Source organism: Styela clava, chromosome 7, assembly GCF_964204865.1.
Source record: "Styela clava chromosome 7, kaStyClav1.hap1.2, whole genome shotgun sequence".
Taxonomy (NCBI): Eukaryota; Metazoa; Chordata; class Ascidiacea; order Stolidobranchia; family Styelidae; genus Styela; species Styela clava.
Window position 1 is genome coordinate 22,668,338 of NC_135256.1, and position 72,089 is coordinate 22,740,426.

At 33.7% G+C, this 72,089-nt stretch overlaps 3 protein-coding genes and 1 long non-coding RNA gene across 8 annotated transcripts in view; 1 reads left to right on the forward strand and 3 right to left on the reverse strand.

Moving 5' to 3' along the window:
• Positions 1 to 3,323: 3,323 nt before the first annotated feature.
• LOC120328918 (ankyrin and armadillo repeat-containing protein-like) lies at positions 3,324 to 27,989 on the reverse strand. Of its 3 annotated transcripts, XM_078114525.1 has the most exons (33): positions 27,825 to 27,989; positions 27,109 to 27,399; positions 26,834 to 26,906; positions 26,586 to 26,704; positions 26,160 to 26,283; positions 25,798 to 25,921; positions 25,040 to 25,210; positions 23,945 to 24,061; positions 22,573 to 22,742; positions 21,894 to 22,050; positions 21,317 to 21,459; positions 19,572 to 19,689; positions 18,864 to 19,057; positions 18,081 to 18,188; positions 17,506 to 17,620; positions 17,089 to 17,142; positions 15,539 to 15,740; positions 13,991 to 14,214; positions 13,353 to 13,508; positions 12,740 to 12,871; positions 11,983 to 12,152; positions 11,338 to 11,538; positions 10,816 to 10,992; positions 10,383 to 10,536; positions 9,684 to 9,848; positions 8,749 to 8,858; positions 8,253 to 8,375; positions 7,810 to 7,968; positions 7,005 to 7,122; positions 6,284 to 6,421; positions 5,696 to 5,887; positions 5,327 to 5,414; positions 3,324 to 4,577 (listed from the first exon to the last, which is right to left on the reverse strand). In XM_078114525.1, exons 2-33 carry the CDS (start codon positions 27,207 to 27,209, stop codon positions 4,502 to 4,504), a joined length of 4,473 nt encoding a protein of 1,490 aa, XP_077970651.1. In that variant the 5' UTR covers positions 27,210 to 27,399; positions 27,825 to 27,989; the 3' UTR covers positions 3,324 to 4,501. The 3 variants fall into 3 exon arrangements, with proteins under 3 accessions (XP_077970651.1, XP_077970650.1, XP_077970652.1); XM_078114524.1 differs by lacking the exon at positions 27,825 to 27,989 and having other exon boundaries at positions 27,109 to 27,494; XM_078114526.1 differs by lacking the exons at positions 17,089 to 17,142; positions 27,825 to 27,989 and having other exon boundaries at positions 3,325 to 4,577; positions 27,109 to 27,493.
• Positions 5,451 to 8,722, forward strand: LOC120328937 (uncharacterized). Its single transcript, XR_005567700.2, has 4 exons — positions 5,451 to 5,539; positions 5,939 to 6,025; positions 7,833 to 7,876; positions 8,333 to 8,722. It is a non-coding gene; the product is annotated as an uncharacterized LOC120328937 (long non-coding RNA).
• Positions 27,990 to 30,156: 2,167 nt separating the features above from the next.
• On the reverse strand, positions 30,157 to 53,488 carry LOC120330839 (bridge-like lipid transfer protein family member 3B). Of its 3 annotated transcripts, XM_078114226.1 has the most exons (30): positions 53,365 to 53,488; positions 53,046 to 53,212; positions 52,601 to 52,763; positions 51,298 to 51,336; positions 49,970 to 50,058; positions 49,394 to 49,502; positions 48,727 to 48,816; positions 47,440 to 47,577; positions 46,728 to 46,910; positions 45,782 to 45,941; positions 45,235 to 45,321; positions 44,295 to 44,435; positions 44,002 to 44,075; positions 43,045 to 43,186; positions 41,889 to 42,127; positions 40,936 to 41,011; positions 40,538 to 40,622; positions 40,104 to 40,234; positions 39,071 to 39,488; positions 38,022 to 38,256; positions 37,259 to 37,428; positions 36,650 to 37,182; positions 36,208 to 36,397; positions 35,942 to 36,095; positions 35,458 to 35,540; positions 34,619 to 34,823; positions 34,182 to 34,356; positions 33,804 to 33,995; positions 33,445 to 33,633; positions 30,157 to 33,256 (listed from the first exon to the last, which is right to left on the reverse strand). In XM_078114226.1, the coding sequence occupies exons 2-30, from the start codon at positions 53,087 to 53,089 to the stop codon at positions 32,838 to 32,840; spliced, it is 4,953 nt and encodes a 1,650-aa protein (XP_077970352.1). In that variant the 5' UTR covers positions 53,090 to 53,212; positions 53,365 to 53,488; the 3' UTR covers positions 30,157 to 32,837. The 3 variants fall into 3 exon arrangements, with proteins under 3 accessions (XP_077970352.1, XP_039253730.2, XP_077970353.1); XM_039397796.2 differs by having other exon boundaries at positions 53,046 to 53,462; XM_078114227.1 differs by lacking the exon at positions 51,298 to 51,336 and having other exon boundaries at positions 53,046 to 53,462.
• Positions 53,489 to 69,132: 15,644 nt separating this feature from the next.
• LOC120331992 (ceruloplasmin-like) overlaps positions 69,133 to 72,089 on the reverse strand; it is a 3,343-nt gene continuing 386 nt past the window's right edge. Inside the window, exons 2-9 of the mRNA XM_039399195.2 lie at positions 71,615 to 71,753; positions 71,131 to 71,269; positions 70,664 to 70,847; positions 70,324 to 70,451; positions 70,090 to 70,215; positions 69,656 to 69,782; positions 69,381 to 69,557; positions 69,133 to 69,269 (exon numbers count right to left, since the gene is read on the reverse strand). Of these exons, the coding sequence (XP_039255129.2) occupies positions 69,133 to 69,269; positions 69,381 to 69,557; positions 69,656 to 69,782; positions 70,090 to 70,215; positions 70,324 to 70,451; positions 70,664 to 70,847; positions 71,131 to 71,269; positions 71,615 to 71,753 (1,157 nt within the window). The remainder of the gene's footprint in view (positions 69,270 to 69,380; positions 69,558 to 69,655; positions 69,783 to 70,089; positions 70,216 to 70,323; positions 70,452 to 70,663; positions 70,848 to 71,130; positions 71,270 to 71,614; positions 71,754 to 72,089) is intronic.

Genomic DNA, 72,089 nt, shown 5'->3' on the forward strand with positions numbered 1-72,089 from the left:
TATTTACGTCAGGGGATTTTCTTTTTTTATAGTGCCAGAACCAAATTCCAAACCCAAGGTTGTAAAGAGCCGCATAAAAAAACAACGCAAATTAAAATACCAATAAAACTAAAGTATGTATTTCAAAATAACAAAACTCAGGATAAAAACCATTTTGATGCTTAACTTGGACATTGGCTTCGACTTTTAATTTTGAAGAAGCAAGGCGCAAATGTGATGGATAGGTTATTCAGCAATATACTATAACAGTAACTAGCTAGCTTCATATTTTCCTAATGATATCTATCGCAATTAGGTAATACTTGTCTTTCTAATCACACTGTAACGCTCGATTATATTTATAAACAGTGCGAGCTTTTTTACTTTAGTTTACTTGGCATTTTGTCTCGACAAACTAACAAATAAATATTTTGTTCAAAAATACCCAAACTTTGCACAGGGTACTTGCTTGTGTATAGCATGCTTGTGATTACTGAAAAACATTGAAATCTGTATATTGAAACGCGGGATAAACATTGGGCGAACAAACACTATGACATCATAGTAAAAGGTTGAACTACGGTAAAAACGAGTGGTTGAGATCCGCGGTTGAGAATCACTGATTCAGGCATTGTAAAGGTGTAGATCAGTGGTTCTCAACATGTGGTACGCGTACCACTAGTGGTACGAGGAGCTTTTGTACGTGGGCAGCTTTGAATTATTGCAATAATTAACTTTTAAGTCGGCTAAAATATGGCGACAACGCTTTATCTTCCATACTGTTCGTATTCGCTGAACGGGTTTATAGCGCTATCTGTTCTTTCATTAGAGATCGCCCTCGTCCGTTTTGCCCACATAAAACGAAACGAGACGGGCAGGTTTTTGCCTATATCTCATTCCTTTTGCCATTGTATTCCCACCCCAAAAAGGGGGTTTTATCGATGGTACGCCGCCAGAGTAAAATACACTAAAGTGGTACGCAGTCAGTAAAAGGCTGAGAGCCACTGGTGTAGATGATATCATATAATCACCGTCGGATGCCAGATCAAACTGAATGAAATTATCGAAGTGGACAAAATTGCACTAAAGCAAGATTAAACGACTTAAAGCATTACACTTTAAGCAGAATTGTCAATGGTCGTTCTCGAGTACTTAGCTCCTGTTAGTGGCCAAATAATATTAATAATAAATGGTCACGATATCCAAAACGAATTCTTTTAGCTACAATTCGCCCCAAAATCATATCCTGAATGAGGCTGGTACTGTGGAACAGCAGAGGTGTATGTTTCAAAATTTTGAATCCAAGCTATTTGAATCTACATCAATTAGAATCGGTTTGGAGCAATTTCAGAAGAAACGGTTTGATTCTTGCAGCGCGAGGCAATTGCACAACGAAGCGGCGTTGTTTCAACATCGATCAAAAACTTTAGTTCGTTTTCTTTTTATTTGCGTTTACAATTTTTCCAGAGTCGTCATCCTCTTGCGGTTGTTTTGTTTGATTTTTTTTGTTTGTTATATGGGTCACATTTTTGAGAGAAACCAATGGTTTTGAGAATTGATGCGAAGTTTCAATGTTAAGCTTTACAAATATGTCATTCTATAAAAGTACCGTAGTAATATCATTAAATATAATAGCAGCATCATTGCATTCTTTTTTAAGACTTAGATCTGCGATGTTTCTCCCGTTATCAATGTTTCTTTTGAAGTTATGGCGCAAACAGTAGTAAAAAACATTCAACCAACATTTATCATTTGGATAAATTTTGAAGTTCAATTTTAGAAGAAAACGAACACTTACTCCGTTATAGTATGTAAGCGAAAATTTAAGTGAAAACATAATATATATATATATATATATATTGGGTAATTTATGCATCCATTCAATGTATTTTTACTAGCTTCATGCATCCTTAAGTCTTTAATCACAATTTATCTTCCAGTTATTTCAAAGTTAACGATAATATGATGTTGGTTCATGTCGCACATCCGTGTTTTAGGCCAGTAAGGTCTTGAACATGTATCCCGTTTTTGTTATACCGTTTAAATATTATGCAGATACTGCTACATTTTCGAGGGAAATAAACATACATCAAATTCAAAATATTCTGATTCGGAATTCGATTCGCAAATAAAATATTCGAAAATTACATGCCTACAGTTACTGGTACTTATACCAGGGTACACATACCGGTACCCGGATTGTTCTAGCTTTCCAGGTCCTGTGGCGATAATGATTCATTTCTCCAGTCTTAACGTGAATTGAAATATATACCAAATGCTCCAGTCGAAATGATAAGATTTACAAAATTACGGTGTAGTATATATATTTATTGGACACGAAATAGACCCTTGGATCTTTTTGATAAATTGTCAGCGGTGTGGCGTTAAGAATATGCTCACCACCTTATCTCTGATTAACCTACGTGGATTCGCGGGATCGAATTCCGCGGAGAAGAGGATTGTCGGATTTCTCGCCTCCGTAGCGTGGTTCACGTAACCGCTGACCGGTTACTGTTTCCTCCACCATCAAGTCCGTGTAAGTTATCCGAAAACAAATAGCTGCCTAATTGGTTGAAAAAATAAACTTGATTATGACAACCCGGCATGTCCTGGTAACGGTGTTTCTCCACTTGATTAAGCCAGTTTTTTCCAACGGGATAAATAGGTAAAATCTTATTCTATAATCTGCTTGCAGTTGTTGGAGTGATTGTTTTATTTGCTGTTGGGAGAAATCTTTTTTTCTCCCGAACTAATAGATCAATCAATCTTAGACTCGTTGCTATCATTTCATGTTGTCAGAGTCCTATGAGGTTCCCGCACATTTGAACCCACGACAATTGCAACTGCATATTATTGCATCTATGGAATTTTATTTGTTTTGCGGATATTTGAACCCATACTAACCCCAACCCATGGGTTTTAGCACCCGCATATAGATTGAACCCGCGGATATACACATGGGTTCAAATTTACGGTCACCTCCTATGAACCCCGATATTTCATTCAAAATTTTGGAGTATTACGTTAATTAAGAAGGAAAACATTTTTTATTCGGTTTAGGATGTGTTCGAAAGTGGGCACGGCACTAACATTACCTCTATTTACCCACGTTTTGAACCCTATTTTAGCTTTGTTACCCTTTCAGTACTTACAGGAATGCTGTTTTGTGCAAATAGCAAGTCACAAATTTGGTTTGAACAAAGATTGTTAAAATGGGGTACAAGCATAAAGAAACAAGTTGATTGCTAGATTTGACTCTATGTTTATTACAAATGACAACAACATTATTTTACCATTTAGTAATTTTCTTTGGCATTTTTAGCTCTCATTCTTGTACCTCGCTGAAAATAAAAGTCCTCTTCTGTCGATAATAAACGGTAATTATTCGACGTCTCTTAATTATAATTAGTTGCGCGCGTTTATATCTATGCGTTGCGTTGTCTATATTATTACTCTAGCACTCTTCAGTTTAGTGTGTTGTTGCTAGCATGTGTCATAGTAAATGTCCCATGCTGCCAATACAGATTTATTTACAGGGGCCAGTGCAAAAACTAGGAACAGGAAATTCATATGGTATATGAAAACCTCGGAGCAATTCACATGAAAGTGCAAACTGCTCCTTTGCATGTATTATTCCCTAACAAGGAAATCAAGACCAAAAGACATGGTCGCATACGATATTATAAATAATGTATGTCAGTTGATTACAAAAGCATAAAATAGTATTATTCTGTAAACCAGTGTATATGTGGAGAACTCTTTGTTTGTCCTGTATAAAATGTATAAACCAATTATGATATATACAGTATGTATATTTATATTATTGTAACTTTAAATTCCAGCATGTAGCCGTACATGTCAATTCTATACAGTGATTCAGTCAAAACAAGTGAAAACAGCAACAATTAAAAACAACGTAGGTAAAATGCAATCACAGCAACATAATCATAATGTAACGGGAAAATGCATAGCAGTAAAAAAATGATGCAGTCAAAATTTCGAGCAAATTACTATAAAATACTATCTATTTCATAGAGACCGTAGGTACAGTACAAAAATCAGTGATGTATTCAATATATATACAGAAGGCTTAGAAACACGATATAAAAAGTAATAAAATAACAGTGGAAAAGTACATGATCGCACAAAAGTAACATGAAGGATGGAATGATATTGTATAATTCTTGAAGAGCAATTTCTATTTTTTGCTTCAGGTATAATGGACGTGAACATAACTGTGCAGGGAAATGAATAGGACGGAATATATCAGACTTGAAATATTTTGAATGAGAAGATGTGAGTGTACCGTTACGTTGGATATAACTGCTTTTTAACAAAATAATAAAAAATATACGCACAGCACAATAATCTAGGACCCATTTAATATGGTGTAGGCAAATTAAGTCCAGTAAAAAACTATATGCAGCAATTTTCTATGAAATATCCACCCACCAAACCAACTGTGTAAGTAAAATATGGTCTTTCGACTCCGGACGAATAAAATGGACTGCAAATAGTTTTATCATCTTGGAGATTCTGTAACAAGTACAGCAGGAGAAAGTGATCTTGATCTTAGAGATATTCCAATGCGCTGGCTTCTACAAATAAACAAAATATATATATTAGGCCAAGCCTTCATTTATTTCAGTTGCCACCTGTTCCCAGTTCTCTATCGAAAATTGACCGTTACGGAACGACTTCCATAACAGAGTACATTGGACTGCTTGATGTCTTTTTAGGTCTTTGTTTGCTTGAGCCTTCATAGCTTGTGAATATCAGATTTCTAAGTATTCATCAATTAAAACGTTCGCAGTAGAAATCAGAACAATTTTGAATATTCGTCTAGTCAAATATTCACTTTTGAATACTTTGATAAATTTGATGCAGTTGAAACAATTCAGCTAATGTGACTCATCCCACTGTGGATGATTCTTGATTTTTAATTTAAATAAACAGCGATACCATCAAGTATATACATATATAATATACAAAATCAGCAACATGAAAACTGAAACTCAATACCCCAAATTTTAAATACTATTTGACAAACATGACTAAAATCCACTGTACTAAAATACAAGAAGTAGCGCACGATAATTTGCATACCATTCAAATAGAACAACCTTTCATGACTTTAACGTGTAAAATTTTGTATCAATTTTTAACAAAATTTACTACACAGAAATATGAATTCCTAAAGGATTTGAAGCAGATAACTATTATTTCATATGTTAAAACAATCTGCAAATATTTAAAACCTGTTCAAATGTGAATACGTGTAGCTGTAAAACTCATGAATGTCAAAATATGTTTGAAAAAATAATTTAAAAGAAAACAAATACTAAACCTTTTCATTCTACTTTTATCTTGTCTGGAACGCCCTTTGTTTTTTCTATCATCGCCACAAAACATTGAAGACATCGGCCTCCGAGGTGCTACAAATATATATTCATGCAGTTTTTAAATGCAACAGTTTTTAGGTAGAAGAAAATATGATATGTTATTTACTTTAGTAGCAATGGCACTTTATGATTTTATCAAGAACGAAAGGGAGGTACAGGTACAACATTCGATTTGTTTTTAATATACATGAAGTTGGCAAATCATATATACTTAGTCCCATTGAAGCAGGCTTGTTGGGTCATTTGTTACAGCATGTAAACTAGGTTAATATTCACAATTTTTTGTGAAATGAAATGAAACAATAAAAATCTACCTGATGCAGAAGGAGGTCTTTTCTTTGTAATAGGGAGACCAACAGCACATTGTCTTTTATATTCTGCCTCAAATTCTTCACTTATTTTACCATCTTCGCCAAGATTATTGACAATAGCTTCATACAAGCCTTCTCTGCTACGACACGCTGAGATCAACTCACGACTTGCAACGCGATTGAATGACAGGTATCCTTGTGTGATAAATATAGAATATTAATGTCTGGCTTCTTTTTCATTATCAGGTACAAGCTTATGCAAAATGAATTTAGAGGATACTAATTCATCACAGTGAAGTAAACTTGAAGCCTTTTGTACAGTGAAATATTGCAGTAAGTGTGTTTTCGCTCTTAATCTGGAGCTTAAATAACTGTGACATACTGGATACTTTTATGGAAAGGTTGACCGAAAACAAGTTTCCTACCTACTTCTTTAAATTAAATTGAAATGAAACAAATTTGGATCAGTCAAATTTTCATCTCAACGAACGCAACATAATCATGACTTAGATGAAATAGAATATGCCATGCATTGTAAATTGCATGTGGAGATCAAAATATACATAAAGTACAGTAATCAAAAATACTTACCAAGTGCTTGTGCAGATGCCAATCGAACTACATCACTATCTGACAACAATATTTTCAACAACTTTGGAACAACTCCTGATGTTACTAATGCATCTGATACTCCGGCACGAGTATGTGATAAACTTGTTATGCACTGAGCTAAAGGTAGAAAACAATGATTGAAATTAACGGTACTTCCCCACCCAAATAAAGAAATGTTGTCTTTTTACTTTCTTACTATATATCTCACATGGGCATATTACGGCCCGTTGAGTAATTCAATCCCGCCAGCCTGATGCTGCCACATCCAAACAGACCAATTTTGATGTTTTAGCTAAAAAATAGCTTGAAGAATTTGTTAAAATTACGATTAAATCTAGTTTCAAGAACAGGGGTTATTGTTTTCCACCTTTGCAACACTGTAAATATTGTTCATAAAATGTAACTTTCACGTCACACTTACATGGCACACCGTCTGTCTAGATGGGCAAAACTTTTGGCTTCTGCTCCAAAAACCGTGCCCACCCCTGTGTCTATATGTTATTGATAGTCGCAAAAATCCATTTACCTATGATGACATTGCAGGGTAAAAAAGTAATAAATTGGGTATGCAATGCCAAACTATTCGAAAACATTCCGGGCATTACAAACTATAGTAGTTCCTTACTCAGGAGTGACTCCTTATGTAGAGCCCTTTTCAGAGCGAGAGACAATAAGTTCGTTGACAAAATAATTCACCTACCTGTCACCATCAATACTCTTTTATTATTACTGTTGAGCAATTCAACAAGAATGAGAATTCCTTGAGCTGATACTTCAACCAACGTTGAATCAACAATAACTTTCGCAAGTATCACCATCTGATAAAATAAAACATTCTTGAAATTCAGGTTGGAATACAAATTCAAAAGAGAATGACACAAAGATAATTTAAATGTACTGAACCATACTTAGAAATAGTCACTTGATAAGCAAAAAAGTGCAATTTTGATGAAAATAAAAAATTTCGAACTATTTTGAATCATCTGCAAGCAAAAACTTACAATCTACTTTATCTAAGGATAGGATACGATTTTCATATTTATCTGGGAAGAGGAAAATAGGTGTACAGCAGCCTGTTTTCTGGTTACCAGTCCATGTCGATTATGGTATGGGTTAGAGAGAGAGAGAGAGTGGGATTTATGGCCACAAAAACAAAATCAACACTAATATAAACAATAATAGATAATAATACAATAAGGAAAATATTTCATCAGTAATAAACAGCGATTGATTATTGTTTTGTGCGGGTCGGTTAGTTATCCAGTTATTTGTTACAGATGAATGAACTTGATAGCGGTGGAAGTCGTATCTGACCAACGGTTAAGTGAACCACCATACTGCAGTGGGGAGTCCGGCAATCCGCTCGCACATAATTATCCACCACAGGATTCAAATTTGTGGACCCATGCTGGGTGATCAAGGTGCGATGACAAGCATGTTTCTAACGCTCAGCACGACACAGCACCCGTCCAGTCTCTTACAGTAATATCAATAACAAACAATACCTGAAATGCTGCTTCTGCTTTAGTTTCATGATCATGAGATGACAAAAGATCTTCAAATGTTAAAATGGTGAGACCTCCTAACTTCAATATCTTTTTCTGTTGTGAAGGTCGATTGAATGCAAAAATTGCAAGAGACATTGCTGCACGCTGCCTTACTCGCTAGAAAAGATTCATATTGGATGTTCTTTGTGAATTTTATATTATTTATAATATATATTCATAATATATAACAGTTTTGTTTTTGGTCACAGCGATGAAATGAGAATTAAATAAAGTAGCAAGTCTGGAATGAACTTCTGGCACAATTCATGTGTTGTCCAAGTAGATAAATAACATTTAATGCAAAAATATTGTTGCCACATTGTTGTTGTTTCAATTAAAGTCCTCTTTCTTCTTAAAATTAGTTAAAGATTCCAATTGATCATGAATCAAATATTACTTACTTGATTGAATGAATTCAGAAGTTCCAGAATTATTTCAAGACCAAAAGTATCCAGTTGATTGAGCTGTTCTTCATTCTCAGGACAACCAACAACAGAACAAGCAAGACAATATAACAATTCAACCTTTACACAAAAAGAAGAGAAATTTCAATCATTATAGTCTGTATCAGTGATATATCACCAGTTAATATGAAAAAAATCTATTTTGTTTGTATATAGTTGTATCTTTAAATATATGTATGACTGAAAACCCAAGACACCTAGACTCAAAGCGCCTAATTTTGCCAATTAATAAACATGCGATAAATATTCATTCAAGTTTTGTAATTTGACAAGATTTTGTTATGATTGCTTACATCCTTTCTTGGTTCTCTTTCTCCCTTCAAGATAAAGATTGAAATAGACTCACTAATATACTTGAGAAATTCATCCTAAATCATCTTTCAAATCCTTTGAGCGAGATTCGATGACTAGCTTTTACATCTACTTTTATTACCTGCAGACACTCATCATGAGTGCATTCCCACACCCTTTGAGCAAGTAACTCGATCGCTCCATATTCAGATAATATCTGTTGAACATATTTGTTGTTTTGGTGAGCAACTCCTGAATATATGAACAATGATGAGAAATTCTTATGTGTAGGAAAGTATCTATACTAAAATATTTCTATATATATTTCCAAAATTAACAATTTGTAAGGTGGTGTGTATACACGCACAACTATATTGCTATTGCAGACTTTATTCACATTCGAAACAGAACACATTCCAGATAGATAAACTTAACAGTTAATGCTCACAGTACCAACTCATAACAGCTAATGTAAGAATGTACCACCGTTACACGTCATAAGTATACGAACTTAAAGTCACCTTCAGACATGAACGGACACGGGTCAAAGGTCACTATATTACACAATTGACACAATATCACAACACATACATGATAGTGTGTTGAAACAAAGAGCAGCAATCAATCATGCGGCTACAGAAAACAGAATAGAAAACAAGCAAGTGGATCTGACTAATTAGATGAATATGCAGAAAGCAAGGTTGGAACCAATAAAATGTTTAATAATTTTCCAGTTATCGTATATATCGGAGAAGATATACGAGATGACCCCAAAATACAGATTCCCATGTCATTTGGAATATATTCCAAAGAGATACATATGATTTATACGTATATACATACTTTTGTGCAAAGCATCCTGGACTACTGAAACTTTGGGATACAATCATACACAAACTGAAGTTCGAGTGTTAAATAAATTTCCTTCATTTTCATAGAAGTAATTAAGAAATTCATAAGTTCTGTTTATGAGGTCAGCATTTATTCACAATATGAATTACAGTATAACCTGTTTTTGTGTAACTGATAAGTTAATGTATATGATTGGAATACAATCTTTCATTTTAAAACACTTACCAACACATAAGTTACTGATAGCGTGAATAACTGCAGTAACAACAGGTCGTTTTGTTATATTGAGTCTCAATAACCTTATTAAATTAGAAATCATGTCATCATATTCTGATAATTCACGCTGTCCAGAACTGCTCATATATGCTGTAGCAGCAATAGCTTGACAACCTGAAATGAATTAGTTTGACTTATTTTCATTGAAATATAGTGCCTATTTGCTTGAGGTCTCTTCAAATAGAATGGGATAGGAGAATAAGATTTACATATTTATCCCAGGGAAGAGGAAAGCCAATAAGACGGCTTAACCATATAGCGAACCACAACCTCTCGTTCAGTTACCATTTCATGTGGGATATGGGATAGGTTGGTTATTTGTTTTTGGAAGCATGAACTTGATGGTGGAGGAAGCCGTAAGCAATCCTCTCACACATAACTACCCCCGCATTGGGTTCACATAGTCCTAATGATTAGCACGATGAGCCACACCACCGCGCAGCATTTCAGATGCTGGAAAAATTCCTGTTTGAGCACAACTTACCATTTGTGAAGTGGTCATGTGTACTTTCAAAAAGATTCCAAGATGCCTCATTGACTGTGCAAGTTAACGATTTGTGATATAAAAAACTGTGCCTGTTCTTTCAACAGTATTTAAAAATTTCAGAAATTATTATGTATGACATTCATATCCAATTATATACTTACCAACTAGTTGCAAAGCATCAGATTTACTACTCAACATATCTTTCATTTGCCTGAGTCCAATTTGTCCAGCAATCCTGCGTTGTTGTTCAGGATGTTCTCCTGCTAATGCCCATATGGCACAGGCACCTCGTTCCTTCACTGGTTCTGCCATAGCCTGAAATAGAATATATCATAATAGAGAGTTGAAAAAAAATTTGTAAGATAAGTAGAAACTGAATAAATAGTTAATGTATATATGTCTGTAAATAATACACTTAAAAATTTTTATCAAAATTAATACAGTATTTCTGTCCATATTAATTCATTCATTTATAACTGCTTTGAGGGGAAGTTCTGTGTATATCAAGGAAATAATCATTATCATCATAATGAAAAATAGTATAATTTGACGTCAATAAGACAATAGAACAACAAAAAATATCATATACCTTACCTGAAACATAGTACACAATGCTTCTGGTACTTCCTGTTGTTCAGCCAATTGTTGCGCATCTTCATTATCATAACTTATTGACTCAACAGCTTTTGCAGCCTGAACTTTAGAATTGAAATTTCTTCTTCTCAACATTGCAACAAGAGGCCGCAAAACGTCAGCATCAAGAAAGATATCCTGTGTAATGAACATGGTAAAGTTTTCAATTGGAAGATGTTGAATTACAGTGTTTAAAAGAACAGAAATTGCATTTCAATGAATGCCTTGGTTTATTCTATGTTTTTGCAATGAGCCTTAAAATGACTTAAATCAGAGATAAATAAATCATTGCTTGAATTCTAAAATATATGCTACCAATATGACAAAGTTGTTCAGAATCTTATGAATAGATTGAATCAAACTGAAACAATAAAGAATTTGAAATACATTTTGCAAAAAACTGGACAGTAGAAATTAGGCTCCATTTTATACAAACTATAAAATAACAAGATACAGAATATAGTGCATAAATATCATTGCAACCTGGATCTCTCTGTTATATCTGCAAATCTCAGCAATTGCTGCTGCTACTGCTGATGACAAAACATCTTCTCTGACATGAAGTAACTCAACTAGGGGTTGGACAGCTCCACATTCTACAACTTGTCTCTGATTATCTCCTTCTATATCACCTTGGCATAATGAACGAATTGTATTGACAGCATTTACTAAGACATCAACAACCTAAAATAAGCATTATTCAATGGATTTAAGATGTATTGGATGTGGATATAAAATAATCAAACAAGATGGTAATTTTATGTTTCCTGCAGAGGAGAGGAAAACTGACATCTTGACCATATGGCGAACCAACCCTCCGATGACGAGGAGTCCAGCAATGCACATAGTTATCTCCCATTGAATGTATTGGTGCAGTGTAACCAGAGCACGGGCACATTTAGCTAATGCATTAATTGCCAGGCCATAATATTGCAGGAATAATTCCCAAATATTTATCTTAAGACAGAAACTTTGTAAAGATTTTAATGATATGGTAACTTATTGCTTGTAATCCAATTACTGGTTACAATGATATAAGATGATAAAATATGAGTTTCAACATTTCAAAGGAACAAATAAACAAAAAAAAAACTACCCGTAAATCCATAAATGAATACAAATACTAACATCATGCTGTAATAAGTTGACAAGAGGAAGAATGCCACCATGTTTAGCAATCTTTGCAGCATTATCATCCACACATGCAAGATCAGATAAAACTACGGAAGAACGAGATTGCAGTTCACATATCACTGATGCAGCACTTTCTCCATTTGGTGATAGTAATTCAATTAAAGCTAAAATTGAAAAAAAAAAAATGATTCCATTGATACAATAAAGAGCAAAATCTTAATCATTAGTCAATTTTAAACTCAGCAACAGCTATATTCGACTATTACATATTCAAATATTAGAAACAGCGAATGCAGTTTTTCATTCCACTGCTAATTTTGTGGAGTGTTTGTGTGTGAGATGTTTACTAGACCCTTCTGTTTGAGATAACTAATCTCTGAATTTGGATAGGGTAGAGATTTGCTTAATGTGTCATGAGGTGCCATATGTCAATGTGTTAGAGGCAATTCAATAATGCATTCTAAAGCCATACTGATACCGGTACTGCTAATTATCTTTCAAGATGAATTTCATGTTAAAGCCGCACATAATGATCTCTCACAGCATATGAACCTGAGAACACACCCAGGGTAAACAGTGGCAAGATGGCAATGCTTAGCAACATTAACCAACCATTAAGACGAGTTTGAGTTTTATTTGGTCATTTATGCCTTCATCTACTCATCACATCCATGCATCTGGAACATTTAATTGATTATCCACTCCCATATCTGATTTGAACAAATCTTTTTTTCAGGCACGAAATACTTACTTGTTATCGCACCAGCAGAAGTAACTTCTCTTCTCACTTTATCATTTTCAGACATCAAACAAATAACTGAACAAGCCAGTGATCGTATTGGAACTACTGAATCACAATGTGAAGTACTTAAGTTGTCTGATGCTGAAATTGCAAACATTATATGTATTCAAATTTAACCATCTAATATCATTCTTCATATAAAAGAGGCATTTTGGATGCAATGTTTTGTTCAAATCAAATTACCGGTATATTTTAATTTGTGGAATTGCAATACCATTATCCTCCCATTTATCGCTTAGCATTTATTTGAGGAAGTACAATATGAAACAGAGTTTCGTGTTTTGATCATACCAAACTAAAACTCAGAAGACTGAGTTATGATAGATACTTGTTATGATAGAGAGTCAGATAATCTTGTGTACTGAGTAGCTATCCCACATACACTGATGAAAAGCTACATTTGTAGTATTGATAGTGGAGGATGATTTATCATTTTGTGACACTAAAACGATGAAACAAAACGGAAGATTCTTTCCATTGAATTTATATCCGGACATTATTGCTAGAATCATTTTAAAATTCTATATTTTGGCAAGCAGTGGTGAAAAAAAATTATCAATACCTTTTATTTTCTTATCACTGTTCAGTAGGGAAACAAGAGGTAAAACAGCTCCTGCAGATAACAAATCACTCCAATACGCAGGTGTTCTATGAAGTAACATCTCCAGACATCTCAAAGCAGCATCTTGTCTTTTCACTGAGCTGGATTTTAACATTCCTAAAAAGCAATCAAATTTTTTGAACAATATCCAACAGATTTGTGACATAAAATATGAAAGACATATAAAAACACTTTGTTTGATCAATTTACAAATGATCGTCGATGTGGTGCATCATGCTAAGTGTTAGGAATACACTCGCCATAGCACCTCTGATAACCCTGGGTACCGTGGGTTCGAATACAATACAGGAAAGATTATGTGCGATAGGATTGCGGGACTCCTCACCGCCACAGTGTGGTTCACGTAACCGCTGGTCAGTTCAGGCTTCCTCTATCTTTCCAAGTCCATGCATCTGAAAACAAATAACTGGCCAACTAATCCCATAATTAACATGGAATGGTAGCCGGACGAGAGGCCATGGTTCGCCATATGATTGAACTGACTTATAGGCTTTCCTCTCCCAGGATAAATATGTAAATCCCATCATATCAAAAAGCAACAATCATTGTAACTAAACAAGTTTTCATGAAATACTCACCAACAACAATATCCCAAACAGGGAGGCTTTTGACTGGTGGATTTTGATTCAATCGTCGAATAAAATATTCAAGTACGGGAGTGTGAAAATTTAAAGTTGCTCTGTGTACTGCAGTGTTTCCAGTAGAATCTGTGATGTCATGTTTGGCTCCCATTTTCAGTAAAAAATCAACACAATTTACAGATCCACCAGATGCAGCGAGAAGAAATGGAGTTGAGCAATCACTGTAGAAAAAGAATACAAACATATATATTAAATAAAAGCTAACACTTCTTTCATTTTTCTCTTGTATCATACACAAATAAGTAAATTTATTAATTAAAAAATGGAATGTCTGTTATGTTGGGAACTAGCATGTTGAGAAAAATTTTACTAACAACAAATTACAGTAAATAAAAGTGTTCAGCACTGCCCTAACCCTAACCCCCACATGGACAACAACTTCATCTCTCTGATCTATCAATAGCCCATACACTGATCAGATTATTATAGCGGACTTACAAACACGGATGCTTGATTAGAAGAAATGGAAAAATTCAATGCTAATATAAAATGTAAGAGTAATGATGATGAAAATATATGAAAAATTATAATGTACATTTCTACGAGAGTCAAATTCCTTGTTCAAAATTCATCAGCAATAGTTAATAAACAGTAAATTGGCTGTCACATAAAAATGAAAAATATTCCAGCAAGGAAGGCGAAATCTATTGCAGAAAGACAGAATTTCAGCTTTTTTCAAAATCACATTCTTGTAAGTTAGGGTTGTATTTGAGATTTTTCAATTGTTCGTTTCTTACAAATGCATAAAATGAATTGAGTAGCTTGAGTCTCCCACAAATATTTTGGTTTAAAAAAAGTGGGGTGACAATGGAAGAACAAAATAAAACTACCAGTATGAGAAAATGCTACACAAATCCTAAATGTAAGTAGTCACAGAGAACAATTTGGCATTATCTAACACAGAAAAATATGAGATATGTCGGATATTGCTAGGTGACAAGGAATTACAATAAAATTAATTACAACACAAATATGGTGAGGAATTCTTTACTTTTATTTTATCTATGATACCAGCGATGATGATGAGGAATAAATCTAGTGAAAATTTTTTGTCATTATCTAACGTGGAATCATCATAAATCTCAAACCATATATTCATTGTTGTACGAAGTCACCTTGTAAATAAACATTGATGAAAACAAATTATTAAAATCTTTATTTTTAGTAATAAGAGGTTATTTTGAACGTTTTCTCGAATTTATTTTATTTTCGAGTGCTTATCGTGTTTAGAATCTAGTAACTAAAGAAGTGTAACATATGGAAAATAGAAAGTAAGTCTACGAAAAAAATTCCAACTCATCTCTTGTGCAATACCATAGTAACAGTAGTACAGTATAACTCTCAGCTTGAATCTATCTTTAGACCCGATTCAATAATTTCTAATATTAAAGTACGGTAATTAACAATACCGAAAATATTCAAAAACATAAAGACACTTAGAAATAAAATTGTTGCACTCTCCAATGACAATGTAGCTAGACATACCCTCCAGTAGCAGGTAATTCAAGTAATCTTTGCTTCTTTCTTAATAAAACTCTTAATACGGATACATGACCACAATGTGCAGCATGATGAACAGCGGACCATCCATGTTCATCGCTTAATATGGCATTAGCTTTACATGCAAGAAGTAATGTACAGCTTTCAGTTGATCCAGATCTTGCAGCATAATGCAATGGTGATAATCCTAAAAAAATACAATTAATTAGAGATTAACTTCGAAGTGCATTATAACTATCCTAGATCAATAGTAACTGAAATGGCTTCTAAAGTTATAAAATGTTTGTGCTGTCCCTAGTGTATTGCCTCAAGTACTAATTTTAAAATCAAGAAGACTAAAATCACATCTCACTATTTTGAGTAGCAAATATTTATTTCTGTTACCTATATCTTAAAGCATTATAGAATGTAATATGCACTTGTAAACATAGAATTATCAAAAGGATTAATTAAATATTCACTGAAAAACTAACATGAATTCCCAAACCTCTTTAAGTATTTTATAAAGTTCGTTATAAACAAAGACATTTCAAAGTCTATTACATTCATTTTTTAGGGTAACAAAGATCAAATCGGTATCGTAAAATTACCAGAAAATAGGAATATTTTATATTCAATGCCATGCAACACAAAATATAGTATATCATAATGTTATTCATTTTTATTATTTCATCATTGTTAGAACAAAAACAAAACACAAAATGTCAGTGCAAATATATATATTATATAAAGGATTATTTAATAAGTTTTTAATTTAAACTAACAATGATAAGATCACAAACCACGAAGACGATCAATAAAATTGATGAATATTGATAATAAGAACGTGTTTTCGAGTAAAAACCTTATATGTAAACAGCCAATTTGGGTTGCTTTTGTAAGTAAATTGGATTTGATAACATTGTTCTAGGTTGGAATAGGCATAATACTTTAGGCACTTGGTTGAAGCAAGTTATGAACGTCGAGTTCTTTGCAAGATTGATGGTTTGTGCATGAGATTTTATTGCAAATATCATCAAACAAATAAAAACGCTTGAAGATGAAAAAAATTGGAATTTCAGATAGGATTATTTTTTATATTTATCCTGGGGGAAAGAAAAAATGATAAGACAATTCAGTTATATGGCACATCACGGCCTCTCGTTTGGTTACCAGTCCATGTCGAGTATGGGATTAGTTAGTCGATTATTTGTTTCAGATGCGTGGACTTAATTAATTTACTGATATTAAGTATTTGATAGATTATTTACACAAAGCGATTTGTTAAGATATGTTCCTCATATGATTTAGATGATTCCTATTTCTGGCCAATCATGCTGTCTGACTGAATTGATAATCAGAAATTTTGATATTCATCATTGAATATGCTTTAATATAGCAAACAGGTAATATAGATATTAATATTAAATTAAGCTCAGAAACATTCATACTGAAAAAACTGTTAATCAAAAAACAAACACAGTCAACAAAAACAAGACCGGCAAAATCAGATATAATTATGTCAAACACAAAGTGCACTCAACAACATTTTATACCAGTTCTCTCATCCAATTCCTCAGTTTTGTTGCCAACAGATGACATTCGCTTGTCTGTAGTAAGTTCAGGAAATTACAAATGAACTACCTATTGTATTCTAATGAATAAGGACTGAATATGTATTTAATTGTTGATTAGGTATTTGAAGAAAATCTTTAAAATATAGTTTGTTACTTGTGCCATATCAATAAAGAGAAATTGTCCCGAAACTATAAAGACGACTTGGGTGAGTATGTTAGCAATTTTTGAGTACAATTTTTCTTTATATTTCCACAAATTTCAGGCCAAGAATATCCTAGTATATTTTTTATGGTGTGGGGTTGATATAAAGTGAAAACAGCAAAGATTTGACTGAAAAACAAGTACCGTAAGTCCTGTAAAAAACAGAAGACAAATAAAAGAAATTTGAAATAGACCTGATTTAACACGGACAGCAGTGCGACGTACATTAACAGACAATCTCTGATTCAGCAATAAACTCAATATTTCAGGATGATTATACATCGCTGCATAATGAACAAGTGTCATTCCCTGCATAGAGAAATAATCGGTTACTGTCAATTACTAAACATTGAGTCAAGATAAATGAGAAGAACTCTAATTACCGCAAATCGAATAAAATATATACGTACTATGTTCTATTATCTGCATATTCTAATAATTATAAAGATTTTTTTTTCAATTTGAATAAAGTAGAAAAGTGGAAACTGTAGCTAACTTACAACACTATACTCTTATTTTGCAGAACAATTTGTGACTTTAAATATATTTCATTATTTTTTTATAAATTTCAGAGAATTAGAGAAGGGAAGATCAATAAATTTTCATCACACTAAAATTGGTATGTCATTGTTTGGCCAGTTATACAAATGTTCCATAAAAATAGTCACTTAAATACGACTCTGCAGAGTAACAATAACATATCCAGAAAATAAAAATGATAGACTATAAGATAACTGACTGAAAATTTTAAGACAGAAAATGACCTAACCTGTAAGTCTGGGGAAAATAAAGCATTTGTGTTAACTTTTCTCATCAATGCAATGAATGGAGCAATGAGTCCACGACAAGAACACATTTTTAATCCAGCTTCCACTCCCTGAAATTTGAAATGAGATGAGGTTTAATATAAACTAAGAATCGCCAAAACAAAACGGGTTTACTATTCCGAATACATTCTGAAATAATATTTTTGAATATGGATTATTTAAAGAATTCTAAAATAGGTCGCCTTCAACAAAGAAATTTATTTGAAACATTGCAAATTCATAGAAACGTTAAATTTTGTAATGAAGAATGTTCGAGATAAACATTACTATGAATAATATCATCCATCTCTTTTTACATTGTAAGAAGATGAACCAAGTTTATTTCTGGTCTGACTATGAGATATCGAATGAATAAAAAAAAAAATTTTCATATGAAAATATTCTAAATTCTTCCTAAAATCAAGAATTTACTATGTCGGATATAACCATTTTCGAATATATTTGAAAATTTGATTGGTTTTAGAATCTATGATACAAATCACAATATTTATCATCTTAGATAAAAAAGGGGATAATTAGGTAGAAAATTTGATAATAATGAAGTTAATGATAAAACAGCAGCTATATTCTTACATACTTGTGAGATAAATAGGAAAAATTATAAATATGAAGTTTCACTGAAGATTCATCCATTTCTACGCTACTTTCAATAGCTACGGTAATTTTGTGCATCATACAAGTGACTGGGAATTCAAACATTGCAAATGGAATAAAACATATTTCACCTTGTTAGCAAAAGCTTTTTTGAATCCAAAAATCTGTTTAAACAGTTCTAATATCTGAAGGTCACTCATAGGAAGACGTTTTGGTCTCAAAACAGCAAGTTCTTTATACATGGAATGTAGCCATCCAGGTTGAGGAGGTGATGCAGAATAATATGTTGTCAGTGGAATGTGTAACATGAAATATTCTTTGTCGTCTAGAAAAAAATGAGACAATTTAGGGCAGCATTTCTCAAAGAGTGTTCCACGAAACACTGTTGTTCCGCAAGCTTCTTCTGGGTGTTCCGCGTGACAGGGAACGAAATTGCAACTACCGTAAATTGGTGGCCATGGCAATCTTGGTCGTAATTCTGTGCATTTGAGTCGAGAAGTAGTCCCCCAACTGGCGCCAAACAGGGGGACTGGCCTTCTGCCCGTTTGAAAAGCATGTCGTTTTCGTCAACTGTTCAATATCGATAACCGGCTGCATAATTTTTTAATCATCAAGTTTACAGCAAACTATTTAATCTTACCATAGGCTAAATTTTTGGAAACAACCCTTCTCAATGGATTGATTGTTGGCTTAAAAATGGAAGCCTCGAAAGATGTCGTGGTAAGCCAGTTGTGCAAGTTGATGCAAAGAGTAAATCGCTGGAAGTAACGCTGATATAGGACAATCTTTTTTTAAATCATGAAACACCTCATTTTTGAGTAAACTGCAATCTACAATACCAAGATTAGTAGTTGGTACGATATATTGTTGACGTTTTGGTTCTTCTTCAAATATATGACGCAAATGTTCAGCTGCTTGATTCTGGATTTCGTCACAAAGTTCTTCATTTGCAAATTTCTTAAATAGAATAAATTTGAATAGCAAAATATTGTGGTAGAGGTAGTAACCAAAGAATGAGTATATTTGGGAATTAATACATTATTTTTATTGATTTGCTTTTGTGTTGTTTCACACATTCATGTCCTGAATAAACCTTACTATATTATTTGCATGTCAGCATATGAACACTAATTTTTATTATTATACCTATAGGCTGATAATCCTATAACTTGGTCAGCTCAAATAAACACATCACAAAATTTAAAAAAAGAGAGTGAAGGGAAAGCTGTAATGTCAAAAGGAAACACTGATATAACTGTGAAAAGTAGATTTTTGTTCCAAATAGTGTAACAAAACTTATGACTGTCAGATATTTCCTATTTCCTCTATCATTTCGAATCAAATAAGCACTTTTATGACATAATCAGTCTATTTATTATAATAATATCACCATAAACATCAACAAAGCCTGTTTCAAATTTAATTTGTGAGATAACTGTCGCTATAATTGTTCTTTTATTCAATTTTTCTATTGTATAAGCAATCAGATCATTGTAGTATTGTTGTCTCTGATGTTTATATATTATGCCTATCAAATATCACATCAAAACATAATAGTATGTAATTTATCTGAAGAAACATGTGAAACAATGAATGTATGACATAAAATCTCTGTGTGAGTATTTATTGATCAAGTCCTACATTGGCTCAATAGTGACGCAATGAAATGTAAAAATACGATCACTTTCTCAAACAAAATGAATCATATAGTTTGTGAAAACGTTATAAATGAATTTTAATTTATAGATGACAGTCATCTTGACTCCAGTGTTATTTATAACCTTCAAATAACTGTACAGACTTTGTTACTTCCATTGTCGCTCTGATCAAAGCTTACAGCCACTAAAATATACCAATTTACTTTGATTAAAGCCATAATGCTTATGTATCAGCAAAGAATACACCTTTTGTTATATCAAAAAAGAAGACATGGGTGCAAGGTATTTGCTAGTTAACCCAAGACATTATTCTGAGATATATATCTTGTGTGTTAACCTGATTAGAACACTAAAGTAAAAGCCAAGCATGGCAAACCAAGTTGGTATATATATATAAACAACAGTAGAATAGCAATTCTTAGAATGTGAGCATCCTTATGAATATATATTATATCACCAAGTTTGATTAAAGGTATAACATAAATAAATCCATCTCATTTTATTGAATAACATCAAGAAGAATTGGATATACCGTAAAAAATTTATCCATATTCATTTAATCAAAGCATACAATATCGCAGCCTATATAAAACATGAATTGTGTAGTCTATTTATTTTGAAATATAAATATTAGCTTATTAATAACATAACAGTGCCATTGCTAAGGACTCTCAAATCCACTTATCTGTTTAATAATGTGTGTTTGCCATAGGGAAACCACGCTTTGACGCTTCAGAAAGGTCAAGAACAAATTGGCAACAGATCAAACAGTTTATAACATATTTTGTTCAACCCTTCTCTGTGTTATAGGTACAATATATATGCATTCTCAATTGTAACTCAATGCATTGGAATAAGTATTATAATGTAATGTCGATATAGTGACCAAATGTTTGTTAATCAATTCATTATTCATAAGACCTCACCTCAATTTCTGTTGTCTCAACATCAAAACTGATGCCACCATGAGTATGAGTAACACCAGGTCCAGAAAATGTAAGACAAGGTCTTCCTTTATCATCACCAAATGCAAATGGTGGAATCTGATTGTCAGTTTGTATTGCTTCACCTATAAAAAACAGGTTATATATATATACTGTAATATTATATAATATATAAACTGTTTATTACATGTAATTTTATTGTTGATTTGCAATATGATGCATGATAAATAAAAGTATAGCCTGAATTTCAAGTCTCATTTAAACAAATATATGTTCATGGCATCTGAAACCCAACAGTTTATTATGTACAGACAGAACATGTACATTTTCGATGTTTCTTAGTAGTAAATCAGAAATTTAAGGGTCCTGTTTTTGAGTCATCCGGTAGTGCTTGGGATTTCAGTGATAAGACATAACTTTTCAGGCTGTGTTTTTTCACTGCTAGGAAATGGTTATTGAACTGCTTTGAGCAGCTGCTTTGAGTCCTACTTCTTTTTAGGATTTCTCAAATTAAAAAATCCTCATTTTTGATAGAGGACAAAAGATATTTGGTCCCTACTTGAAACTCTAGATAACATAGAATCAACGTCAGGAATTCTCATCATTCTTTTCCTCATTGCAGCAAGTAATGGAGATAAAAATGAAATCAGTTTAACAAGTTCAATCAATCGACATGTATCTGGATCAAGTTCAAGACTTTTGCGAATTACTTCCATCTAAAGAACAAAAAAATGAGAAATGGGATGGAAGATTAAATACCATTGAAATGTAATTTTTGATACAAAAAACAAATATGCAATTAGCTCTTATGACATCTATTAGAATAATTAGTATACTTACAAAGGCTTTAATATATTACCTATATTATCATAATCAATTAGCCAAAACATTCAGGCTTTTGATAGTCACTGCCAATAAAATTATCATAAAAATATATTTGGGAAAATTACTTCAAATCAAAATTTTTATGCTATTTCTTTAAGTAACTGTATTATCTTCATATGATATTGATATTTAACTGATATCTCTGACAGAAGAATGAAGTAGTTTCTTATACCAGCAGTATTCTGTACCAAATCAATCAATCAATTTTATTTCTTCTGACATTTGGTTGAGAAGACAGAACTTTGCTTTTGACCATACATACTTCTTCAAACAGATGATATACAAAACTAGTTTGCCTCTTACCAAGGTGCATTATTCCGAATTACCACTAGTAATAACTACAACTGATCTACCTGAAGACGTAATCTTCTTCTTATTCTTTGTTGAGATGAGAATTCAATTTTTTCTTCTGGAGCAAGAATTTGTGATTCGATGTCAAAATTGGATTGAAAGGTAAGGACATTTGATTCAGAAGCTGCTTGAACTGAGTCAATGTGGAAATTCATCATACATCGGAAAAATTCTGAAACAAAATAAATTGTATGAAGCAATATTATGGCAACATCATTTCGAAAAAAAATCTTACTGCTTGAAGTCGTAAATAACTGTGACATTATATTGAGAAAGTGAAAAAAGCATTCACCATTTCATATTATTATTGTATAATTTATAAATGTATGGTTACTATTTTTTATTCTGTAGTAATATTGGTTTTTCATCCAATTTATAACGGATATTAGACGTGATCAAACAAAACACAATATAGAAATCAATATGAGCAAATAATATGTCAGTGTTGAAAAATGACCATTTTATTTATTAGTCAATTAAGCATGGCCAGTGGATAAAAGATTCTCCAATGATACAATTTATATATATTACATACATGGTTATGTGTAACGTGTAAGCTATAGTTTTCAATAATAATAGTGAAATTTGACACAAAGCATTATTGTATTAACTTAGAAAGAAGGAGTAGCTTTATTGATATTATTTATAAGAAAATATTTTTAGGATGTGGACATGTTGTATAAATATAAAATATGAAACTAAATACTAAATATAAAACCAACAACAAAGAAATTTACATAATGATCATTTGATTGATATAGACATCTGCTCAGCAAGGAATATTTGAATTACAACAAAATTGAAAAAGGTGCAAATTATCTCTTCAATTTCTGGTAGCAAAATGGATATTTTAACATTACATAAAAAGTAATCAACACTGCACAAATTTTATAATGAAACCAAACAGGAAATATGCCTTGGATCCGAAAATGATATATGGCATAATATAAGAACAAATGAGATAAAATTAGTGAAAATATTGTTTGAATCAATCTTGCTACAATTATCAACAAATTTGTCTGCTTGAGGACAAACAGACTACTTCAAATTGTCAAAAAGATTTGATCTAAGGGAGGAACCAACAAATTTCAAATGATTTATTGTGTGTACACTTTAGATTAAAGTACCATCACATCAAAACTTTAAAATAAAAGAATAATCTTTTTTCAAGTATGGCTATTGATAACCATGTTTTATCAATAGACCATACTTGACAAAGATCAATCAGATGACAAACACATATAACTCATCATACATGGCAATTATATAATTTAAGAAGGGTTCAAGTTTTCAAGGCTACTTTCTTCAGCAATCCTACTTCAAAAAGATAAAAGAGTAAACAAAAAGTAATCTTTTTCAAACAATGAAATCTACCTGAATAACTGTTAAAAAATTCATTTTCTCTTTTCGCTACAAACTCATTCGGATCAACTTCGTTGAGTTCTTTGTAGATCCCAGCATATTTTTCATCTTCATTCAAATAATATTGTCCTAGAAATATATCAGGAAAATAAATAAGAATATCATTATTATATAAACCAAGGAAAAAAATATCCAGCAGTTACAGAAAATTGGATAATATTATCAAATTGGTTATAAATTTGAGGACCTCCTGAAGTATGCACACCAAGATGGCGCAAAACCTGAACTTAGGTTGTGTACCAGGTTAGGGTTCAGGTTGTGCGACATCTTGGTGTGCATACTTCAGGAGTACCAAATTTGATTCTATTCTTCTACAAATTTAAATTTTCCATCTCTGACCAATAACAATGAACTAACTATAAGGTCCGGTAGAAAATCTGGCGCTCCAGAAGTGTGTGTACCAATATGGAGGTAACTAATTTTGTTAGCCTACTTTACATCAAGTCGTGTAAAGGAACTGAAACCTATGGGCAGGGGGGGATATTCACTTGGCCAACACAGCCCCCAACACATAAACAGTGCCCAAACTCGTGATAGAACTAAAATAAGGAAAATCGGAACAAAATTATGTCCTACTCTAACCTGGTACACACACTACGGGAGTACCATGTCATTCAGTTAAAAACTGTAAATTTTTTCAATGACCTCGTTTTGAATAGAAGTGCAGGGAGCTTATCAGGTAAGAAAATAAATGAAATACATGTCACTGATAAAATAGGATTTGGGGAGGAATGTGGAAAATTGTTCCTCTGGTCTAGCTAGAAGTTTAGGTTGAATAAATAAAACCAGTAAAACTAACTGGTAGAATTAAAATTATAATTTTAATATTAAAACTCAATGAAAGCAGTCTGCAGTCACAAGTTTAATACATGTATTATATATCAACACTTCTTGTCCCTTTATAATGTAATAACTAATTACCAGAACAATTTCTGTGATTGTAGAAGTAGAATTGATCATTTTTTATCACTATTTATTTCCCATTAACATTCAAAACCAAGTATTGCATAATAATATATTATCTTAATATTGCGGTACTAAATGTACCAGCCACAGTGAATTCTTGAAAAGCATTTTTCTTGTTAACTTGTCCTGTAGCTTTATCCATATCAACAAATGATCTCCATCTTTCAGCCAAAGTGGATCGCTTCTTATCTGGAACTGTTGCACCATGCCATAAACTTTTCATTTTGTAGTCGAGAGAAATCAAAATCTGGCCTAAAAATAAAGATAAAAAAATTCATTGATGTTTGCATAAAATGGCTACATACCAGCATCTACTTGCATGTTCATAGCTTAGCAGATAATATAACAAGGATTCTTATACGACTTGGCCACATAACATTAATACACTTTGGAAGTTGTGGAGAACTTAAATTGGGTTAACTGGGACTTTAACCCGTGCAATACAATCGATATACATTTTCTCACAAGTTGATTAAAGTATAGAAAATATTGCTAAACAATTTTTGAATAGCACTTGAGACTTGAATTTGTCTATGATGACAATATTCTTCAATATAATTTTGGCAATCTTGCCCTGGGGAAATTCTCATGAAAATATTAGCCTACCCCAGTAACAAGAATCTGCAAATACATTTTCATATAACCTGGTGATGGAAAGTCTCTCTAAACATGAACATTTTCCCAAAGCACTTCTACAAGTTTCATATTTCATTAAAATATTTTTATGTTTTAAATCCCAAAAATTTATATGTCAAAATTTCAAGCAATATCAAACCTTCCATCTACATAGACAATGTTTTTTATTTGAAAAAATACAAGACAATATTTCTTCCACTCACCAACTGTTGTATTTTTATAAGCAAGAGGTAATTGACAACTTGTACTCGAATCAAAATTTGGTTCAAATGATAAAGATGGCATTTGATTGAGAGCAAATATACCAACTGTCAAATCTCTGATAATCTGAAATATATTTCAAATAAGTAAATCAACATATTATATTAGATAATGATTTCGAAATTAGAACATAAACATGAAAGAGTCATTATTTTTTACAACTATTTTATAAGTTATAAATTTTAAATTCAAAAAGTTGATCTACTCAACCTTTACTATCTACAAATTTTGGAACAATCAGAATAAGCAAATATGAAAATATTAATATGTATGCAATATTATGTCAAAACCAAACCATCTTTACCTGATGTATTTCTCTGTATTCAAAACTGGGAATATTCTTCTTTTTCGGAAGTAAAATGGTAACATGGGGATCTTGTGATAACTTGAGACTTGACATCATTCCATTCAGTGGTAGAGTATTCACTCTGAAAAAATTTTTATGAATAATTTTGATCAAATATCAATCAAAATTAATAAATACGCCAAATAGAAAGTACCGATATATAATTTTTCCATGAAATAATTATCTTTTCATTACTTACTACTTTTTTAGTTCAGAGAGATTTGTTACTTGCTTAAAATTTTTTTTATAACACTAAGAGCACGATATACTTCTTTACAATACCCTGGCTACAAGACATTTATTGAAAGGTATCAGAGTGCAACAAACATCATTCATTTTATATTTTTTTTCAAATTTTAAACTGATAATTGTAATCTTTGTCACCTAAAATCAGATGATAGCAACCAGCTTGCAGTTGTTTGAGCAATGACTTCTTTCAAATCATCTTTGTGATATGTATCGAAAAATGCAACTGCATTTCGATGTAATGTTGTTTCATCAGTCTGTGAAAGAAATTTCATTCAACACATAACGTTGGTTATGTTAGACAATAAGAAAATACTTTTATTGAAAATCGACTCTTTTAAAAGAGTTTTTTCCATGTCAACATTGGAAAATAAAATGAATCTTACACTTTCTGCAAAACTTGCTCTAGTCAAACTTGATCTTGCAGTGTGACTTGCTGTTGCCGGTCTTGTACTTGATCTGTTGAGAGCAAACAAAAGAGCATCATTATTTCTGTTTTACATTGTCTGACTGTAGCATATTGCTGATAATTTAAAATTTAGAAACACTTTCTAATCTAAGTGGAATAATTAAAAATTAACACATAAATATAAAATATAGTGGATAATTTTCTTATCCATATCCAATAATAGTTTTATACGGAAATTCAATATTAGCAAACCTTCGACTCCTCACTCCCGTCTGTTGTGGAAGGTCAGTCAAATTCAAAGGTGGGACAGCTTTTTGAGACGTTACTGCACTTTGGGGTCGAACAGACGACATGGTGGTGACCTTATCTTCGGTTATTGAAAATATTCCTATATACCAGTGCCTGCCAGAAGAGGAGCAAGGAAGAAGGAAGAAAAGATGGCGAAACCCTCTCCGCAAACGTGGCGTCTGTGGTTACTATTCAGCAACACGCTGCACGCTTCACGTGTTTGTTGACGTTTGTAACTGATGTTGCGTGACCAATCTGCGTTCGAAAATATTGACAATTTTATATAAAATAAAATTATCACAATTATCAAACTGAAAAGGTGAAATAAAACGGAAATTGAAATAAAATCATTTTGTGTTTGAGTCTAATTAAATGCGTTCATCTGAATTTTTATTTCAATTTGATTGCCGACCCACACAATTCACACGTGTCGGATTGTTGGACCAATGACATTAATGTCATTGGTTGGACCACTGGAAAAAGACATTCATTACTTACTATCAACGTTGATTACCGTATTTGCTCGTTTAATAGCCCGGGCGCTTATTTTTTAAACATACTCACTAACCGGGCCCTTATACAAACCGGCTCTTATTCAAGCAGGGGCGCTTGTTATTTTTAAAGTAAAATTACACACAAAAATACCGGTAGATAAGATCGATCGTTACAATAATTAATACCGTGTATTGTCATTTCCAGTTCTCAAGTATGATTTAAACGAGAATAATGAAAATTTTGACTTTTTCTACGCACCGCAGGTACAAATCCGCAAAAAAAAAAAAACTTTACACCGGGCGGGTATTCAAGCACCGGCCCTTATTTATTTTTATGTCCTGTTCACACGGGCGGCTATTCAAACGAGCCCTTAATCAAGACTGGGCGTTAAAACGAGCATTTACGGTATCTGGTGAGTCAGCGACGAATACCGCAGATACCGTAACTTACAATGCTGCTGAATTCTTTTGTCAAATATTTTAAGGATTAATTCCGACATCAATGTGAGACATGTCCTATATTCTTTCAGTTTACAAGGTCAAGTGATCGGACTTAGACGTTTTCGATGAAATTTTGCTGCTTCGAATCGTTATATCTGTCTATGTTCTTAAGCTAGTAGTCGGTTATTATATTGTAAATAGACACGCGAAAAGCAGTATATATATACCAATTTTCCTACAGTTTCATTTTCCGTTTTTATAGGACCACATCTTTGGACCAATTTGCTTTTGCGTACAACTGTACGAGCGAAGTAAAATAAAAATTCGCAGAACCGCCAAGAATACATAAAAACACCCAATTACGTATTTCCAAAATAGGAAACAACTAAAACACAATATTCCCTTTTCTATCTTTTTTAACAATTCAGGTGAGAGCAAGGGTAACTTTTGTGAGAACAGATATTTTTTACAGCAAGAGCTTTTTGCTCTCCTTCATGTCAGCTACGCTCCCCTAATAAAAAAGTATACCTTTGCTTTCCCTCAAGCTCAAAAGTTATTGACTGCCTCAAAATTGGCCCAAAACCAATAAATTGCAGGCCCTCAATGTATACAGTAAAACTACTGAATATACTCGCCGAAATACTCGTGAAATAAAGATTAACATTTGTCGAACTACCACTTTATATAACGTTAGCCACAACATCAAACAACACTGATTTAACTTACAGTTATTACATTGTCGTTGCGCAGGCGTAACCTTACCAGAAATAAAATATCTTTTGTATTCCGTGAGATTTTTCTCAACAATAGACTATGTTTTGATTCGGAACAATGACGATAAACACAGAAAACTTCAATACCGCTATTGTATTTTAAAGCAGGTATTGACCAATTCTTTGATAATGTGACAAAGAAGCAACATCGGCGCCAAATGATACTATTCTTAATTACGTCGTGGTAAAATCCATAAATGTGGAAACGTAGGGTCGTGTAAATTGGGGGCCCGTTCGTAGTTGACGAACCACCCAGAAGTCCCATTTCGACATATATATTCGTAATTAAACCAAGAAATATTTAAGTTGACATAAAATTGAATATAACATATTTCGAAATGTATTTGGGAGTATAAATAACATCTATGACGAAAATATTTATTAGTTGAAAGCCTGAAATCCAGTAACGGACATGGAACCATTCAACGTCTTAGTCGAACGACTTGACACTTTGACAGTCGACAAAAACGCGAAAATTCGGAGCTCGAACAGCCGAGCACGCGGCCGAGTAAAACGACGCCGCCCGAACCGCGCATATCGACCTTCAACAAGCACCAGTTCAAGTCACAACTTTAGCGAGAAAACATATATATATTAAGAAATATTTGCGACTTGGTGCGTGCTTTTAATCATGGCTCCAAACAAGTGGTAAATGAAAGAGGAAACAGTGATAACAACTATCAAGTTGAAAAAAGAAATCATTGCGAAATATGAGAATGATGTTCGAGCGTCTGATCTCGTCTTACAGTATGACATGGCGAAGACTACCATCCTGGAATGCGACAACTACCACGGTGTATAAAGGCAAAAACTTTTCGGGAATGGAACACCACAAGTCACAACACACTATCAAGTTGAAAAAAGAAATCATTGCGAAATATGAGAATGATGTTCGAGCGTCAGATCTCGTCTTACAGTATGACATGGCGAAGACTACCATTCTGGAATGCGACAACTACCATTGTATATAAAGGCAAAAACGTTTCGGGAATGGAACACCAATCCCGAACGAATTATGTTCGACTACCGAGGTATCACTGTAATTAGGAACCGATAATATCGAATTCGAACGAAGGCGGATAATTGCCCCACTGCGCAGCAGAATTGCCTACCGAACGACGAGAAGGGACTCTCCTATTCACAAACTCTTTCTCCTGGAAACGAATGAAATAATTCGTACACAGAGCTCAAAGAAATACGCGTTGCACTTTACCATCCATTCAAGGCGCAAGTCTTGAAACGGATTATCAAATTGTGAACCTCAGCAATTCTACGCACCCTTGACCCATAAAAAATACACGTGATCGACAGCATCGTTTTAATTAAATTAAAACTAATTGAAAATCTCAAAACGTATTAATAAGCAAAATCAATAGTATCATCGCCTAAAAAGTCACTTCAGGGACAATGAATGGCCGCCAGTTTTTGACAAAACTGACGTTTGCTGTGGACTGTTTCAAATAAAGAAAATTGATTAGTAAAATAGAACTTTAATGGTGACGAATTTGAGGTGCTTTTTCACGGTGAACAATACAATGTTTATGATGTAATACTAAAAATATGAATACAGACATGTCTAGAAATTGATATCATTATACTGACTCAATACAATGATGAGAAATAATTGAGAAATACAAACGAATCTAATGCTGATACCTAATCGGGTTTACCAGTCCCAGATACAAATCTGCTAAAAATTCAACATATAACATTCATTTCAACTATACATAGATATACTAGAATTCGCAGTTGAAAAATACATGCTAATGGAGAAAGCAATCAAGCAATGGCTGTAATATAAGAATCACAGATAATCAATATGAATAAAGAAACAAAACAAAAGGAAATATTGCACTGTTTTGCTTCACATAATATACATATACAGAGATAAGACCGCACACAGAAAAAACTTCAACACATATATTTGGGGCAAAAATAAAATAACTTACGGGACATCCTTTAACCAATCATTTACAAATTGGACAAATTTATTATGGTGCCCGTATATTTTACCCCACGTACATTTGAACCCATGTGTATATCCGCGGGTTCAATCTATATGCAGGTGCTACAACCATCGGTTAGGGTTAGTATGGGTTCAAATATCCGTAAAACAAAAAAGTTTTCAATAGGTGCAATAGTATGCAGGTGCAATTGTCGTGGGTTCAATGTAATGGAACCATTTATTATTGGTCTTGCATACAGCTAGTGATGGCTTATCAACAAAATTCAAATGACAAACTGAATAAACTTCTTCTCTGAATAAGGAAAAATAAACGCATTTGAATGTTGATTCATTCCAAGAATATCAGGCAAACTGACTTGCTTTCACGAAAACCATGCTCGGCCGAATCAGATGAACAGAAATTTAAAATACAGGATTTCATGGACATCATGCAAAATTGAACATAAATCAATCGCAGAGCATGACACAAAAAGCAGTTTATAAACTAACAAAAACAAAACAGCGCAACTTTCAAGTCACTTTTCTAATACACAAATGCTGATTTGAGAATAATTCTGAATTTTTGATTTAAAATAAATCAATGCTCAACCTACAGATGTAAGCTGAAAACGTAAACAAAAATGACAAAGAATGAGAACAATTCAGACCAGTTCAAACAAAAAACCTTGCCTAAGTTTATACACGACAAGACAGCAAACATTCTTTTGAATGTGGTAGAACATTTGAGTACTGAAATAAACAGTGTAAAGGTAATATTCACATAAATTGGGAGCAATTCTTCCAGTTCAATAGGTGAGATGAGACAGAAACGCCATTATTTCTTGTTCAATGATATCGAACATGTATACTAATATATATTAGGTTTATCAACAATATAAGCAGTTTAGTCAAAGGTATGAGCACAACTCAATATCAATGACCATAATAACTTACTCTTATCCATGAACAAAGTTTATTTGTGAGTACCGGTAGTATATAGTGGAGTTGTGTATTTTCTAAATATTGCAATAATTCGGAAGCACCGGGAGCTAAATTTTGTTAAAAATTGAGCATCAAAGCTTGCAATCATGCATGTCAATATTCTAACAAGCATATCAGAAAAATGCTGCGGACATAAAATGAAAATCAAGATCACCAAGATGGAGTCATGCTTGGCAACCAATAAAAATTAAAGAAATTAAGGTTCTAAGTGAGCAACCTTGGTATATGTACACTATGCCATCCATATTCAGTAGAATAATGAAATACATTTGAATAATCGCCTATTGTAACACCTCATGCATTGGATGCAATTTTAACACAAATATAAATTCAGGTCAAGTACTGTGGACGAAGATATTTGGTGATAATTCATCAAATGTGATTTATGCTGGTTTTCCACAAAATGAAATGATAGTAAAAAACTTATATATGTACTATTTGTATTGATGCTTTCGTCATGGTAATCATCAGTGAATCGCAAATTGCTTCCAGCAATGAAATACTATATGAATAATACCTTATTGAATAGCCTTGATTTCGATGGATGTTAAGATTCAAATTATGGTTTTAATAATTAACACTAGAACATTTAGCAGAATATAAAATCACATTCTCGCACAATACTGATATCATTGTTCATAACAACAAGCCTAATTATATGCATGGAACATACAGATGTCAAACATGAGTAGTTCTATCCATGGAATAGATCAATTGAATACTATAACCTGCGCCTGGTTGCATAAAAAATCATTTTCAAAATTATCAATAAGTTCAACAAATATGTGAAAACCGCAGTAGGATTTTGCTACAAACACCAATAATATATGTGTAAATAGAAAAAATTCATGACTAATCAAGTTGAAAGATTAATTTGCTCAATTGCCATTTATAACATGCACCAAATATTTGAGTTGATATAAAAAGTAAAGTTCATTGAAAATGAATGTTCAAGCATCGCTCCAAGAATCATGCTTTTCAAGCATAATTTGCCAGAAGACATGCAAGACCAATCATAATTAAAATGTGATTAATTCATTAATTAATCTGTGCTCGTAAGTTTGATCGCTCTCGTTCAGATGAAATCAAATCTTCTTGCATATACTGAAGTGCCGCAGCGAGAGAATCTCTTTCAGCTTCGACATCTCGCAATTTCTTACGTAACTCTTCAACTAAAATGTCAGAGTCTTTCTTTTCCTCATTTTGTACAATATTTTCAACATCACTAGATATCTTTTGTGGTATTTGTGACACGCTGTCACCACCATTACTTTCAGATTTAACAGGTTTGTTTGTTACAATTTCATCAGTAGTTCCATTCACACCTAATTCAGAGTTTATTTCTTTTACAAGATTCTCTTTCACTGTAGACATTTTACATTCACTTTCGTTATTTGACGGTAAAATGTCTGATATAGTCTTCAATACTGGTAAAGGCTTTCCTCCAGAGGATGAGGCTGCAGAAGAACAAGAAAAATTGAAAAAAACATTACCGAAATGAACAATCGAAAGACGCCATTTTGCGATAATAAAAATTTATCAAATGATAATCAAGAATTCAGATTTGAATGCACTTTAACCGTTGTGGTCACAAATTTGCAAATATATTCATAATGTGTAAAAAAGAAAAAATATTAAAATTTACTTGATACGTGAAAAGTTCCATCATCAGATCTGGTAACAGTGGCTTCATGGATATGTAATGTAATTGGATCAGGAGTGGGAGTAGCTTCATATGCTGCTGGCATATCATCTTTTATAGTTAATTTAACATCATTTGCTTTGATTTTCATTGGAACAATATCAGGTATCTCTTCATCTTCCACAAAAGCTCCTGTGTAGTGTTTAGATGTTTAGTAGTATAACAATTAAAAATAAGATCAACTGATAGCTTCATTGTAAAATGAACTGAAAATAATTCAGTGGACGAAAAGTTTCAGTCAAACTTCGAATAAATCCAGAAGATATTCAGTCCAATTTTAGACTATTAGCATGAGTACTTACCTAAATTTGCCAAAGTTGATGATTTTAGAACAAGGGGAACACTGTTTGCAGACAAGGAAATGTGACCAACTTTAGCTGCAGCCGGAGTATACCTGATGGCCTGTGGACCAGAGTCCACTCGTAAGCAGAAGTTTGGAGAGGTAAGGTCACTTGATGGCTTCTTGTATAGTGATGCACATTTCTTTGGCGTGTCTGAAAAACATGAAAAAAAGGTATGCAAAAAAATAAACCAATTATACAGGATGTTCGTCGTCCTCCTGGATTATATCAGCTAATTTCAGTTCTGATGCAGACCATATATAGCAAAATATGAATCGATAAAATAGTCACTAATTGTCTTAAAGCAAAAAAAACTTTCTGACACAATAACAAACATACAATTCAAAAAGATAGAATCCGTTTTTGCAGTCTTGATTGTACCAAGTTCAAGAACATCAACAAAAGTTGCAACGATTTTAACAACACTGTCGTTGGCATCATTCGAATCAACAGATAACTCGATTCCTTCCGACACATGTAAATTGACAACAGAAGACATTTCGGGTGGAGGCTTCTGTATGAAGAGACAAAAGTAAGAATCAGTTTCCCTGTCCTTACGACAGTTTAATTGAATTAAATCTTAAAACATTTTTTTTTACCTAAAATAAAGTTTAACAACAAATTGGACATAAAACATAACAATGGATTAATTTTGAATTAAAAACTATTTTTAGAATAAATTTTTATATCACCCTCTTGTCAATAGCCAACAGATAAAAGCGGTTGAAACCAACTATGAAATGGCACTGATAATGAATATTGCGAAATACACTTGCCTTTTCCTCTACTGGATTGATCTTTTCTTCACTTTCATTTTGACTTGTTGTAGACACACTGTTAGCATCATCAAGATTAGTGACAGTAATTTGTGAATCAGCCAGACCGCACGCAGCAGAAAATGAATCAATGTCTGATTTCAACAACTGATCAGATTGTGAAAATCCTTGACTTGATGATAATGATGAAGTTTCACTGGGAATGCTATATAAAACAACATGAATATGAGAACCAGGTTTACGAGAGTCTTGCAATGTAATTGTCCTTGTACAATTTTGTAATATGATACGCCTTTTACATCAGCGGCCACTGATATGTAAGAAGCAAATTTATTTTGGAAGGGGCTGGTATCCTTCTGATACTGCATGGCCTACCAAATACACACCCGAGGTAAGGTAGAAGGCATGAGATTGATACCGGCAATGCCATCATGGAACTGTAATGCTTCAACGACTGAGCCACCAAATAATTGTACCAAATAAAAAAAAAGAAACTTAAATTTGAATGAAGGTAATTACATATCCTTCTTGATTGAAGTTGACAATTGAAAACAATGAAAGAATAAATAGCATATTCATACCATTAGGCCACTAGTTTTTCAACTAGTTTGATGAAATAGAACCCCAATTTGATGCAAAACACCACAAGGTCTTTCACAGAATATTATACCTATTATATTCTTATTTTATACCCGGTATTATAAGTAAACAATACATAATATAATATAGGTTTGAGTGCAAACTTGCAGAACATTGGTTAATAACCAGTGCATTATGCAGAATGATGACATATTCTGTGAAACTTTGCATGCATACAGTTGTGTAGAATATGTTCTTACCCAGGACTAATAGATGATGTTTTCATCTGCTTACTTAGCTTCACAGAGCCAAATTCATCTGTTCCTTTGCCTTGTTCATCAACCTATTATATATAAGTATATTGAAATACTAGCCGCTAAACCTCACATTCTTGGGCTAGGAAAGATGGTACCAGAAATCTAGCATAAGGACATCCCCTGTACAATGCCATCTGCAGGTTATGGGTTATATTATGAGTTACAAAAAGGAATATACTTACTAAACTGAAAGAGACCGCAAACGCAATTGTTTTATTTCAAAATGAGATCTGATTGTCAAAACATTATTAAAAAAAGTGATCTGACATACTTTTGCAAATTGGAAATCTAGCCACTCATTGTCTAATGTCTACTCCATTAGATTTATTAATACGCGATCCAATCTGCATTTAGCACTTGTGAATTCTGTATGAAAATATTTTTATTTTTATTATGGCAGTTGGTGACATATCTTAGACAACTATACCTTAATCATAACAAACTGATCACTGGCATCAGAACTAGAGTGTGAATGACGAGATGATTTCTCAACAGAAACAACTTGATCATCACTGCTTGTAGGAAGAGGTAAAGAATCGTGAGAACCAGACTCATAACCACTGGAACTACTTTTTGCAGTGCTGCATTGAATACAATTTGAAATCTTAATAAAAGTCGTGAATATTCAAAAACATTCGTTAGCTAAATATATGATGCCTAAATTCACTCTCATAGAAACAGGCTTTTACATACCTGACATTATTAAAGTGAATCGTTTGATCTGAAGTTGAAATGGTTGTTCTTAAATTATCAGATGAATAATTTCGAGATTGAAATTTTTCTTTAATTTGATGTTTCGGTTCTATAGATGTGCTACTACTACTTGCAGAAGACAACTTAGACATACTACCAGACTTTTGCTTGACAAGCGAAGCTTTAACATCTGAAAAGTGAAATGGGAGGGAAGATCTAATATAAATTCAGGGAAAGAATGAACATAAATAAGTCAGAGCAAATTTTAAAAAATTGAATATTTAGAAAAATATTTAAATGGTCAAGCCATCTTTATTGTAAGCTTTCCTGAAAGCCTGGGTTAAATAAGAGAGCAGAGCAAATTTTAGTTTAAAACACATACATGAATAATGACTTGCAATCGCAACAAGGTGGAAAATATATATAACAACAATTCCCATACCTTGCGATAAAGGTGACTCCACTGCATTATCATATGACTTCATAGATGAAACATTATCTCTTGGCAACATTGGAAGATCTTCTGTATCTGATGTTTCATGGGGATATGAACCAATTGCTTTGGGCACATATGGAGTAGCACCTATACTCTCAGAATGAGGATAAACACCAGAGGTGAAAGAATCACCAAATATACTGAGATTGTCTGAGCCTTGAATACTAAGTGTATCAGATCCACATTCTGATAAAGGTGGAGTATCTTGAGCTACGATGGAAAGTTTAGGTTGCGCTTTCTTCATAAAAGACTCTGCATCTTCATTCGCATTTTGTGGTTCAGATTTCACACTTTCAGCGCCCTCTGTTGATACTGATTTTTGTGGTGACACAACACTTGAGGTATCACTTGCATTACAATCGACATCATCTTTTTGAACACCGGGTGGTGGAGGACGTAAAATAAGAAAAAGATCTGCAGCAGGTGCTGATAATCTTACAGATGTCGTGGAAACTGGTTTTGATTTTTTCCTGCCCGATCTAAAACATAACACAAATTATAAACTCACATTGCATAAATGCTAAATTTGATCAATGCACTCAAAAAACACATCACCTTGGACGCATATTATTTGGCGCATGAGAAGGTGTTGAGGAGGCAGATGAGGGAGTAGAACTCAGTACTTCTGAGGTACTCTCATCGAGTTGCTTTCCCACATCTTCAACAGTGTCGATAAGTCGTAATAAATATAGATATTGATGGTGATCGAGTTGTAATCTCACAGCCTGGAAAATGCAATATAAAAAGTCATTCAGCACAAACTATAAAGAACTGCTTGCTATACCTTTACCATGCGTAACTTATAATAATAATAACATAGCAATAAATCAATATTAAAAAACCAATTGGTGGGAACGGTGGACTGGTGGCTCAATGAAGTGTTAGGACAATTTGGATGATATCACAGGTCAAAATCTCCATCACCCCCCACAGTGTAACAATTTTGGTAGGCAATGCCATAATTCTGATTCTCTTTAATTGTGGGTCTCTTTTACCATGGAAGCAACACCTTAACCTCCTTGAATTGGAGCAAAAGGCGTTTAGCTCCTTTATATCCAAAAACTGTTTTAAAATGTATTCAATTTTGAATAGTCAAGTTATTGGATATATGGTCATACCAGACCATATTTGCTTCATAAAATTTGATATAAAAGAATATTCTATAGGCAATTTCAAGAAATAATACAGAGTGTCCCAAAATAAATATCACCCATTAATTCAATTACCAATTTTGTGGGTTTCATTTATTTTTGGACACTCTATATATAGATTAAAATTCGTTCAACTGTATAAATTTAAAATGTGTCTAATGACAAACCTTATTACTATGTACTAGTATATGTGTTGATATGACTTTATTTTTTGTTGAAGACGTGCTTGAAACAGAAGTTCTGTCTTGAGAAATAGCGTCATCATCTTTCTGTGGTTTCACATCAGTTCGATAATAATCACTGAGAAGTTTTTTGTGCCTTGTTGAACGTGGACTCGCAGTATTATCAGATGAATCAATGGATGATGAAGAAACTGAACCAGAAAGCGGAGTTTGCTGAAATCTGTGAAAAATTCAATTACATGATTTTAAGCATATATAAGAATAAGAATAAGTAATGGTATTGGTTGCAACTCGTGTTGTGTGTTTTTCCAGATGGCTGAGCATGTTCAGTGATGTCATCAAATAAGTGATCATGACCAACCGGCTGTGAAGCTGAAATGACCACATACTGTACTATCTTGAGTTGGGTGCCTGGTTCTGTTGGTGAGTGTTATTGGGGTAGGGAACTTGCCAATTATGCATCTCAACAAGTTGATAAAAATAACTATAACAGTTTCTTAAAATATATGTCGGTATCATGTAGCTAGACATGTCTAAAAAAGGTGGTTGATTGTCCTAATTTTCAATTGTCAATTTTTAAAATAAAAATAATTCCGTTTTGCAAATAAAAGTCTTTGGTATGATCAGAAGGCACAATTAAAATATTTCAACGGTCCTAATTTTTGAGCTGTCCGACCCTGTCATGTACATACATATATATATACATAAATCCAATACAAGGGTGACCGAAAAAATAGAACCCATAAATTTCTCAATTACTTCTATGAAAATGGAATCAAATATATAATTTCGTTTACACTTGAACTTCTGCTTGTGTATGATTGTAAACGAAAAATGACCTCACTGGCGTTGGAGACAATGTGCATCCGTTGCGCAAAATGGAAATAAGGGTTTACAAATTGTCACTAGCAAGATTTTTGGGACTTTGTGAAAGGAATGAAGAAAAGTGAATGTGTTATATGATATCATGACCAAGTCAAACGAGAAATTTGCTGCTAAGAAAACTACTAGCTATGATTTCAAAGACAACTTACTCTTGCATATCAGATGATGGTTCCAATTTATTATTTCCATTTGTTTTTGCGTAATCTACATTGTTCGAAGCAACTTTATTAAACGAAGGATCTTGTGTGGGTGAACCGATATTGTACAGTGACGAACTAGGTGAAAGTGCAGCTTCACCCACAAAAGTCGGACAAGCAAGTTTTACAGTTCCATCGGAAATGCCGGCAGATTCTCCAATCCATAATTGTGTCGGGAACGAGTCTATAAAAGGAACTCTAGTTCCCGTTGAAACAGGATCATCATTTACTCTGGTCAATCCCAAGAAACCTCCTGTAGATTCTTTTTCTTCGACAGCTTTTTTTAATGAAGGCATCACAAAGTCCATCCATAGTTGTTCTATATCTACTGACCAAACATCTTTTGTTGCGGAGGACATCAATGCCGCTTCTGTTAAAGATAATAATTTCTTAAGTGTGATTTTGGCAGAATTGTAATCTGTTGCATCCACAGTTAGAAATATAGACTTTGAAGAGCCTTGTTCAGAGAAAAAATTGAATGTGCATGAATGAATGTCAACGATCTGAATGAAAAACAAATTACAAAAAAAACATATGGTAAAAAAGCTTTTAGTCAAGCAATTAGTCTTGGAGCTTTGTATTGACGAATGTGTCCATTAACACATAAAAGTTATCCTAATGTTTTGAATCAATTTCAGTTGACACACTTGATAGATACTATTTATCAAAACATAGCTATAACATAGGTTACCAGCAATGAATTAAGCATGATACTAAGTTGATAGATATTTATACATAATTTATGGCTTATTTATCAGCAGATGGCTGGAGGGTGTAGTAAAAAAATTACTCAGATAAATAATTGTTATAGATCACAGTTGCAACTGAAGAATTTCTTCAGTTACTAGTCACCAATCTAATATGGATGTACACTATTTCACAGAAAAATCATAAGACATCAATAAAATGCTGAGAAAAAGCGAGTAAGCAACTTTTTTAATTTGATTTTAAATTGTAGGATGTAAAATGTATTTAATTATCTCACTCTTTAGATCTGGATTCCCACTTTTCAAAGCAATAGTCAGAGGAACATCTTCTCCTTTAGCATGTGATCTCAACAAATCTTGCATGAACGAGAGATCGATTCCTTTTTCACCAGGAAAGGCATGAGGATTTCTAAAAACAGAAATACAAGTTGGGAACTATAAATGAGTTATTATAAATTACCTCCTAATATTTGAAAATAGGAACGAATATTGACGAGAATTCACAATATTTGTGAAAATTTGTTGAACGCAGCAAGGCCAATGATGATTTGCACACAAGAAGTCAGCTCTGGTCAATGTTTATTAAAATAGTTATCAAAGACTGCCATATTTCTTGCATTCATTTGCTTGATTCAGAAACCAAAAAATGGTATTAAACAACGAATTATTTTTTATTCCAATAAAGTTGAAAAAAACTTGAAACTTTCCATACTTGGCAAAATGTTGCTCATCCATTTTTTTCAAAACATTTTTCAAATGAAGTCTTGTACAATCTGATCCATCTCGACAATTTGTGACTGTGAAAACATTCAAATATTAAGATTTGAATATTACATGTACTATCACAAAAAATGTCAACATAAGTTTGAAAAAATCACAAAAAATTCAAAATATTCAGACACAAAAATGAAATAACCAAGATCTTTAGTCATAAACTCTTGAGTATAATTCGAGAAAAATATCAATCTCTCGCTGTTGAATATTTCTGTGTATCATAAAACTATTCAAATATATGCATATTAAAATTTTAAAATAGAAAAGCTGAGAAAATAGAATTTCATTTTATAATAATATAATAAATCATGAAAGATTTGTCATATATAGAGTTACCTGCTACTTTTGATGTTTGAATTTCTAATCCATGAGGTTGTTTATCATGTGTTGATTTTGGACCAGGGATGAAAATCTTAAAAAAAAAAAAATGAAAAAAGGCTTCTTGATACACATTAAAATCAGAATGAGCAGCTTGGCAGATTCTATATGTTTGAAGTACTGCTTTTTAATGCCATAACTCATAGCTAGTTAAAGATAGCCCAGAGAATAGGTAATAGTAACCTTTGTAACAAAGCTTATATCTGCAACAACACAGAAACAACCAATGCAAGTATTTCTAGTAATATCATCACAATGCTGATCATCCAAATTCATGACTTAAACAACAGCTGATGAGACACTTTTAACTACTGTAAGATAATACTAAGTGAATATAAAATAGAAACTTAGAGAACTATATATAAGAAAGAATATGCATGACATGCTAAATTAATATTGGGTAGGCAATTGCATCAGATAACTGAATTGGAAACAAACACAGACTTTTTCAATAATTGTAAATGATTGAAATAATAAATTTGGATTAAGATTTATCCCATGATTTAAGATTAGATACTGTGAAATCTCATATTTTATAGAGAACCATTTGAATATTCATGATATTATTCTTGGTCGTGTATCAACCCTAACCCATTGGGAATAAAGCAGCCAATTGGTAGTAGCAGGGATATACTACAAACGTTTTAACTATAATCATATATTTAGGTCAGCGGTTCTCAAACTTTTAGAATCAGCCGTGCCGCCTTCCAAAAGGCTCTCAACACTTGTGGACAGTTCCCTGCTCTTCTGTAAAAATATCTAGTTTTGCTTTAACAGAGTTTCTCCATTTATTTATGTGGCATGTTTAATAACAATAAGTCAACAAACGAACGCCTAGGTGGTGGACAAATGAGCCAAATCTTTTGATTTTCAGGTTGTGACTATTTTCCATATTAAATATCATTACCTACCTTTGGCATTAAAATTTGCATTCTTATATCAGTGTGTTCTTCATCTTTATTTTGAGCAGGAGAAGACATATTTTCTACTGTGTCATCCTCATCATTATCAGACAATATGCCGAGATCTTCCAACATTTTCTGAACAGCTTGTACAGTCTTTGTTGTGAGAGTATTTAACCATATTAATGAATCCCAGTGTGCATGTATTTGGGGAGCATTGATTTGCATGAAAATATTGTCATGTGGAGCTGGAAATAATAAGTAAATGTTAAAATTTCGAATGAATATATCACCTCACAATATTAAATATAAATTCTACGTGATTCAAGATTGTTGCTGTACACTAACACAAATTTCTATAATGTTTCGTCCGACCAAGAATCACTTAGGATAGTTATCTTCACTCTCACTACAGCATACTTGCAATATATGCCTACCAATTTACCAGCTTAAAAGAAGGATAAGTTAGTTCTGTAGAAACTCAATCAAGAACACTGAATACAAATTGTAGCATTAAAATGAAAATCTATCACTATATCACAAATTCACAAGGACCTAATAGGAAAAGCTTCATAGAAGATATTACTGGCGTTGTTGCCATGATACCACTATCATGATAAAGACTATACTTGATAAAGAGTTACATACCACTGTACCAGATAACCATATCATTCAGTATGGTCATGGGTAACAAGATGGATTAAGTAAATTTTGAAATCAACTTACTAATACTAATACTATTTCATCTGATTAACAGGAACAAAATATTCGACATAGAAATGTGTCAGTCAATGACAAACATATTAACTCAAAAACAATAAATTTTAAGTGAAAGTCATACATCCTATCATAGGCTGTAGTTTTTGTTGAGTGAAGGTACGGGTCATAGATAAAGAGATACTTTCGAATTGTCGGTGACTGAATTCTTGAATCAGCCATAGCCTTATAGGACTATTCAGCTTTTTGATTCATTTTTTCGCACCAAGCAAGGCAGCCACTGATATCTGGATGCTACTTTTTTCAAAGTACTGGCTTAACTGTGTTGGCATCACAGATTACATATCTCGGATTTAATAAAGCTTCAATTTTTAGGCCATCGCGCCCTCACAGCAATGAAATGACCAATGCTGACTCAAGTTAATTTCTATTAATAATATGTCCTTACCTGGATAATCCCTGCCATCGGGATAATAATATTCAGTTCTGATGAAATGAAACAACGGCATATCATCGGGTAGTAATAACTCTTTCCTTGTTGAATTAATTAATCTTCCACTTGATTGCTTCTTACTGTTTGACGTTGTTACCTAAACAACATTATGTTTTTTCTATAAATATTGACACAAAAGTAAAATTGAGTTTTTAAATATAAAACTCAGTATTTTACAGATACATTTTTCCACAAATTCAATAGCTTACTGTCCAAACGCACATTGTATATAAAAGGTATAACTTCAGAAATAATGAAAAAGTAATGTTCCATTGCAAATCGAACAATAAGCAAACATTAGTCTTATCCCGGCACTTACACCAGAATCGAATTTGTTCAAACACTTTAGTACAGTAGATCTCGAACAGTGGGGCGCGCCCCACAAAGGGGGGGCATCGGAAATTTTTTGAGGGGGGGTGAAGCTAATTTAAAATGAAAATATGTTAAATTTGATCTTGCCAGTCTTATTTTGGATATTAATGCTCCAACCATGTATTTTAAACGTGTTTTCACTTTCGCCTGTTATTTGTAGCTCATTGTTAGTTAGTTATTTTTAAGTCAGGCACAAGACTCAGCAAATTTTAAAAGGGGGGGCTTAAAAATTTGAGAACCACAGGTTCAGTCTCTTTTTTGATTCAGATTTAAGGATTCATCTCTTCCTGACCTAGAGCTTTTCCATATCATTGAATCATATAGGAAAGGAAGCAGTGAAAACCACGAAAAAACATAAACCTCTTTCGTTTATACTATGCCCTGCATAATTTACATGAGAATGGGCTTCAAGGTGTGGTAACTGAGAATGGATATTCTGTTTTCATAGCCAATGGGTGCAGATATAAAATGGAATTTGTGTGACTTAGACCAAAATATATTTATATAAAATGAATATCGAATAATTGACCGTTAACTTACTTGATGTATATCGATATCTGTCAGTCGTACAGATAAACAATTTTCAACCAAACGGGCAGATTTTTGGTGTGGATCTGAAAATGTAAAATGTAAGTAACTGAAATTACAAAAATATTGTTAGCACAGATTAAAATCGCACATTTTGACACAGTTTATATTTCTAGAATATAAGCTTTTAATAATGAACTGCATATAACCACATATATACATAATACAACCATAAAAATAATAATTGACATTGACATAATTTTTTAAAAAGAAAACTACTCGATGGCATGAAATAATCAACCAACATTTTGTTAAATTTCCAGCTTGTTCGGCAGCTTTCTTCAACTTTGCAAAATCACTTCTGAACTGTTTGATAATCCCATCTGCCCAACTATTTCTTTCAATCATCGTCTCTCCGTCATCTCTGAAATGATCTCTGTCAGATGCTGCAAAAAAGAGATAATTATATTACAGCAATATTTGCTGCATGAATTGAATTAGGAGTTAGGACCTTCTTATTAATAATAATTTAAAATCACTGAATGTTATTTGAATATGGGCTACCTGTACAACCAAGACCACATAGATTAATCGGTGCTCCTGAAGTATGTGAACTAAGATGGCAGACGCCGGAACGTAGTATGTTTACCAGGTTAGGGTTAGGCCATAATTTTTTCCCAATTTCAGTACTAATACGAGTTCGGGGACTATCCAAGCGACTCTCGTAGTATTTGTACCTTAAATTATAGCCTAACCCTAACCTGGTACACATACTACGTTCCGGTGTCCGCCATCTTGATTCACATACTTCAGGAGTACCGATTAATCAGCTTTGATTCTAGCCATAAAGTTCCTGCATTCAGTGCATACAGATTGACATACACAATTGGGAAGAAAAAGTAGCAGTAGTTAGGTGCACGCTTCTGCAATCAACCATATACATTCATAATTTATGTTTTTGTTTTTCAAAAAAACATTCTTAAGTCTTCATTTTAGAGAAAGCTGTAGACAAAAAGCCACTGTTATATCTCTAAAAAACTACTTTTCCTAGAAGAACTGGGATCATCTTGTCGCCGTCGATTTGGAATTTCCTACCAACTTTTATTACACCTGGGTGAAGTGGTTAGCATAACGTTTGAATCATAGAAATTCAACCTGCGAGACAACATTATTCGGTCCTACATTAGATATAGTCAACCAGTTTATTAGATATATAGTAAAACTTCCACATAATAATATCACTACCTGCTTTATGATAAGGATAATGATCCATTTTCAAATCATGAAGAGAAATCTGAATCGCACCACCTTGGCTTTTGTTCTTTTCAAAACCTATAAAATCATTAAAATCTTATTGAAAAAAAAAATGTCTGCATCAAAAGAATAATATATAATTCTGCTCTGAATATATCGTAATTTGAGTGATAAAACATTCTATAATTAAAAATATTTCAATTCATTTGATATCCAAATACAAAATTATGAACAATCATAGATGAATGAAAATACTGGTATTGAATTTAAAGAGTAATAAGATCATTTCAAAGCAATATAAGTAACTGTGTAACAAAAGTATGAGACATTGTTTCATTGCGAGTTAATATTCCTATTTTTGATAATAAATATTTATTCCAGTTACCAATATTCCAATAACATACTTATGTAAAAATAATAGTTATGCGCTTAAGAATAACCCCAAATTTTTCAAGACAACAATAGAACATTCTGAATTCTGAATAAAACCAGAAAGTAATAAATCGTAGAGGTATCAACAAAAAAGACCAGTTGTTACCTTTATGTGCAGGTGAACTTTCTTCACAAATGTGTAGATCGACACGATCAAAATGTAAATGATACGCAGTTTCTATAACTGTATGCTGTTCAAAGTATTTTGAGGCAGATTGATCATCAGAATCATTTATTGTCGAGGTGTTGGGAGGTTTTGCCGGCAACTAGAAATCATGAATAAATTATAAGATTACTAAATACATATAGAATGTCAGTTTACATATAAAAATAAAAAAAATGCTAAAGCAATAAAATGGGGATAGCATTAAAAGTATATGGATTTACATATTAGTCCACAACTTGAATAGGCTACTGTGTGAAAAATTACAATCTGAAATTGTATTGTAAATGTATATGTACAACAGAACTGCTGGACTCATTGCGGTAACTGCCGTTGTTATGTATTTCACCAACCACATCCATGTAACTGTAAACTATAATGGACTAATTATCAATTTTTTCAAAAACCATTCAGATATTAAAGAGAATGAGCAAAGATAAGGGTGAACATGCCAAGAGCTCCTGACATTATAAAGAATTCTACTGTGCATTGGTAAATACCGATTGACACAGAACAAGTTTGTGGCAATACGATCAAGCAAACCGAGGTAGCAAGATTTATATAACTGAAGTTCTAGTAAAAAATAAAAATAATTTTGTTTGGTAGGTACACAGACTTTAAACAGGCAACTTACTACTAGACAGCTGTTGCTCACCACATAATAGGAATATAAATTTCACTCCCTTAAAATAAACATCAAAATCCCAGTTCAAAATGACTGATAACTGAAACATTAAACAATGCATAGATTTGTCCCATGAAAGTCACAAATGGTTGTGGAGATATACAGAACAACTCATGCCATCTAATCCAATAGTTTCAAATCTTAGCTTGAGAACAAATTCACATGAATAATAAATGGTCATTAGTGAACACTTCTGAAGATTACCTGCTGAGTTTCATTTGCTTTCACTAGACCAAGTTCTCTCATTTGTTGACTGGAACGCTCAATCGTATCTCGTAATGATTTCACACAAAGTAAAGCAGATTGCACTTGTGAATCAGTAAGAACCCACAACAAATCATCGAAATGAATATCTAACTCGCTGGCAATCACAGAACAATCAGAAGTCTGGAAGAAGAAAATTGTGTGAAGATCATCTTAATAAACTTTCTTGGGTATAAGATTCTACCAAAACTATACAGAAAAAATTAGAATTTCAAATGTTCATAACATAAATTCATAACATCTTAGCTTAGGACTGGAAGGAATAGATCTTGGTATATTCAAGTTTTATTTATTTGTTTGCCAGATACTTCTATTGCGTCACTATCCATTTGATGGACTACTGTGATTGTTTACAGTATTAGTTATTAAAATATACATTTTATTTCGAACATGCCTACTTATAAACATTATGTGAATGTGTACAACCGATCTTTTAATTATCAATGGTTAAATTTTGAATAATTAGGAATATTTTGAAAATAATTATTAAAAAAAAATGAATATAAATGCAGAAATTTGATATGACCAATATCAGAATTATATGAAAACTTTACTGACATTATTTTAACATTTGCAAAATACATTCCCAATGTTATGTTCGAATCTGACTACACAAAGGCATAAAAAAATCCCATGTTTCTAAATACGATACCTTCCTTCTGAAAGTCATCTTTATTTCACTTTGATTTGTAATTAATCTCAATGGTGTTGTTGAATTTTTATCATTTGTTGTCACTGCATCTGCAACAATTCGCATGGTCTGCCATGATATCTTTTTGAACGTCAGTACCTTGAAAGAAAAAATTATCACGAAAATATTCATGGAAAACTACAGAAAGAGAACATGAGTATATCTCAGGAATTAATAATTGTTTTACAAATTTTACATTGATGAATCGTCCAAGAAAAATCATAGCAAAAATTTTTTCAACCAGTAACAAAGTAGTATTAATCAAACATATTATAAATGATGAGAGCAGTGATAATCACTAATCAGTATATACCCACAATGTTATTCATGTCACACTCAGCAAAAAAAACACGGCGCAGGCATTTATAGACCATTTTGAGGCAAACTGGTACTCATAGAACCAGACATTTATAGACCATTTTGAGATAAAATTGGTACTCGTAGAACCATCAACCAGACATTAATAGACCATTTTGAGATGAACTGGTACTCATACATCATACAAAATAAAACCCGAGAGACTGAGATAATTATTTAAACCTTCAAGCAACATAAGGACAAAATCAATCACTTGATTTGATCATGGAAAATTGAAAAAGCAGGGATTGATTTTTCATTATGCTTTGTCGGCACACATTACATCATAATAGCATGTATCTTGCTATCACTATACAAATTTATCGAGTATGTCACATAACTAAATTGATCCAAAATGAACACTGAATCAATATTGATATTAATAAAGTTCTTATCTACTCAATAAGCATCAGTTCTTTTTGTAGTCATTAGGAATGGTATAATATAAGGAAAGTTAGAATTTAGGAATACGATCAATAATCCAATAATCGTTTGCCTGAGATCAAAACTTGTAACATTGCAATTAATTGTATGTTAAAAAGTATACTTGATTTTTTATTAAATTATTGGAAATAAACACAATTTGTGAGATTGGCATTCGTAAAACTGATGAAAACTCAAAAGGGCAAAACCTGAAAAAGCAGTTTCGAGCAAATGAATGAAAATTGTATTTTGGAATTCACTTTAGACATAAATGTGAACTAGCTTTCTTACATTAGTGTTTCTTAAATTTTATAATTCTCAAAACACATGACTGATGTAGGCCTATGACTATTTCGAAGTATCCAAATTGATATGCACTGTTGTATTTCAAGTAAACAAGATGGTGACCGGCAATAGAAATAAATGAAACAAAGTTATTTAGTTTTAGAACAAAAGGTCGTCAATTACCTGGCCCAATGTCTTGTCAGTGATTCTTGAAAGTCTCAAATCTGTTTTCTCCCATTTGGGATTTGTACTTAAAACCAGTAGTTGTGATAGCTGGAAAGAACATGGTTTAAGTAAATATTATTTATTTTCTTGTTGAGCAGGTTTTACTAATAAAACTTGTAGGCAGCAAGGAATTTAGGTCAATAATGAATATCTCCTGAAAATACCATCCAGTGTATATCGAAAATACTAGTAATTTAGTAATTGGTAATAATCCAGTAATTTGTTTATCTCAATTCAAAATGATGATTAGTGCAGAATATTAATGAGCAAACAATGAACAGTCCAATAACTTGTGATATATTGGCCCTTACTATTGTTAGATGCAGATTCTGAAGCAGATAATTAACTATAGCAAATTTGTTTTACGAAAATCAGTTACATATTAGGTTATATTTTTATGACTGTAATGTAAATAAATTCTTGAAATCATTAATTCAAGCATCAGAATTGTCATTTTTCCAATAAAAAATGAAATCAAAAAAGCATCTATTAATTTAAAACTTTTGTGAACAAATTATAAATTTGATTATGTGAACTTAATAAGACCTTAGCATCAATATTGACTGCCCAAAGCGTTAAGCGCTTACACTCTCAAAATGCCACATGCTCGAAGCCTGCCTAATACCTGGAAAGTTGCATTAAAAGCAGCTGAAGTAAAGTTGACGGAAATGGAGTTGATATTGACAGTCATTCCTTCCAAAACCTTTTCAGTAAATCCGTAACTCGTGTCACCACTGTAAAAAATAAAAACATGGGACAATATAAAATAATATTTATAATTTTATTAACATATTTATAAACAATTGTATAAATAAAATAGTGAAAAGCCAAGGTATATATGTAGGCTACTATGGTTATCAAAAATCATTTTTAATAACCACAAGATTGAACATGAATTGATTGTATATTGAATTAAAATGCACCAAGACCGAATTTTATTTATATTTCATAAAAACTTAATAGACTGTGCGACATCATAATACTTCTGACTAAACATTATTATTCATCTTCAATGTTGGTTACTGAATGAATGCATCACATCAAGAATGGTGAAATAGAACAAACATGTTTAGCTTCTCAACTATTTTTAGACCAAAGTCAGAAAGCCCAACAACAATAGGCTTCTTTTAATGATACAAGGATAGGATTATACATTTGATAACACAAAGCTGTGATTTAAATACGATTGACATGTATTCACCTGCTGGCTGATGCCTGAATGGGTGACGGTCCATTCGGAGCTCTTGGTTTTTCACAAGTTATCATTTCTACCTCTACTGAATCAAGAAACTAAAAAATAATAATAATATCTTAATGATGAATTGCTTATTTCACATTTGATAGTGTAATTCTAAGTAACTTTTGTGTCAACAATAAAAAAAGTAAATGCTCACAAGATTGACACCGCTATTATGTCAGGGATTAGGTTCAAAAACTAGATGGTAAAAATTATCTTTATTAACCCTTTCCATGCGATTTTTATTTTTTATTAAATAATCGTATTTGCTACGCCGATTTTATGCATTTGTACCCCCACAACTAATCGATCGATTAACGAAAAACTAATGCTCCTCTGCTGCCCACTGACGGCTCGTTGGAAAGCTTATTTAAAGAGCTTGCAATTGGCGATTAAAAACAAGTTTTTTCAAAAGTGGTGGTCTGAGTCACAAACCGGATAGAAAAAGGGCATTTTTTTTTCTTGGGAGTTGAAACTTCAAACCGTGATAAAAAATAGAAATATTCGCTAAATCCTTTACTGTTACCGCTTCGTGGTTGGCAAACAATAGCATAATATTGCTGTAGCAATTTCGTGATCTAACTCAAAATACTTTGGTAGATGGAAGGGATAATATGTCTTCTATTACCACCCAAAAAACACCGAAATTTGCATAAATTTCAAAAACACTCCCTCGTTCCGCCGCAAATAAAATTTCCGTCGTAAACGAAAGCGAGATTTACCATCGCTTATGTTAATCTCGAAGAAGACTTCTTATCAATAAACTAAAACCCAGAAAAACTAGACCAACAGTTTGCGACCGATTGCTAAATAAAACAGTGGAGTACATCAACGTACCCGCCGTAATCTAGCGACTTTTGTCGTGGGTACGTATACGTGCCCACCGCACGGAAAGGGTTAAATGAGAATGAGACACACAAGTCTGATTCTATTATTCAAATGAAAAACTCAAGTATAATTCCTCCTTGAAATATTGGAAAGAATAATAGGGAAATAGGCATACAATATATTGATAGCTTTTAGGCTAAATATAAAAAAATATGCTGATTCAACTCTATATAAAATGAAATCCAATAAACAAAACATTCATAAAACAAGATGACACATATTAATTATCAATGTGCCACACACCATGGAAGAGCTTAGAAATGTTTATTAAATATTTAGTATATTATGTTTCATCTCAGTTGAAGCTAATGATATTAGGAAATGAATTTGAATAATCCAAATCCAAATGTAGTTAAACATTTGGGCGGAAGACCAATTATTTTCTTGTTTATTATTCAACTTACAATGCATATTGGGGAAGTTTTCAATTTCGTCCATGGAATCTGAATACAATACAATATATATTATTTACACAAACTTGCTCATAAATATCCCAAGTAAAAAAAATTTATTATCATAGAAACTCCTTCTCTCACATAACGTGGCCATACGCAGGTACAAAATGTATTCAAGGTTACTGATATACAATACAAAGCCAATGTCGCTAGTGAGGTTTTTTCTTACAAATTTCTACAAATCATTCATCAATCACCGTGTGGACCAAACTGTTAATGTTGTATATAAAGTAAAAATGCCTGAGGGCACTAAAGAGTAAAAACTTAGTGAATATTGGATGAATATTGAGTGGTGAATTTTTATGTAAAAAAATTAACCATTCCTAACAAATTTGTCATTTACACAATAAACTGAGGTATTTACCGTAAATATCAGGCTAAATGTAAATTTTGTCAACAATACAATGAACATTCATTGGCCTCATTAGTTTATATGTCTTCCGCAGAAGATTTTGTTATTTCAATATATTTCCGCCAATGTAACTTTTTGGTTACTGAAAATACTAAGTTACATTGGCTTTATTGGGCATTTTGACTTCCATCTATCTTAAACTGGGTGTTTGTAGTCTGTGTTGTCGATTTCCCTGTATTTTGGCCAAAGAGAAATCAGTTTTTACTTTTTAAGTTCCCATTCAAGCACCTTGTTAATTCTCGCAAGCGTCTAAAATATAAAAATCTACACATGCATGTTGGAGTCCACATCCCACATTGTATACATTTCTTTTCGATCAAATCTCAGATAAAAACTTTCTGAACCGAAATCAAAACCAGATTCCATTAAATTTTAATTTTGCCAAAGAAAAGTCACAACATAACAAGCAAGGAAGTAAATCTCACAATGAAATGGTGACACATAAACATGCTATTTAGCACGGATTGCGAAACTTTTTTATTAAATGAGTCACATATCATATTTTTATGGTCAAAGGATGCTGAAAGATTCAACCTATTCACTGCATACATATGCATCAATGAGAAACTTGAAGTTGCATTTTCTGGGTCGTTTTTGTCACTTTTGACTTTACATAACCTGCACTCTTTATGAGTAAATCAGGACTGAAAATGGCGTCCTTATTTCGACCAATAAAAATGTTAGGATGGGTGCGTCGAATCGGTGATGTGATTTTTAGATTGCATATATGCACTTGCTCATCACTGCTTGTAAAATAAAATATCCATATCAATTTTTCGGTATTTGTTGTTGTTTGGAGTGGAAGATTTAAAAAAAACATCAAAACGATTAAAACCTTACCTTTACATGAACTCGATTGCATGATGCACGATTTATTTGCAACCATGTAGGCAAATTCATAACATTCTGCAAAGCAATACAATCCAATTCCAAATTATTCAATTCTCCTTCACCTCGTAATGTACTCAGGTTGATCTTGTCAGCAGAGAGATTTTTAGCAAACCTATATATATATATTAAATCAGTAATTTAAAATTTTTTAGCTTTTAATAACAAGGAATACAGGAATAGGCAGGCTAGCAACCACTCGAAGAACATACAGTTTAGTATATAACTCCACAATACATTGGTAAAACCCAAAAGTCTTTTTTTATTCCTAAATAATCATGCTATTATAATATGGTAACAATGAGAAAAAAAATAGAAATATGATACATAGGTTTCTGGGTTTATTGTGTGTCCAATAATGCTGTAATGCTAAGTGGTGAAGCATGGCATGACTTACTTAGACAAATGCTTCAAAATTTGTTTCTTTATTAGTCCAGCCATTTTATATCATGTCATTCAAGTCGGTACAGGATACAACAATACTAGGCTACATCCAATGTTCCATTGATATCTATCAGTCAGTTGTATTTCTTCAATTGATGTGATTTCAACCTTTTCATAAATCTGTATATATACTACTACAGTGTTTGGTCCAATATTTTCTACCAACCCCAGTTCTGATAACTAAATAGGCATGTATCACAGTATCATGGGGTCATCAGCTCATTTCTTCTTATTCATGTAGGCCTATTCAATAATTATTAAGCCTGCAATACCTGGCACATGTAACAGTGTACTGCCGTAAACATGAGTTCATAAATCTGCAGATCTGTAAGTTCTGAAGTTAGAATTGGTAAGCTGTATTTTTATGAGTAAAACTGTAAAAAGAGATTTGATATCAAAAATCAAAAGTTTGTTTAATTTATATTTTAGTGTTAACATTATATTAAAATGCTAAGATCATTCCAAATGACTGAATAATGAAATATTACATTTTTTATCAGCAATGATATTTTTGTCCCTATAAAGTTCAGAAGTTAGTGGTTGAGGGGTCTAGTATCGGTCTTACTACTTACTGAATACAGCGCGAAACACCGCAAAGAGCGCGAAACAGCGCAAAAGAGCGCGAAACACCGCAAAATAGCGCGAAACAGCGCAAAATAGTGGGGAAACAGCGCAAAACAGCGCGAAAGAGCGCAAAACAGAGGGAAACAGTGTGAAGCAGAAAAAAATTTTGCAATGAGTTCGGGGCACCTTGTTTTGAGTTGGATTACCACGGCAGCAAATTAAAAACACAAACCAACGTATGTAGCCAGTAATGCTGTAATGGCAGGTCTGCCCCTGCTGGTGACACATTTTGGGTACCATAATTTAGAACATTTTCCATGTGGATATGGTTGGCTTTAGGGTTAGGGTTAGGTAAAAAGGGACCTCCAGAAGTATGTGTACCAAGATAGCGCACAACCTGAAAATAGTATGTGTGTGTGTGTGTGTGTAGCGGATTCAGGTTGTGCGACATATTGCTGCACATACTTCTGGAGCACCAAAAAGGTAGATAAAATTTCGCATGATGACCTATAATCCGGTACATAACCTTGTAAATATACCGGAAATAGCGCCATAAAACCATGGCGAGAGCCGCCTTGGTTCTTTCGTGGCAGGAGGTGGTAATGACTGCGTCTCCTGTTTTGCGTTGTTTCCCTCTGTTTTGCGCTGGTTTCCTTCTGTTTCGCGCTGTTTTCCTCTGTTTTGCGCTATTTTGCGCTGTTTCGCGCTCTTTTGCGCTGTTTTGCGCTCTTTGCGGTGTTTCGCGCTGTATTCAGTAAGTAGTAAGACCCGTCTAGTATAGTTTAGTACCACATCCACTTCTAGTTGGCCTGGCTCAACAATTTTTGCATATGTCAATCCTAACCACCACCTAACTACGTCACTGAAAAATTACGTCATAGTGGCGTAATAAGGCTCACCGAAGAATGTGGATGGTCCTCTAAAGTCTAAAACGCGCAGACGATAACCCGAAATCGAGCAAGCTATTTTTCTCGTTTTCTCGTCGCAACGATCACGATAGGAGAGAGATCGCCGGCTTTAGCAAGTTCTTATCGGCGGTGCAGATGCCATTTCGGGCGATCGTAATTATACTTTGGCAATCCCTATGACGTGATGGTGACATCGTAGTGACGTAATTTTTGGATGGCATAGTCAGGTGAGGGTTAGGAATAACATATGCAAAAATCGTTACCGGTATGCTACGCCCACTGGAAGTACTTGTGGTACTAAACTATACTAGACCCGTGGTTGAGTTTGTTTTGTGATAATAAATCCTCTCTAAGCTATAACTTAGCAGAAGTAACTTTTCCAATAAAAAATACGGTACCGGTACCGTATCATAATCAAATACCAAAGATAGTCTACTGCTGTACTGACCCTTATGCAGTAGTAATATGCATTACATGATGAATGTCTTCGAAAGTATTCTTATTACAAGTTTAGAAAAACGGCGTATTACCTAACACCGTACTTCTGTACTTTAATAGCATCTTACAGTCTTAGCTGACAGTCCGCACCATTGTGGTGGTCCGCACACACAGCTTTGAGCACACAAGACAAACAACGCCACCTAAAGCATGAACCACACACCAGTACTCAAGCATCTGATGGACCTTTCCCCGACCTTTGACCCCCGAAAAATTCTTCCTATACTTTACCATTGCAAAATTTTCGGGGCTATTTTAAGAGTGCTTTTCCGAGTTGGCGCCTGTAAAATGGGGTATATGTTTCAAATCATCATTATGATTCATTGCATACAACAATCTCTTTTTTAAAACTACCGGTAAAGAATTTCAGGCTAATCTATCACAGCTATTTCTACACTAATTTTTATTACTGCAACTAAATTAAAACTCCTAGGAAGAAAGAGGGATCATTGAATTATCTGATTTATATTTAAGTTTCCGTAACACAACTGAAAACTGACGAATAGAGTTCAAAAACGCAAAAACGAGGTAATGTTTACAACCACGCTTGAAAATCTGTCTGAGTGAGAAAAGTGTCTGAGCAGATGCGAAAAGTGGGCATTGTTACGTCACGTTTTGTATCTTGCTGATTAGCCAATGTCACGAAGTAAACAAGGAAGTCGATGCTCGGGGAAAGGTCCATTGACTGGAAAACCCGTATTCCGGTAGGCCGTGAAACGAGGCCCTAAAAAACGCCCTTCGTAGCGTGTATAAAGAACCTACCTGGGAATAATTCTAAAATGTTCCTTAGTAATAAACAATACCTTGTTCCCATTTCCAAAGGTTGCACGTTTTACCAATGACATTTTACGAAAAAGACGCTTTTACCACAAGAAATATGTGCTACGATATGTATTAGTATATATTTACGATTATATTCTCTACTTTTCTGGCAACATGGCCAATAAACGCAGACTTCTGCATAACGTCACAATTAAAATTTGATAAACTGTTGGCGGGCGGATTAATCTCAGTTATTACTGCTCGATCTTGCGTTGAGTTGGGTAGCCTTTCCATCGTCTTTTTCAGTTATTATTAGTTAAGTTGTGCTAATACGGTGATAAAAAGTATAGGCTAAGTAAGTAATTGTACACTTGTAGGTCCTTATCATAGATGAGTATTAAATAAAATGGTATAACCTGACATTTGTGAGAATATCTATATGTGGATAACAAAGCCTCAAAATCCCGGGATTTTTAGGAAATAATTGCGGGATCGGGATTGAAAAAAAAACTGTCCAAATCCCGGGGTCCCATCCCACAGCTTGTTCCACAATTCTGATGCGAACTTGAATATAAGGGGGTTCCCAGAAAATCAATAACCATAGGTTTACAACCACACATCATACAAACTATGCAATTTAAAAAGCCCTGCTGCACACTAACACAAATGTATTTCTGTAACGTTTTGTCTGACCAAAACCAGACTTCTTCAAACAAGCAGTTTACAACAAAAAACAGTATAAGAAATTGCATTTATTTTTTAGTAGCTATCAAACGTATTTATTTTTAAGCAATGAAGTCACAAATTAACATCGTGAGTACAAAAAAACAAATAAATCAGTTATTTCTCACTTAGAAATTTACCGAAATAGCCAAGAGAATTAAATGAATACAGTATGTACATAACATAGTGAACAAAAATATTACAATTAGACAAAGAAAGGCAATACAGGGAGTCCTCGGGTTACGACGGTCGCGACTTACGCTGTTTCGAGGTTACGAACGCACTTCCAAAAAATATAAAATAGAATTCTGTACTGTAATATCTAAGCCCTTAAACTGGATAATTGTGATCAAGAAAATCAGTGCTTTGGGCTCATTGGTTTTCCTCATTTACATCGTACTTTTTGCATTATTTGTACATTTTATTACTGTACCATACTTTACAATACAGTACGATATGTATAGGGTCATTTATGTACTGTACAGTATAATGTTCCGACTTACACTAAAATTCGGGTTACACCGCATCTCAAGAACGGAACAACGTCGTAGGTCGAGGAATCCCTGTAGAAACAAATGCAATATTATGTATAGAAACAGAACTTTCGACACTAACAGATGTCTGAAAAAAAACTAATAAATAATATTTATTAAATCAACTTCAATATCTAATTCACTTTCTTCTGAATTGCTTCCGAAGTCCACATTCTCGAAAATCGACAGTCGATACAAAAACAAAAATCTGTGCAATTCAGGTTGTTTTTATCACACATGCATAAATTATTTTGATGGTGGGGTGGGGGAATAATTGACTAAAGTCCTGCCTTGTCAGTTTTGAAAAGACGTGCCTTGATTTCATTTACATTCTTCATATCATCTATATACAGTGAACAAACAAATTTCTCAGTTTCATTTATTATTGCCTCGTTAACCTCAACAGATCTTCATAGTTGAGAAAAAAACTCAATGAAGTCCTCCAACATCAGCTTAATGGGCAGTTTCAAGTGCAGAAAAGTGCCAAAGTATTTTAATATATATGAATAGCCCATCTAAGCTGTTTGAAACTGTTATGGTTCTCATATATCTTTACGCTTTTCTTCAAGACTCCTTTTTCGATCCATTTTATTCTTGCAGGTATAGCGCTGATAGCAGCAGCGATTAGAGCCTTCGTTAGGTTGGATTGGTGAAACATTGTCGTTTTCTTTTGTATTACAGTATCTAAAATGAGGAGGAAAATCCTATTTGGAGCAGCATGAGTGTCTTTTGACAAGTGTTTAATAGCTTACATATACTTTTTAACACTGTCTTAGCGTAACTTAACTGATAATGACTAAAAAAAGACGATGGAAAGGCTATCCAACTCAACAAAAAATCGAGCAGTAATAATTGAGATTCATCCGCCCGCCAACAGCTGATCAAATTTTAATTGTTACGTCATGCAGAAGTCTGCGTTCATTGGCCAATGTTGCCGCAAAAGCAGAGAATATAGTACAGAGGGTAGCACATATTTCTTGTAAAGCGCATTTTTCGTAAAACGTGCCACTTTTGGAAATGGGAACAAGGTATAATTTGTCACTGAATTTCTGAGGAAAAATACAGAAAAAAATTGATTCAAAACAAGCCCTTGTTTTTAAACACGATGTTTTTTTAGAATTGATAAAAAACAAAACCCTAGGAACATCGTTGGTTGGCTGGCCTTCTGTCCTGCAGATATGGGTCATAATCTTCAGTTACGCTGACTGCGAGATAGCCGTCATACACGTATTGTAGACGCAAATTTTATTTATTTGAATTTCAATATTTCCAACGAATGAAACGACAATTAGGTTGCCTTGGCTTTACCAAAGTAAATATCCTAGCTCTAGAAAGTGCGCAATGCCCGCTTTGTTGTATTTTTGGAAAGAAAAAACAAGAGAGCGAGGAGTGCTAAAGTATACAAAAAGGGGGCCAGAAGCCATGAGAGGTTTGGAACCACTGCAATGAGGCATTAGTAAATGAAGTCAAAAGCATGAATCTAAATAATGGGGTATTTTACGGACTATAAGGGGCGTTTTGAATACGTTTTCCCCACCAAAATCGATCGTTCGCCTTATAGGAACGTCGCGCTTAATGTATGAGTCAGGCATTGCTTTCTTTCCTATTGCCTACCTACCTCATTGTCTACCTACTTAGCCTACAGTGCAGTATAAAGATGCGGAGTGTGTGCCTATTAGAGTAGGCCTTGGGTCAGAATCGCGCCGCTCGTAAAGACCGCACGTATACGTTTGTTAAAAAAGCATGTACATTGTGGTTTCCTAGACTGTTATAATTGATGATAATTTCATAAAAAATCTTTAACATTATCAGTGTCTCCTGGTGGTTAAATACTATTAATAGTAATATCCAACAAGTGCATCCAACGGGCATCCCATAGCTACAGGAAGTTTCCCTCGGCTTCATAAAGGTTGGTGGTCCTTGGAATTACCAATTACCGCCTGGCAAGGTAGTTCAGTCATTTTATTGCTCCCAAGTCCTAATAAATATTTCGGAAAATCAAAAGAAGAAAATTAAACGTAGCATACTAAAAAGATATTTTACCTCCTTTTCAATTAATCAATGAAAATCATAGCTGTCATCGAATGGTGTTTTAATGATATGTAAACTCACCCGGTGGCAAAAAGCCGATTGAAAAAATGACCCCGATCTCAATTAACTCAAACTCTAATGAAACTTAATGCTAAATTTACGTGTTTCTATTAAGTTCCTACATTTTGTTGTGTTGTTGTAATTTCTATTTCTTTTAACTTATAAAATACAAAGGCCAATACTGCGAAAATGAAAGTGAGTATGGGCTCCCATAGGTTAAAGTTTGTATGGTAGCCAACTATAGAAAGCACTTTTTCATATTTTGCGTTTGCTATCTGTCCGCTGTTGTAAATTTCAAAGATATTGAAGAAATTAACCTATCTACATTGCAACACAGCAGCGGTTCACATCCGGGTGCCCCATGATCCCAAAGAGGCTACAGAGCAGTTCGAGCATTCATATAATGTCTATTTGCCTCACAAATGTAACCGTGTCTGCATATTGAACAGTATAACAGAGACGGGATACATGTTCGAGACCTTATTGGCCTAAAACGGAGATGTGTGACATGCACTCCTAAGTCCTAACAAGTACAACTGCAGTTTAAGACTGCTGCCTTATAGTAGGACAGCAGACATGAAATATACAAATAAAACTTAGTGAAATCACAAGACAAAGAAATGCAGCACAACGACGATATGTACAATAGATAGTTAATGGCACGTTCATGTCCTGGGTTCCGGTGTGGTAGGATGGAGATAGGGTATAAATTGCCATTTAATGTGTTTTTACAATAAATCTTACAAAACGCCTAACGATTTGTTTGATCCTAAGTTTGAATCTGAATTCGGACGTCGTTTTTGAGCTTTTAATACTGTTAGGCAGTAATTCAGGCCCAAAAAATGTGAACAATTTTTGTTGACTGTCTCGCTTAGGCTACGGAACGAAAAAATTATCGTGACTTGGCTATTTTGGGTAATATTATTTACAAAAACACGATGGAAGCAACTGGGGAGTTGTCCAATAGAAGATAAAAAAAACATCAATGTGTAAATCTCAAGTTTCATAAAGTCTTCAACACCTAGTAGTTTTTCACTTTTGAAGAAATCCGCGACATTATTTCTCCGACCCCTGTGAAAAGTCATTTTCAGGAATTTATTACAAATATTTTCAATTTTTTCAGGAATATGCATCCAGGTGTATACAATATCGTATATATATATATTAGACTTTCTATTGTGGACTGATATATTGTTAATAGGCACGACTTATATATTAAGGTTTTTATTGATTTTTGAAATAGCTCCGAGTGCTGTCCTTGTTTTGGATAGTACCAATTGTGAATGAGATTTCCATGGTAATTGGTCATCAAGTAAAACACCTAGGAAACGAATTTGGTTAACTTTGTGGATGCACTTGGACTGTAGCATTATCTCATCGTTAAGCATGGGTAGTTTGTGTCTAGGTGCACTAAAGATCACGTACTTGGTCTTGTCCGCATTTACCGTTAGTTTGTTAGCAGTTAACCAAGATTAAATATTACCAAGGTCAGCATTAGCTCTTTCAATCAGGTCTGATAAATTATTCCTCCTGTAGAAAATGGTTGGTGTCGTCAGCAAATAGGATATCATCAGGGTACTCGGTGATCTAGGGAGAAGCCACGATACTGGGCGCATATTTGATTTTATTTCGTTGCACACTTTTCCATCAATAAGAAAATATCCCGTTTTCCATAGTTATTTTACGGGGCGTTTTCTTGATCATGAGTTATTTGGAATCTACGAATTAAAATACCATTATGAATTTTTTTCTATTCCGCGAATTTTAATCCTTAGTTGTTTGGCAGGCCTTCTGACTAGCAGATGGTGATCGAATCTAATTTATAGTTTCGCTGAACTGCAAAGTAGTCGTCGTAAACGTATTGTAGACGCGGATTTTTTTTTTCGAATTTCTAATCTTTCTAAAAAATGGGACGACAATTACGTTTCCTTTGGCTTCACCAAAGTAAATCGAGATGACCTTTCTCTGCCTAGAAGGTGCGCAATACGTGCATTGTTGTATTTTTGGAATGATAAACATGGGGGTCATGAGTGCTAAAATCTTCGGGAAGAGAATGCAGCATTTGTAAATGAAGTCAATAGCATGAAATTAAATGTCGAACGGGGCGTTTTGGAAGATCGTACCTCATAAATCTATTGTACGCCTTATGAGACGACGCGCCTAATGTATAGATCAGGCAGTGCTTTATTTCCTACCTACGTCCTACACCATCAACGATTGCGCCTCAAAGCCCAATGCGTCTCATGCGGTATCTCCAAAATGTCGTGTCCCATTTGTACCACGTGTCCCACTTGTACCACGTGTCTCACTTGTCCGTGGGACACGTGGTATACGTGGGACACGATATTTTGGAGACACCCCGTCTCATGTATGGATAAACCCCCATTCTGAGCAATTCATCGACAGAGCGCCGTATAACCCGCTGCGTCTTATGGTACGTAAAATACGGTACCAAATAGGCCTATAAATGGCGGAATTCCTATTTTCCGTGCACGAGAACTCTTATTCAAAGCTTTGTGCTATCCGCTGTTTCATTCAGTCATTTATTTGAGATTGAGCTTGTCTTTTTTCGTCTTCACGAAAAAGGAGAGCAACTGAAAACGAGTGTTCCATGCACAGCGCCCTATTTCAAGAACTTTTATACGAATATATACGAAACACTTGCTGGATAGAAGATAACACAATTGTATGTCTGTAACGTTTCGTCGACCGAGGCCAGACTTCTTCAGACAAGCTTATTTCAATTACAACAATAAAAAAGTGATAACATGCACATAAATAATGGTTTCTGTTTATTAGAACATCAGGAAAGTAAATTCGAAATGTCGAAGTAGACAATGGGGTTCACTTTATCACCACTAAAAACCCTTGAAATAAATATTATTTGGCATATTACCGAAGCGCGTTTTCGATTTATACACTTGACTCTCGGCGTTTTAATTAAAAATTGCAAACTGGTACACGTGTGCACGATCGTAGGCATCTAGGGAGGCAATTTGGGAAATAGGGAAAACATAGACATACATTGAACACAAAGTGGACCTGTAGATCATTTTGTCAACCATCCTTTCCAACAACTTTAACCATGTATGAGTTGAACTGTTTCACTTCAATGATAATCACAGCCTACAGCGTACGGTCCAACGTTTCGCAGCCTTTATGTGTCGATTTCAAAGAGCTTCCTCCTCAGCTGCCCTGGCTTCTTGTCATGTATGATATGGTTTGTATTTTACATGTGGGTTAGGAATGAAGCAACGCGTTGGTCTACCGTATAACTGCATGGCTAGAGACATTATTGTATCATGATTCGAAATGTGGCAATATTGTAGTATTGCTGGAATACATCCGTATTCATTACACTATTTGCGCCAGTGTTTTTTGTGATGTCCTAACGGTTTTCACAAAAAACTTCTGCACTGCAGTAACTATGGAAAAATGCGATCAATGATTGACACTCAACCTGTCCGCAACTTGCGGATTTCTGTAGCAGTGAATTCTGGGACACCATCTATTCAAAGCTCTATGCTTATGGCAAAAGCTACAAAAACCCTATACGTGAGCTGTTCGCCAAATCTTTGAACTCATCGTCAGGCTCTCTCCATCTTTGTATACATATATATTTATATATATATATATCTGTCAACCATAACGATGTAGTTGAAAGCTTAAGACTAAAGGTGTAAAAGTAAGGGGTATACAGATGGAGTCTGTATTTGAGAATGCCTGGGTTATCACGAAATCTTCCCAGGTTTATGGGAGGTTTACAGCGGAATTTTGTCAGAGCGACTCTTACATCGTACCATGTGATTGATTGAGGGCCCGAATTGTTGTGGATTTTTGCAGAATAAGATGGTCTTCTACAATGCATCAGATGTTTGAATATCGGAGATGAAAGAGACATGGAGATGAGGTACCAAAGCGTGATCGATTATCGTCGTCGAGCGAAAATACCATGCGCTTTTCCGTCGCCGAGACTTCCTTCGACCGTCGTGGAACTTGGGATCCACCAATCAAGTCGTTGAGTTTAAAAGCTCATAATTTCTGACGGCCAATATGTTCCCCAGCTTTTCAATTTAGGGGGGGGGGGGTGTACGAAATTTAGGGGGTGTTAAATAGTTTACGGCGAATACACGGCTGGGGTTCACCGCTGATAAAATTTTGAGAACTGGGCTCCAAACTAGGCTCTAAGCTTGATTTTAGATACACATAGCATCGCAGTTTGTTATAAAATTAATGTAAGTAGTAAAGTAATAAAATTCATAATTATAATTGTTAGCTGATAGAATTCCCGAAAAATAAATAACGAGCACGGCTTTCTACAAGTAATTTGCAACTGATAGTGACTAATAAGGTTACTTGCCCAACTGGCATTGTATGAATGACTACTTATGGCTTGTTTTGTTACACAAAAAACATCCCAATGTGTATATATATATATATAAAAACGAAATGCCATAATTTAGTTTTAATTCAAAACGTGGCTCTAATTTATTACATTGTATTCCGAATAACGCAGTCAAGTAATTGACTGTCAGTCTCGACCAAAGTTTTGATTTGTTAAGGTTCATAATTTTGTTGTTAGAAAGACTGATGCTGGAAAATTAACTTTTATATCAGGAGAAATGACTTCCAAAACTTGCAGCATATATTCACGCGAAAATTACCCCTCAACAAACGGGAGATTCTTTTTAGCAATGTTGCGGGCTACATTATAACTGGCCCATAACATAGATCCACTTTCATTTCACATTTTTTTTTTTGGGAATGTATGTTTGACTTTTGTATGAATTAAGCAATAAATTAAATTTTGAAATACGCGCGTCAACTGATCATCATGGCGCATAATGTTGTATTCCTTTAAAACTGAAATATTTTGTTGGCAATGAAGACAATTGCTGACGTCTGATTCTTTTCAATAAAAAAATAAAAACGCTGCCATTCATCTAAAAGACGTCTGTTTTCAGTGCCTAGTTTTCGTTTTGTGACATCTTTAAGCCTTTTTAATATACGGCTGATATCTAAAATACAGTACTGCAGTGTGTAATCCTAATACGGATACGTATACATAAGATACCGGTATAATTCAATTGTTACGAAATAAACGTGATTAAACTGTGACAATGATGTAACGATAGACGGTATCTAAAACTCAAAAGATAAGAACATAAAGTGTTAAACTATTTCTCAATTTCGTCGGGTCATTCTAAATCGTTACGTGGACCGTAATTGGGGCACTGCTGACGGCTTCCTTTGGAAAACAGCTGGATGCTGGATGCCAACGTCTAAAAGCCGTGTCCGGCTTACAATTCCCCATGGCAGGAACAAGTCTTCTTGGGTTCTGCCGTCAGCTTTGGAATATCAATAATAGTCGATGACGACAGCAAATTCACGACTTTGCAGTGTGGAACTTGTGAGAATCGGAAGCGGAAAATTATCGTAGGAATTTCCAGTCTCTCGCCCCGGCAGCATTGTGCAACTTATCATTGCCTTGGGCAAACATCGAAGGATTTCGGAGGTCAAATTCTGCACCTGATGGTGCTGAAATGTGATATAATTCTAAAAATCGCCAATTACACCGCTTTAGCAAGGTTTTCGGCAATCGATGCTCGATCAAGGAAAACTCAATTCAAACTGTGTACGCATTATTAGCTCTCGACTGATTTACTGTTTGTTTAGCAATTGTATTTAGGCAATTTAGATCAGTTACCTATTTATATTTTTCTATTCTTGTTTTTTTATATTATTTTACCATTATCCCGATCAGGCAAGGCAAGTAGTTTAACCTCCAATCCTTCCTTGTATGCCGCTGTTCTCGTGGGTGAGCGATTCATGGGAGAATATTTTTGCCGCTCCAATTCTTGTAGACTCGAATTTGTATCCCCAACCCTAGTACTAAAAAACTGGAGCGTTGTGCATCGACATTCCGGAATATTAAATCTTTCTTGCTCTCGTTGCGAGAATTATAATTCAATTTCCGTCTAGTTTCTATCTCAATGGTGTCGAGGTTGCTGTTCTCAAGGGTGATGACTTCTGAAGATATCTCAGCAAGAGCATGGGGTATCGGATCGTCGGACAGAGTGAGTTTTCGGGGGCTCTTTGCTTGTGAGATAATTCCGTCCCAAAACTATTGGCGCCGAAGAGATTTATTCTACCCTATTCTACCTTATTCTACTTATTATTTATTCTAAGGCAAGGCTTTTTTCAACTACGAATTCTGTATTTTCGCCTGCGCGATCTCGAGCATACGGCATCCGTCGTTTGAAAAGAACCGTTTCCAGACCGGATCTGTCAGCCGTTTTTGCACTCCACAACTGCAGCCGGGGGCCTGGTCGCCCCAAATGTTGCCCGTGAACCGGACATATTTTGGGTTACCTAGGCGTTCAAAACCTTGAACTTTCTCGATCACATGGACCATTCGTTTGCTCTTACTCGACTGGGAAAGTTTGTGGCTCAGGCCCTAACAATCGACTTTCTCAATCGTCATATCTTCTCTGAGCCAGATGGTCGACGCATCGGCCCGTGTCGTGATCTTTGTGACCAACTGCGCTAAATGTGTTGCCGTACCGGTCTTATCCACTCGGAGGTTTTTTCCGCGGAGCATTTTGATCAGTCCTCAACGGTCAATTCCGATTTAGAAACGTTATGCAGTGGTATAGTACATGTAAGTCACTGACCTTTTTAGTGGCGCGGGTCCGGTCATTTCACATTTAGAAATTCATCGCGGGGCGCAAACGTTTTTACCAAACTTACAAGTATTAGACAAGTTACGATTTACGTTAGAATTTACATAAAACATAAAAAAAAGTTTAATCACATAAAATTTAATCGAATCTCGGTTGCTGGACAAAATATTCGAGCATTCGAATCAGAAAGAAAGTATCAAAAAGAAAGTAACCATCAAGTCTCAAAATTTCAACACCGAACACAGTGCATCTCCCTTGTACGAAAGACGGAATATTGAAAAAAAACGCTCTTCTCTGTGATAAATATTGCTAAAGTGTTCGAATCTATTGGAAATTGAAGCGGAGTCATACACTTTAAAAATGTGTAGTACTAACATGGAAACCCGTTTACATTTATAGATGTCAAATAAATATTTGGCTATTAATAACCATTTCCGCAAATGAATGGGTGTTTGTTAATGCACTGAAAAGTTATTTTCAAAAGCAACATCATTTATATAGACATTCAAGGCGACAGATAGGAGGCTCAGTGGCGAAATAGCCTAAAACACTTGGCGGTCTGAATTAAGTGGACAAATTAACCGGACAACAATTTTATGTCTGTTATCGAGAGGATTCTGTTGACTCTTTTTTTTGGTAGTTGTCAATGGCGCCCGTGCTCTCCGTGCCCGTATTTAAAAACAATGATACGGACACATGAACGAAGTCCACTTGAAACTTAAGTACTGCATTATGGCAGGTCCGGTTAAGTACCGTAATATATATATATGTTCATCCCAATGAAAGAAAAGAATTCAAGATACCGAAGATATGGACAATTAGAAATTAATCCAATTCGTCTCCATTTGGGCAAATTGTCAAAATTATTTAACGCTTCTTTTACTAAATCCCTTACAATACAGATTACAAATGCTGATCAAAAATTTTTTTTTCTCAGACACATATATTGATAATGTTCAGTGCATTGGAATACAGATTTGTGTGATAGAGAGCAAAAATCGGAATGTAGAAAACATATTTTCCTCAATGGTATGGTCCGATCATTGTGAACCTCCTTCTGCATTCACATTTGCATGGGGTCTGTATAACAAAAAGTGATATGAAACCAATCAATTTGTTAATTACAAGAATTTTTTATTTATTTATTATTATTATTATAATAGTTTTAAACAATGTCACACAACCTTTCGGCAAGTTGTGGTGGATTTTAGTTTCCACACAATAATGAAGAATAACCATGAATAAACTTGAAATCATTTTCGGATGTGGATAAATTAAATACTGAATATATTGTAATATATTGCGAGACTTTTAAAAAGTTATCAGAAAAAGCACAAACCTTTATTGTGACGTTTCCTTTCAACAGTTTTCCTTCTTGTTCGTAAATTGTCATAATTTCACCAAAGCACCAGATAGTCTGACATTCGCAAGTGTCATCATCTGAATCTTGTGATCTACGTGGGTCTGGATAAAAGGCATTATATCTTTTATTGTTACTTTTGTCATCTCCGCACGCTTTTTTTGGCTTCCTGTAAAAAAAGCCAATTTTCAATAGCCCACAGTAGAAAAAAAACAATCGTTTCACCACTTTTCTATACAACTTGGACTTACTTGCACTCAACACCGTAGTGTTCGAATGATTTGAACAATTTGACCTGCGGATTACATTTCGTTGAACCGTAGTAAGATATGTGAGTGCATTTCTGATCTGCACAAGTTGTGTGTTTTCTATTACCATGTGCCGAACAAATTTTGTCTGGGCCGGTAGTGTATCTAAATAATGAAAAGCAAACCGGAATCTCAAAAACAAACATTAAAAAAATAAGTACTAAAAGCATTGTTCCTCAATTAGGCCAACGTAGCTTTTCGAGAGACAACAATTCGCTAAATGTATAAGCCGCGGTAGCATAAATATACAAAAATCATATATGACAAATGATTTCTAAAAGTTTGAGCATGTATAAAGTAAGTCAATTTGCAATAGCATCAACAAATGCTTTCAGGTTGCGTCATGAACATTCAAATAAATCAACTTTTGGGTTGATTCGTAATTTCAATATTCTCATAATATACCTTATTCGAGCACATTTCGGGTATTTGTTGAACACAAATGCCTCTTGTTTTGGAAATTCAAACTTTTTTGCCTCACTCAGGGTTATCTGTAATATAATATAAAAATAATTTAGAACCATAAATTAAAATTAATAACAAATAAATGATATAAAACCTGACAAACCTTTTTGTCAAATCGTGCAAAGAATTCCGAATGCACGAATTCTTCTTTTGGCGAATAATCTGCAGTTATCCCAGAAATGAAAACAAACATATAACAGTAATTTTATTCATGTTTGTACCTGATATCAGATTATCAGTTCTTAAATGGAACTATGAATGAGAAACGAATGAATTGAACGAATATCGTAGGTATAAATTACCCAATTCTCTGTAGGTTTGGTACTTGTACAAATGTGAAATTCACAGTCACATAATTTAGCAAAATTTAGTACTCTTTGAATTTTAATTAATAGCTTCCAAGACTGTAAGCTATCTAGTGGTAAGCCACACGCCACAGCAATACAAACAAATATGAGAGATCACAAAGAGAGATCACGTATTAAAATATCTATTGTGGATTTTCACCTTGGACTAATTTAAAAAAAAAAGCATCAAAACGACGCCTCAAGAGCATAATTATACAACATATAACAAACATTTATTGAAACTGACATAAAACAAACACGGTATTTACTTCATCATTGCCTTTCCTCTGTCCAAATTACAATTAATAATTGTGCGCGCTGGAATATAATTGAAAATTATTCTGTCAAGACAGAAACTGAAAAACCATAGCCCATAAAAGTTTATATAACGGTTACAAATTGGCAGTTGTGTATTTTCACATAATGATGAATCATTGTGATTAACTAGTTTCTTTAAGCAAAAAAACTAAATCGTTTTGCTAGTTACCTGTCTGGTCTTGAACAGTGTATGTTGTAACCATTCCAATATCTACGTGAGTGTTAACATGGCAATGTAGAAGCCATTCACCAACAGCATCCGGTCTCATTAAGAGTGTAGCATACCGTCCAGTATACAAATCAAACACATCTCCCTTGTTTTCGGAGCTAGATCTAAAGATGATGAACATAGGACACATTGAATGATAGGAAGAAGTAGGCCAAAATGTTTTGCTTCCGCTATTCAAAGACATGAGATTTTATTAAACTAACACAAGCATACGGATTATAATAGAACATGAAACGAATACAAAAGTAAACTCACTGGTGTACAAATGCGTTAGCGTGGAAATGAACCGTATGAATGTCTTCTTCTCCCTCTGCAAACAAATGCCATCTCACAAGTTCTCCTTTCTCCATATTCAATTCAGGAACATGATAGAGAAATCCATTGATATCTATATATGCATATGGTTTTTGTTAAATTGGTAAGTCACTGATACGGGATCATCTGTTATGTGGGGAAAATGGGTATACTAATTAGGAACATTAAAATATTTTATACTTACGATTCATTTTGTTACTTTCCACAAAAGATTTATCTTTTTTATCAAATGTTTTTGGATCAGCCTTTGCAAATTCACGAATATTCTCATCAATATAATGACTCAAATTTTCATCAGTGATGTAAAATAATAAAGAGAACTCTTTATCTGCCATTCCTCCTTTCTTTTGGTTTAACGTCCCTGCAATACGATTTGAACGGTGTCTTTGCGTATATATATATATATATATATATATGCGTTGTAAAAGTGAAATTTATACATAAATGTAGAATCCTTACCTCGCCTACATATGACCATGGGTCCTCTAGCTCCACTGTAGGCATCTCTTCTGAAATCAGCAACGGAATAATAAGCACTGGCGAAACAATCGGGTTGATCCGGATTAGGGGCCAACTCCGGTCTTACCTGTGTTGTAATGAGTATTTTAAAAACGATGTAATGCATGAAATGAATGTAAATTTCAGGCAAATGTAGTCAAGAATCTCAGGCACATTTGTGGATGTTAATTAGTCATTACAATATACTACAATATATTTAGGTTAACACTATAAAATTATGTAAAACAATAAGATTGATTTACGATTGTATTATAAATTTCAACGAAAAATTCACACTTAATCTTCATTTATTAGATTTTGAAAGCAATCTTTTGAGAAACTATGCACGATAATGAGCTTGTTGCAGATTTTATACCTTTACTATAAATTGATACCTGCCAAGTGTAGGTCACGGTTTCTCCTGGTTTTGCGGGTGGTACAGGACCTTGCATAATCCCGACGGTATACACGCCCATTGGTAGCACATTGAACTTAATCGTTGCCATATTTTTGAAAATGACCTTTGAACAACACACCGTGTTATTTTTTTTCGATAAAAAGCTGTCGATTTATTAAACTATATATAAAAAATAGGCAAATGTGATATAAAATGTTATGAAAGGCTGCACCTTTACTTCATCACCAATTTCCATTTTTAAAATGGGTCCGTCGAATCCAAGATGCTTTGGCTTTAATTTTCGAACAGTGAAGGAATCATCGGTATATTCATAAAATATTGCTTTTTTATACCTTGAACCTAGAAATATTATTATTTTACATGAATTTTTGTTACTAATGAGAAAATTAGATATTTTTGAAGTAAAATAAATACCAAAGACAAGTCCAAACGGTTAGAAATGTTTTTAATAGGCATTCCAAAGTGTCCCAAATAGTCCATCGTTATTGCACAAAAACACAATATAGTCAACTTTAAAAAAGTCAAATTATAGTCAAAAATTTAAACTAAACCTATGTATTTTCCATTTTCCTGGTGAGCATATAAATAAGCGAGATGTTCTGGATCATCAACAGAATTTCCTTTATGATCAAATCTACGAGGAAGATAATCCCAAACTTCTTCAACAATGCCGAGATAAATAGTTCGTTTTACAGAAGGCTGAAATTTTGGCTTCGGATCACTGCAGTATTTTGACTTGATGGAAATAGAAATATTTATTAATGGTTTTGTTCTGAGAGCTTATAGCCGTAGCATTGGATCAAAGCCTGAACATTACACGGAGTTATTGTTTGAGAATTATTGTATCAGATGTACTATGACAGAGTTTGGAACCACTCTGAACGGTGATATTTGATCGACCTCTGTAACACAATGCTAGTAGTGGGCACTTACATAATTGTACTATTGAGTTGAACTCTCTTCCATATTCAAATCCAAAGTTGTTGCAAGATTACACGAACATATTACACTCATTTACCTCATAAAAAGAAACCATCCCATTGGTTCCATGGTTTGATACGTGACATCCATACAACGATACACCGGGCCCGAATGGATATACACTCGTCGTGCTGATAACATGGGGGAAAACTCCAGTCATGCCAGTGTACTCGGTTCTTAAAAACAAGCAACAAGAAATTCAACATTGAAACATGGAACAAACAAACTAAAAAATCATTCTACTATTCTAATGTTTTTAAATTATTTTTAACCAAAATTTAAAAACTGCATAGGAAATTAATCAAAAAGGTTTTCATTCTTTGCCTAATGAACACTTTGACAATAAGAAAAAAAAACGCCATTTATATATTAAAACACACGTTATGTGTATTCACAAATGTCATATTTTTAACCACGTCATATCGGTCAATGTTTTTGTTTATAGATTTAACAGCAAATATCAAAAATAAATATTTTTTTCCATATGTTTAGTCTCAAGTTATAACAAAATTTGAAATCACCTAGTTTTTCTTGCAGTTCCGTCAAATATGAAGGCATGACTATTCAGTTCAGAACCCAGAGATAGTATACGAATATCGGTATATTGTTCAGCACACAACTGCACGTCAAGTAGATTTGCGAACGCCAAACCATTTATTGCTGATAAAATACATTGAGAGAATAAGAAAAAACTTCCAATTTTAGAGGTTTTTTGACATGGTTCCTTTCACGTCCTTTTATGTCGTTAAGTTGTGGTTCTATGACAAATAGTTTCGTTCATTGGACACGAAATGTACATATAAATCGGTTTGTTATTATGTTGTTGTTCTTGGTCATGTTCATTTCCTTATTAGTATTTGTCTTGTTAAGAAATAAAATTCTCTTTAATTACAGGAACAATTGCGTTCAAATTTCCCGTGGTTAAAATTTTTATTTTTTGCTAGAAGGCTTTTATTTTTTATTTATTTCAAAATAAACTGTGGGCGCCATCGGGTC

Coding starts and splice junctions, on each gene's coding strand:
- LOC120328918 (XM_078114525.1), bottom strand. CDS start 27,209: ATGTCGTCTGTTCGACCCCAAAGTGCAGTAACGTCTCAAAAAGCTGTC. Junction 17,143..17,505: donor TGCTGTCCGTGTTAAATCAG/GTCTATTTCAAA, acceptor AACTTACTACAG/ACAAGCGAATGTCATCTGTT. Junction 4,578..5,326: donor GATAAAAGTAGAATGAAAAG/GTTTAGTATTTG, acceptor GTTTATTTGTAG/AAGCCAGCGCATTGGAATAT.
- LOC120330839 (XM_078114226.1), bottom strand. CDS start 53,089: ATGGCTGGACTAATAAAGAAACAAATTTTGAAGCATTTGTCTAA. Junction 40,623..40,935: donor TCAAACATCAAAAGTAGCAG/GTAACTCTATAT, acceptor ATGTTTTCACAG/TCACAAATTGTCGAGATGGA. Junction 36,398..36,649: donor GGAGTCACCTTTATCGCAAG/GTATGGGAATTG, acceptor TTCACTTTTCAG/ATGTTAAAGCTTCGCTTGTC.